The sequence below is a fragment of the Amaranthus tricolor genome, chromosome 2 (assembly GCF_026212465.1).
Source record: "Amaranthus tricolor cultivar Red isolate AtriRed21 chromosome 2, ASM2621246v1, whole genome shotgun sequence".
Taxonomy (NCBI): Eukaryota; Viridiplantae; Streptophyta; class Magnoliopsida; order Caryophyllales; family Amaranthaceae; genus Amaranthus; species Amaranthus tricolor.
Window position 1 is genome coordinate 8454798 of NC_080048.1, and position 72089 is coordinate 8526886.

At 33.5% G+C, this 72089-nt stretch overlaps 7 protein-coding genes across 8 annotated transcripts in view; 3 read left to right on the top strand and 4 right to left on the bottom strand.

Annotated features, from left to right (window-relative positions):
• The window catches only part of LOC130804631 (GDP-Man:Man(3)GlcNAc(2)-PP-Dol alpha-1,2-mannosyltransferase), a 4746-nt gene extending 2435 nt beyond the window's left edge, over positions 1-2311 (top strand). Inside the window, exons 3-7 of the mRNA XM_057669147.1 lie at positions 1-104; positions 290-358; positions 458-651; positions 1657-1766; positions 1870-2311. The exon at positions 1-104 is cut by the window's left edge and continues 83 nt beyond it. Coding sequence (XP_057525130.1) covers positions 1-104; positions 290-358; positions 458-651; positions 1657-1766; positions 1870-2108 — 716 coding nt within the window. The 3' untranslated portion in view covers positions 2109-2311. The remainder of the gene's footprint in view (positions 105-289; positions 359-457; positions 652-1656; positions 1767-1869) is intronic.
• A 19124-nt stretch (positions 2312-21435) lies between these two features.
• On the bottom strand, positions 21436-30299 carry LOC130806196 (novel plant SNARE 13). The gene is made up of 10 exons (XM_057671188.1): positions 29769-30299; positions 28230-28322; positions 27698-27791; positions 24484-24521; positions 23981-24078; positions 22653-22732; positions 22511-22567; positions 22342-22434; positions 22172-22246; positions 21436-21803 (listed from the first exon to the last, which is right to left on the bottom strand). The coding sequence occupies exons 1-10, from the start codon at positions 29843-29845 to the stop codon at positions 21696-21698; spliced, it is 813 nt and encodes a 270-aa protein (XP_057527171.1). The 5' UTR covers positions 29846-30299; the 3' UTR covers positions 21436-21695.
• A 4459-nt stretch (positions 30300-34758) lies between these two features.
• LOC130805477 (uncharacterized) lies at positions 34759-37935 on the bottom strand. The gene is made up of 8 exons (XM_057670253.1): positions 37864-37935; positions 36804-37099; positions 36661-36717; positions 36470-36584; positions 35977-36277; positions 35747-35900; positions 35156-35645; positions 34759-35070 (listed from the first exon to the last, which is right to left on the bottom strand). Exons 1-8 carry the CDS (start codon positions 37933-37935, stop codon positions 34759-34761), a joined length of 1797 nt encoding a protein of 598 aa, XP_057526236.1.
• Positions 37936-42482: 4547 nt separating this feature from the next.
• LOC130805927 (pyruvate dehydrogenase (acetyl-transferring) kinase, mitochondrial) lies at positions 42483-49181 on the bottom strand. Its single transcript, XM_057670766.1, has 6 exons — positions 48571-49181; positions 46300-46558; positions 45984-46164; positions 44863-45010; positions 44581-44794; positions 42483-42671 (listed from the first exon to the last, which is right to left on the bottom strand). Exons 1-6 carry the CDS (start codon positions 48817-48819, stop codon positions 42613-42615), a joined length of 1110 nt encoding a protein of 369 aa, XP_057526749.1. The 5' UTR covers positions 48820-49181; the 3' UTR covers positions 42483-42612.
• A 2818-nt stretch (positions 49182-51999) lies between these two features.
• Positions 52000-59109, bottom strand: LOC130806174 (pentatricopeptide repeat-containing protein CRP1, chloroplastic-like). 2 transcript variants are annotated; one of them, XM_057671128.1, is made up of 4 exons: positions 57780-59105; positions 53372-53524; positions 53165-53236; positions 52000-52809 (listed from the first exon to the last, which is right to left on the bottom strand). In XM_057671128.1, the coding sequence occupies exons 1-4, from the start codon at positions 59001-59003 to the stop codon at positions 52705-52707; spliced, it is 1554 nt and encodes a 517-aa protein (XP_057527111.1). In that variant the 5' UTR covers positions 59004-59105; the 3' UTR covers positions 52000-52704. The 2 variants fall into 2 exon arrangements, with proteins under 2 accessions (XP_057527111.1, XP_057527112.1); XM_057671129.1 differs by lacking the exons at positions 52000-52809; positions 53165-53236 and having other exon boundaries at positions 53395-53524; positions 57576-59109.
• Positions 59110-64673: 5564 nt separating this feature from the next.
• On the top strand, positions 64674-67742 carry LOC130806880 (pectinesterase-like). The gene is made up of 2 exons (XM_057672105.1): positions 64674-65837; positions 66962-67742. The coding sequence occupies exons 1-2, from the start codon at positions 64850-64852 to the stop codon at positions 67657-67659; spliced, it is 1686 nt and encodes a 561-aa protein (XP_057528088.1). The 5' UTR covers positions 64674-64849; the 3' UTR covers positions 67660-67742.
• A 4329-nt stretch (positions 67743-72071) lies between these two features.
• The window catches only part of LOC130806698 (probable GTP diphosphokinase CRSH, chloroplastic), a 5747-nt gene continuing 5729 nt past the window's right edge, over positions 72072-72089 (top strand). The window contains exon 1 of the mRNA XM_057671876.1: positions 72072-72089. This exon is cut by the window's right edge and continues 492 nt beyond it. The gene's annotated coding sequence lies outside the window, so the exon portion shown is untranslated.

The window sequence follows — 72089 nt, forward strand, 5'->3', positions numbered from 1 at the left end:
TCATGGTAAATTCCTCATGGACCCGGTCTCATATTGTGAACCTTTGGAGAATTCCTGACCGTACAAAGAGAGTTTATCCGCCTTGTGATACTTCTAGCCTGCAGGTTAGTCATCCAAGATTCTTCTGTTGGCTGTAATTGAATGTTTTTATGCTTGCTTCTGCTCTCGGACATTGAGCGGCATGAATCATAAATGACTTATGATTCTTGAATTTTCTGATTTGACTATTTAGCTTATGTAATTATAAAGTTAGGCTTCCTGGTTTTCATATTATTCTTACCTTTGCCAGGCTCTACCATTGGAAAGACCGACAAATGTGCCAACTATTATATCGGTGGCTCAGTTTCGTCCTGAGAAGGTGGGCATTTGTATATAACAATTTGAATTAACGTATTACTGCGGTTATCATTCTTGTGCCGTTGTGACTCTGGTTATGTTTATTCTCTGCTTGTTCCAGGCACATCCTCTTCAACTACAGGCTTTCGCAAAAGCTATTAGTAAGATTGGTCCTGGTCTTTCTAGACCTAAGCTTCAGCTCGTGGGTAGTTGTCGCAACAATGCGGACGAAAATAGACTACAGAAGTTGAAAGAAATGGCAGTTGAGCTGAAGGTGGAAAAGGATGTGGAGTTCCACAAAAATATCATGTACAGGTATGCAGTTTATGAAAACATAATTCAAGTTCCAGAACTCTGTATATTTGTTTAGGATCTTCATATATTATGCGAGGTATACATGTAGTAGGTTACATTCTTAATCCACTATATGTTACATGGAATCTTCATTGCACCAATGTACTCGTGCTGTATATACTGACGCATTACGGTGGGTATAAAGATTTTGAACTTCAACTTAGACCCAAAATTTGATTTCATTCTCACTGTTGTTTGCCAAATTGAAGCCTGGGTGGGTGTCACTTGATGACATTGGGTGCTGAGATGTTGTATTCATGTATTAATGTTTACGGATGTACGGATAAGTATGTTACCTAAACTAGCTATGGTTTCGCATATACCTTTAGACTGATGAGGAGAATGTGGGAATGGGGCAACTCTTATGAAGATTCTTGACTTCATTTGTATCATACTCGCTTTGTCTTGTTTGGTTTGAATCAAAGAGAAAATTGGTGTTTTTTAAGAAAAAGGTGGATAAGTAATAAATGAAGAGATAATGAATTGTGTGGATGAAATTAAAAGAGAGTTAAAATGTATGGATGAGATTAAAAGGAAGTGATGTGCCATTGTCCAAAAATAAAAATGATGCAAATTAAGTGGGACAGACCAAAATGACAAATGACGCAAATTGAGTGGGACGGTGGGAGTATCCTTTAATATGAGATGGGGGGTTGGCACAATGTCCCTTAATTCGATGGAGCTAAAGATTTATAGTTCGTTGGTTTCGGATTATAATGGACTATATTAATGTGGTTCATTAAATCATGTGCATTCTTTTTATTTATATGAATTTGATGATGGTATTTACTAGCAGGAGTCAATCAGAAACAACCTCTTTGTTATCACTAATAAGGCAAGGTTGCATACAATGAACCCCCAAACCCCACTTACGTTGCATGGTATGGAATATATTGAATCCGCACTAGCTAATTTAACACATGAAGACCGAAGAGGAATGTTTATTACATCCCGCTGAATGTGCAGGGACTTGGTTAAACTTTTGGGAGCTGCAGTTGCAGGGATTCATACAATGACAGATGAGCATTTTGGCATAAGTGTTGTGGAATTCATGGCCGCTGGTGCTATTCCAATCGGTAAGCATTCGGGTGAAACAATTGTTTATTCTCGGCATAATTTTGTACGAGGAAACATCTTCTGTGTATACACCTTCAATTGATCTCTATTTTCTCTTTTCAGCCCACAACTCAGCTGGTCCGCAGATGGACATTGTGTTGGAGGAAGATGGACAAAGAACGGGATTTCTTGCACAAACAGAGGAAGAGTATTCGGAAGCTATAGTCGAAGTTTTGACAATGCCAGAGACTAAAAGACTTGAGATGGCAGCTGCTGCAAGGAAGCGGGCGGGCAGATTTTCCGAGCAGAAGTTTTACAACGATTTTAAAGCTGCCGTTCGACCAATTCTACATCAATCTTAGTTTAAACAAATATCTTTTCTCTTTTTGTACTTGCCATTTAGTCAAATAGATTTGAGGTAGATGAGAAAAAACTACATGATACAGTTGAAGTTTTACACACTTGTAGATGTACCCCTAACATGAAAGTAAACAATGGGTTTTGACGTTTTGTAGCTGCACCTGTAACATAATTTGCCAATTAATTGGTACAATATTTTATCGGGTAGGCTAGTGAAACCTTATAGGCTAAGGAGGTAGGTAATTACTCTTTTTATACGTGGTGATAATCGGACTTGTGTCACAAGGGTAAAAGAAAAAACCCTCGATCGCTATGATAATCATGATTATCGATTTTTACAATATTGATATGAAGTGAATTGTGAAATATAAATGCATCTAATTTTCTATGGGGTAATGTTGGTATAGACTTCTTTACCATTGGTCATTAGATTAGTTTATCAGGCATTGTTTCAACTTTCAAGTAAATTTTCAATGGTACAACAATATAACAATAGCATATTATTAAACTTCGTGACTTTTTTCATTTTATCGCCAATCCTTATATATTAAATTTTCAATATTGCTCCTGCTTAATTTACGAAGTCAAAAACTCTAGCATGTCTCTAAAAACTCTCTGAATTAAAGGAAGCTCAAACTTCAAATCGATTTACAATGGCGAACCTTAATGAACATGAATACGATTCGGTAAGTAATTCAATCGATTCGATTTTTTTTTTTTAAAAATGACGAACAGCAGTCGCATGCAACTGAGCCGCGGATGGGTTGCAGGAAACGTGGGACTGGACCACGGTTGGGTCGCGTGCGAGTGATCCTTTATTTTATTTTATGTTTTTTTATTTTTTTATTTCTCTTTTTTATTTAAATAATTTTTTATTTTATTATTATTATTATGTTGTAGTAAATTATTTTATTTTATAATTTATATTATTATTATTTAAATTATTTAAATAATTTTTTATTTTTTATTAAAATTATTCTAGTAACTTATAATTTATGTTGTAGTAATTTACAATTATTTAATTTACAATTTATGTTGTAGTAATTTATTTAAATTATTTTGTATTTTATTATTATTTAAATTATTTTATTTTAATTTAGTATAATTTTAGTTATTAAAGTAAATTATTTTTTATTTAATAATAAATATTTTTATTATTAATGTTTGTGGCCCTATATTGTGTTGATAGATACAACGTACAAAACAAATAAACAAAAGTGGCCGCTTTGTGAAGTAATTGGAATGACGCCAACCAATCACAACTTCTTGGTTGCGTTTTGTTTGATGCGAGATGAGGCGGTTGTGTCATATCCCTAGGTGTTGGAGGGATTGAGAGATATTTTTGGCAGTGCTCAGACTCCTAGCGTAATTATAAGTGATCGAGACGAGGGTTTATCTGCAACTATTCGTGATGTCTTCCCAGGTAAAAAGGTTGTGTTGATTAATTATTGTCGTTCTATTTATTGAATATATCTTAATTACATTCAATCTTCTTTTTAATGTAGATGTGCGACATTTATTATGCGTATGGCATATTGCCAATGATGTAGAGAACATGGTGGACAAATTGTGTGGTGGGAAAAGAAATCAACAAGGCCAGATATTCAGGAAAACTAGATGGAACCCCTTGGTTAACAGTTCTACGCTCGCTGAATTTGAAAACAGATGGGAGTCGATTGTGGCTACCTGGTCGACAAGGAACAGAAAGGTCGTTCGATATTTGGCTGGAACATGGATTTCACACAAAGAGAAATTTGTGCGTGCATGGACCAATGACTGTTTACACATGGGTAACTAGACTACCAGCAAAGTTGAAAGGCAATACTCGTCTTTCAAGTACTATCTTGGTAGCAGTAATAGCTCATTTGATACCCTGTTTAAAAGGGCACATACACTGATAACAAATCAGCAATCGAGGATCCAACAAGCGCTACAGGAATCCATGAATTCTATTTCAAGGTCTTTGCGATATAATTTCTTGAGGCCGTTATATCGCCATGTATCCATTTTTTTCTTGGAACAATTGCTGCTTAGGCATAACCATATGTTAAAGTTGGGTGATTATGTATTTGACAAATGCGGTTTTGCACTTCAAATCACTCATGAATTGCCATGTGCTTGTTATTTTTATTTTTCGATCAGGTCACAAGGTTCATTGTATTTGGATGACATTCATCTATTCTGGAGAACTTTAACGTACATAGAGGTAGAAGCTAACACCAATGAAGGAGTACGGCATGCAAACATCGATGACAAAGAGTACTTTCAACTGTTGGTTGATGAAGTGTTAAAAGCCGATCCTGCAATTGTACGACGCATGTCGCAGGTACTTGAAGATGAATTACATCCTGATGGTGCTGATATACCTGAGCTATATGCAAGTCCACCGAGAAAGGGAAGACAAACGACAAGCAAAACCCTCAGGAGAAACAAAAGCGCTTTTGAGTACAACAGATCGTCCTCTAGGGGTTACAGATCGAGATCTTCATCACGCGGGAGATCTAATGGTAGATCTAGTGCTCGATCAACACAATCGTTAGTTGGAATTAACTTTAGTTTCAACTTATCTGGTACCTGACTTTCTTTTCTGTTATTCACATTAGTTTATTACAATTGAATATTACTAACCTTTTTTTTTATAATTACAGATGGTTCAGCAGGTCGTGATTTTTCACTCTTTCCATGGCCCAATCACATCCCGCATATTCTTACTCCTTATTTGTTTGATTGGATTGATGTTATAGGCGATGGTAGCTGTGGATTTAGAGCTATTTCTGTCACAGAGTTGGGAGGCGAGGAGGCATGGCCTCTTTTACGACGCGCAATGTGTATGGAAATGCAAATGAACAGAGACCAATACCTACGTTTGTATCTATCGGCAGAGATGCTAGATAATGCTATATTCAGTATTGGTTCACATAGCAAGGACCTGCACTGTTTATTCACTGGTTGGAAGCACTGATGGGATTGTACTCTGCAGCAAAGTTTCTTAACATTGGCATTGCGTATTATGGTTCTGCTGACGGTAATCCAAACTGTTGATTCAATTAGGAACGGGAACAGCAACAAGAGGGGGGGTGAATTGTTGTTGTTGCAAGTTTAAGCGATTGTGCCCTGTTTTTGCGGAATTATTCAAAATAAATAAAGCTTAAACTAAGAGCAAAATATTAAGAGAGACACACAATTTTTACGTGGAAACCTTTTGGGCCTAAACAAAAGGAAAAACCACGACCACTTGGGATTTCTAACAACTTCACTATGTTTAAGGCAATTAGTTACAATCACAATAAACACCTTGCTTCACTCGAAGCGTAACACCTAGGCCGACTCCTCTTCTCTCTAATTGCTTTACTCCAAGCAACAAACTTAGCTTCTATTCAAGCTAATCCTCTCTAGCTTCACTCAAAGCTATCTAATTTCCCCCTTAGACTCACCCGAGTCTAATTACATAAACTCTCAAAAACCCTTACAAAAAGGATAGAAATTCTCTAAAATAAATCAAAGAGTTGCATCAAGAAAATATTATAAATTGATTGGCAATTTTAAGAACAAAATATTTCTTGTAAAATCCAACAAAAACGTATGAAAAATACTTAAGCACAAAACGTTGGATTACTTTTCTTTTTTTTAAAAAACCGGAATTATCTTGCAATTTATAGAAAATAATATTCCTAAGAAAGTGGAATAATCCAATCCATCATCCCACTATCAAAAGATCATGGGAGTAATGTGGATTAAGCAAACACACGGTTATTTCCATAAGATTTGATTAAGTCAAATCACACGTGTACATAAACAATAACCGTTGTTCCCTTAATAACCGCTGTTCCCTAAAGTAGCAGTTTCTTCAGTAGTAATTCCTGTTCCCCAAATTAATGGCTGGAACTTCATGCTATATTTAGAAAACGGTTAATCTTAGTGGGAATGATTGTTTGCTAATTTTTAGGAATAAAGACCGGCTGAAAAGATTTGCTAAGACCAATTCAAAGTTAGTTAATTCTATTTTTAACAAATCCATGATTTACTAAAAATAGATCCTAAAATAAAGGATCTTAACGAATTAAAACGTGAATCCATTTTATTCAATAAAAACGATTTGCCAATTAATCTTTAACAAATTATTACTGCAACAATTTAATTTAAAATACATTAACTAAAAATAATAATTAAAATATGATAATCAGAATTTTCAGTCAATGTAGTCAACCTTCAGCTCAGGAACAGTGTGCTGTCTCCAGACTTCAGTTTAGCTAGAACATCCAACTTGGGAACAGTAGATCTGCTGTCTCCATTTTACATCCCAAGCGATATACTTCTCCTAACATCAATTGAAACCTTTTGACATGTACGTTTCCATAAGCTAAGGCATAGGTACTATCAACGATCATAATCATAATCGGATATCAACCTGCACAATCTCTAAAAACATGTTCACTTAAATAAAGTGTAGTCATCATCAAAACTCAAGAGGTCCAACAAATTCCCCCTTTTTGATGATGACAAACTTTTCAAACAAACTTAAAAACAAAAATAGAGTAAACCAATGTTGAAGAGTATGTTAGAGATCAAAACAACTCTACATTACTTAGTAAATTAACTCGTGACAATATAATTTACCAAGCATACATTAAAAACAAATTACTCTATTAATTAGAATTACTTAAAATAACTTAAGCATAATCAAAATATCGGAAGAACTTTTATAACTTAAGATTTCAAATAAAACTAAAACAAAACAAATCTTACCAAACAAAACTTAAAGCACTGTAAGAATTTTTATCATAGCATTCAAGTAATCATCAGAGCATATAAATCATAACAATCAAAGTATGTATCTCGGTATGTATATCAGAGCTAAACTGAGCTAAACTTATTAATCATCAGAGCATCAGAGCATGAATATCAGAGCATAGCCACAGTTCCTAATGTTCAACAGAATAAATGTATATCAGACTAAGCATACTCAAGCATTATTTAAGTTTGTGCCAAATATTCCCCCTTTTGACATCATTCAAAAAGAAGATAAGCAATCAAACCACAGCACTAAACATATAGTTATAGTCAAAGAGAGAATAAGGATGCACAAATTAAAAAGCAATAACAATGAATGCAAGCATGATAAGCAAAGATTAACCAACCTAACATAGTAGCAGCATAAAAAGGTTCAATGTTAACAATGTTAAAGATTTGTACCCCAGCTGGTACCAAAAGAAAGAAATTGTTTAAAGACAGAGACAGCAGCAATGAAAAATATAAAAAGGGAAACTATGAAGCAGGAGCATCTTCATCAACATATTCCGTTTCCACCTCAACTGTATCCAATTTAGCGCCAAGACGAGCCTCCATCTGAGTCATCTGGTCAGCTAAAGAGGCTAGGGAAACACGGATCTCATCTTGAAATTTGAAGAAGCGATCCTGCAAATCATCAAGCTTGAGAAGAATGGAATATAAGGGAGCAGTAGGAACGGTTGCCTGATCAAAGCTGTGTTTGTGAAATGATGGTGATGGTGATCTTGGTGTTGGTGAAGGTAGTGGTGATTGAAAATGATGAGTTGGTGGAGTGGTTGGCTTTGATGAGGGAAAACTATTGGGTTCAGCCCTAGAGTCTTCTTCAAGAGAAACCTTAGATTCCACCCCCTGGTCTTCTTCCTCAGAAGGAACAACCTCCTGTTCCTTAACTCCATCCCCTTCTTTCTCCTGTTCCTCCTTCTCCTCTTCTTCCTTTTTCTCCTGTTCCTTCTCTTCCTTCTCTTCCTCTTCCTCCTGTTCCTCCTTTTCCTTCCCCTCTTCCTCCTGTTCCTCATTATCAGAATCAATCTCAATCTGTTCCACAATATTTTCAAGAATCCCTTCCTCATTTAATTTAAGGCGCAAATTACTCAAACATTTTGCACCTATCATATTGCTGGGACCCATAGGAAAACTATAATCACCCAGTGGAACACCAAACTTTGAGAAAATCCATGACAACAAACCACCATAGCCAACCATACAACGTTTGGCTATACAATCATTTAAATGAGAAATCATCAAGGAAGGAAAATTAATCTTTATGTTGTTCACCATACAGTATATCAGGGTTGCATCTCGAAGACTTACCTCACTACGTTTTGAGTTTCGTGGCAAGATAAACCTTCTAGCAATGTTGTACAGCAACTTATGTAAAGGAGACAGGACATTGTGACTTACTTTCCCCCTTTTTTGCCTAACCCCCAAGCATCTCCAAACATCTTTTTCATCTCTTCCAGAAAACGCAATCTTAGACCCAACATGATAAACATCAAAACCAGTAGCAGGAACACCTAACCACTCTCCTAAAGTCAGACTATCAAATTCAATATCAATATCTTTGATTGAACTAGAACAAACTCCATCATGAACAGCAAAATTAGAAATAAACTCATGCATAATGTCAGGGTAAATGGGGTTGCAGCAATATACGCTCATAAGTGATTCCCATTTTTGAGTTTGTAAAATTTCATGGAATTTAGGAAAGATTGTAGATTCGTACCATTCTTTGTCTAGACCAAATCCTACAGACATTTCTTTAGAAAGTTCTTCAGCATTTGAGTAATGCGTTACCTTCATTTTCTTGGTAGAGTGGGTTGAAGGTTTCTTGGATTCTCTTGTTCTTTTACCACTTGTTTGCGGAGACATAGGGGTGTCCTCTGGTTCCTTTGATGAAGACTTAGGTTTGTGAGTGAGAGAAGGTGGGTAGATAACTCGAAGAGGGACAGGTTGCTTCATTTTTGGTTTCATATTCTTGGTTTTCATTGAAGTTTTTAGAGAGAAAAGCAAAGGAAAATGACGGAGTGAAATGGAAGTGGAAGGAATGACGGTTTAGGGTTGAGTGAACGTGAAAGGTTAGTGAAGATGAAATGAAAGATGGGACGAGAGGGAGTAATTGTATTGGATGAAGTGACGTGTTGAGGCAGTTATCAAATCAAGACAATTGATTTTGAATTGTGAAAATGGAGTACGTTGAGATTCAACTCCTACTTAAAAGAACTGCTGGGAAAAAAAATTGTTGTTTTTGTTTGTCTTTTTAATTTTAAAAAGAAAAATGGTAATATTGTGCTACTACCGTCAGATCAAAATAATCATGCAATCATGAGAACATCCAAAGTATATACCTTTAAAAAATGCGTACCTGATCCTTTCGATAATTGATTTTTCAATCAAGATTATTGTGGTTGATTGATCATTTTCAATTTTCATTTTGTCTCTAGGAATCATATATGATACTTCCTTTAATGCAGCTTGATCATGCCAAGTTCCAATCTCATTTTCTCATGCTGTTCCCTTGGAAGCGGTTTGGTCATGATATCTGCTATTTGCTCGTTAGTGTTTACATGCTTAACAATGATATTTTTATTTTCAACATTATCCTTAAGAAAATGATGCCTAATATGGATGTGCTTTACTCGTGAGTGATGCACTGGATCTTTGGATATGCATATGGCACTGGTATTATCGCAATAAATAGGAACACATGCATACTTAATACCAAAGTCTCTTAGCTGCTGCTTTATCCATAACATTTGGGAACAGCAAGCTGCTGCTGCTACGTACTCAGCTTCAGCGGTTGATAATGCAACAGTGTTTTGTTTCTTGGAACTCCATGAAACTAAACATGAGCCAAGAAATTGTACCATACCTGACGTGCTTTTTCTATTAACAAGATCTCCTGCATAATCTGCATCACTAAAGCCTTTCAAATCAAAGACATCACTTTTAGGATAAAATAATGATAAATCATCTGTTCCCTTTAGATATCTCAAAATACGTTTCACTGCAGTTAGATGTGATTCTTTAGGGTTAGATTGAAATCTTGCACATAAACCAACACTAAATGAAATATCGGGTCTACTAGCAGTTAGATATAATAAAGATCCAATCATGCCTCTATACATAGTTTGGTCAATATTTGTTCCATTTGTATCTTCATCTAATCTTACATTAGTAGCCATGGGTGTATGGTTGGTTTTAGCGTTATTCATGCCATATTTCTTAAGAAGTTCTTTTATATATTTTTGTTGATGAATAAAGATACCATTAGCAGTTTGTTTAATTTGCAAACCAAGAAAGAAATTTAATTCTCCCATCATGCTCATTTCAAATTCAGTGCTCATAAGGTTAGCAAATTCTTTACATAGCAATTCATTTGTGGCACCAAAAATAATATCATCAACATATATTTGAACAACTAATATATTGGAACCTTTATTCTTAAAGAATAAGGTTTTATCAATTTTACCTCTAATAAAGTCATTTTGAATCAAAAATTTTGATAGTCTTTCATACCATTGCCTAGGAGCTTGTTTCAACCCATAAAGAGCTTTATCAAGCTTATAGACATGATCAAGACACGAGGTATTCTCAAAGCCAGGTGGTTGTTCAACAAAAACTTCTTCATCAAGAAAACCATTCAAGAAAGCACATTTCACATCCATTTGATATAATTTAAAGTTCATAAATGCAGCAAAAGAAATTAAAATTCTAATAGCTTCTAACCTTGCTACTGGAGCAAATGTCTCAGTATAATCAATACCTTCTTGTTGATTGTACCCTTTGACCACGAGCCTTGCTTTGTTTCTTACAATTATTCCATGCTCATCTAGTTTGTTCCGAAATACCCATTTCAAACCAATTACCTTTTTGTGTTTCGGTTTGGGTTCTAAATGCCATACTTTGTTCCTTTCAAATTCATTCAATTCATCTTGCATGGCTACAACCCATTCGGAATCCTTTAGAGCTTCTTCGTGATTTTTGGGTTCAAGTGATGATAGGAACGCAAAATGTGCACAAAAATTTCTCATTTGAGATCGAGTTTGTGTTCCTTTATTCAAATCACTTACAATCAAATCAAGAGGATGGTATTTTTGATATCTCCAAGGTTTTGGCATAAAATGTCTTGTGGGAACAGTAGCATGTTCTGGTTCATCAGCTTGATTAACATTCTGTTCAGCTACTGGATCGTTTTGCTCTTCTGTGGGAACAGCTGGATTGGGAACAGTCTGCTGTTCCTGATGTTCTGGCAGTTCCTGAACTTGATCAGTACTTTCTGCTTCTGCTGGAACCGGCTGTTCACCAGCTGTTTCTTGATCATGCACTTTCAATTCTTCATCATCTTCTTCTAAATTTGCAAGACCTATCTTAAAATTATTTGTATCCTGTTCACTTGACAAAAAGTTAGTTTCATCGAAAATTATGTGAACGGATTCTTCCACACTCATTGTTCTTTTGTTATAGACTCTATATGCCTTACTTTGAGATGAGTAGCCAAGAAATACTGCTTCATCACTTCTTTCATCAAATTTACCTATATTCCGTTTTCCATTAACATGTACAAAACATTTGCATCCAAACACACGAAAATAGGCAATATTTGGTTTAACACCTTTAAACAGTTCATAGGGTGTCTTAGAAGTGATTGGTCTTATCAATACTCTATTTAAAATATAACATGCAGTATTAACAGCCTCGGCCCAAAAATTTCTAGGTAAACCACTAGCAATTAACATAGTTCTAGCCATTTCTTCTAAAGTTCTATTTTTCCTCTCTACAACACCATTTTGTTGTGGTGTTCTAGGGGCGGAAAAATTGTGACTTATTCCATGTTCATTGCAATAACACATAAAGCTTGAATTTTCAAATTCTTTACCATGATCTGACCTTATGTGAACAATTTGATTATTGGTAGATTTTTGTATTTTGTTAGCGAAAGAGACAAACTCATTAAAGGCTTCATCTTTACTAACTAAAAATAAAGTCCATGTAAATCTACTATAATCATCAACAATAACAAACACATATCTCTTGCCACTACGGCTTTGTATTCTCATAGGTCCACACAAATCCATATGTAATAATTCAAGCGTTTTTGAGGTGGTCACAACATTCTTTGGTTTAAAAGATGACCTAACTTGTTTTCCTTTGGCACAAGGATCACATATTTCATCCTTAAGGAATTTTATAGATGGTAGTCCTCTAACTAGGTCTTTAGATCTTAATGTATTAATCAATGAATAACTAGCATGACCTAGACGCTTATGCCAAAGAAGTGGGTCGTCTTCTATAACACTTAGACACGTTAGACTGTTTCTGGGAACAGTGTCCAGGTTCACTACATAAGTGTTCCCTTTTCTGTTTCCCTCAAGAATGATGTCTCCAGTGTCATTCCTAGAAATAATGCACTTTTCAGAAGTAAAGTTTACAGAGTTACCCTTATCACAAAATTGAGAAATGCTAAGTAAGTTGTGTTTCAAATTCTCGACTAAAAATACATTATCAATGGCGTGGGAACATGACCTTCCAACCTTTCCTTTGGCGATTATCTCACCCTTCATATTGTCACCGAAGGTTACTGTTCCCCCATCATAGGCTTCAAGTGAGAGAAATTTAGATTTGTCACCCGTCATATGCTTGGAACACCCACTGTCGAGATACCATGAGCTGTTCCCCCTCACTTGGACCTGTAGGATAATTAATTGTTAATTATAGGAACCCAGACTTTCTTGGGTTCCTTGTCGATCTTACATGAATCATATTTATCAATTTGAATGTTATAGACATAGTTTCTGTTAGAGACAGTATACTGTTCCTTTTTGGTGCACTGTTCCTTCAGATGGCCAGCTTTACCACAGAAGGTACAGTACCTGTCTCTAGGAAGATTAACGTAAGCTTTCTTACTTTTGTTATTCTTAAAATATTTTAGGCCTTGTGATTTCTTACTTTTAGCATCTAGAATCCATTTGGGAGTTATTTTGATTTTCCCTTTTTCTCTTGAATTTAATTCAAGATTATTATTGTTGTTACGGTTGGATTCCGGATTCAACTCTAAATGTTGAAAATCATTGCACAAATCCTTAGTAGATGCATTTATCAATTCTTTATTTAAGCCTAACAATTTGTATTGTGATAGCTCAATATTAAGAATAACATTTTCCTTCTTAAGTCTCTCCATATTTTCCTTTAGGATTATATTTTGGTCCAACAAACCGAAAAATCTGTTTTGGACATCATGTCTAAAGGTGTTTATGTATGAGACATGGTCTTTGCTTACTTTAAGTTCCTGTTCTAACTTGAGACACTTATCATTGCAATTTTCAAGTTTAACTTGTGCCTCTTTTAACAACTCTTTTAATTCATTTTTACTTAGATTAAATGAATGGTCAGAAAATGAATTAGAAATATTTACCTGCTTCTCCTTGCCTTTATGCGTAGCCATGAGACATAGGTTAGCTGTCTCCTCTTCTTCGGGAACAATAGTTTCATTCTCACTTTCAGTTTCTCCCCATGCAGCAATCATGGCCCTACGAAAGTCCGTCTTGTTGAAATTTTCTTTGTTCAACGGTCTTCTTGAATCTCTTGTCTTTCCCTTGCCCTTTTCATTCTTCCATGTTGGGCAATCCTTGATGAAGTGTTCGGTACTTCCACATTTGTGGCATTCAAGATTTTTTGTTCTTCTTTCTCTGTTGTTTCTTTGATTTGCATACCTGCTGTTCCTGAAGAACTTCTTGAATTTTCGTACCAATAAAGCAGCCTCTTCCTCATCACATTCTGATTCGTCCTGTTCCCCCGCTGCCAGAGCCAGTCCCTTGTTCCTGGAACTGTCTGCTGTTCCCAAATGCAATTCATGCGTCATTAGGGAACCAGCCAGCTCCTCTAGATTGAACTTAGTAAAATCTTTGGACTCTTGTATAGCAGTAACCTTGGCCCTCCAGCGCTCATCTTGAGGAAGGCTCCTTAGGATCTTCCTTACTTGTTCATCAGTGGGAATTATTCTTCCAAGAGAGACAAGCTCGTTTGTTATGTTGGTGAACCTAGTGAACATCTCTTGGATACTTTCTCTTGGCTCCATAACAAATCTCTCGTATTTAGACATTAACAAATCAATTTTGGACCGTTTTACTTCACTTGTTCCCTCATGGGTAACAGCAAGCAGGTCCCAAATTTGCTTAGCGGATTTGCACCCCATAATTCTATTATGCTCGTTTGGTCCAAGACCACAATGAAGTAATTTTATAGCAAGAGCATTTAATTCCATTTTCTGAAAATCTTCTTTTTCATATTCGGTTATAGGTTTGGGAACAATTTCATTGTTGGAGTTAGTAGTGGTTACCTCAAAATCTCCGATTTCTATGACTCTCCAAACTTGATAATTTTCCGCTTTAATGAAGATCTCCATCCTATTTTTCCAATATGTATAGAATTTTCCATCGAACATTGGCGGTCTTTGAGTCGAATACCCTTCTTCCATTCGCTCGTTCATAATTGACATTTTTCGGGAACACCAGAATCTGCCCTCAGGGTTTCCTGATCTTCTGGGAACAGGGCTCTGATACCAATTGTTGATTCAATTAGGAACGGGAACAGCAACAAGAGGGGGGGTGAATTGTTGTTGTTGCAAGTTTAAGCGATTGTGCCCTGTTTTTGCGGAATTATTCAAAATAAATAAAGCTTAAACTAAGAGCAAAATATTAAGAGAGACACACAATTTTTACGTGGAAACCTTTTGGGCCTAAACAAAAGGAAAAACCACGACCACTTGGGATTTCTAACAACTTCACTATGTTTAAGGCAATTAGTTACAATCACAATAAACACCTTGCTTCACTCGAAGCGTAACACCTAGGCCGACTCCTCTTCTCTCTAATTGCTTTACTCCAAGCAACAAACTTAGCTTCTATTCAAGCTAATCCTCTCTAGCTTCACTCAAAGCTATCTAATTTCCCCCTTAGACTCACCCGAGTCTAATTACATAAACTCTCAAAAACCCTTACAAAAAGGATAGAAATTCTCTAAAATAAATCAAAGAGTTGCATCAAGAAAATATTATAAATTGATTGGCAATTTTAAGAACAAAATATTTCTTGTAAAATCCAACAAAAACGTATGAAAAATACTTAAGCACAAAACGTTGGATTACTTTTCTTTTTTTTAAAAAACCGGAATTATCTTGCAATTTATAGAAAATAATATTCCTAAGAAAGTGGAATAATCCAATCCATCATCCCACTATCAAAAGATCATGGGAGTAATGTGGATTAAGCAAACACACGGTTATTTCCATAAGATTTGATTAAGTCAAATCACACGTGTACATAAACAATAACCGTTGTTCCCTTAATAACCGCTGTTCCCTAAAGTAGCAGTTTCTTCAGTAGTAATTCCTGTTCCCCAAATTAATGGCTGGAACTTCATGCTATATTTAGAAAACGGTTAATCTTAGTGGGAATGATTGTTTGCTAATTTTTAGGAATAAAGACCGGCTGAAAAGATTTGCTAAGACCAATTCAAAGTTAGTTAATTCTATTTTTAACAAATCCATGATTTACTAAAAATAGATCCTAAAATAAAGGATCTTAACGAATTAAAACGTGAATCCATTTTATTCAATAAAAACGATTTGCCAATTAATCTTTAACAAATTATTACTGCAACAATTTAATTTAAAATACATTAACTAAAAATAATAATTAAAATATGATAATCAGAATTTTCAGTCAATGTAGTCAACCTTCAGCTCAGGAACAGTGTGCTGTCTCCAGACTTCAGTTTAGCTAGAACATCCAACTTGGGAACAGTAGATCTGCTGTCTCCATTTTACATCCCAAGCGATATACTTCTCCTAACATCAATTGAAACCTTTTGACATGTACGTTTCCATAAGCTAAGGCATAGGTACTATCAACGATCATAATCATAATCGGATATCAACCTGCACAATCTCTAAAAACATGTTCACTTAAATAAAGTGTAGTCATCATCAAAACTCAAGAGGTCCAACACAAACTATAGTTGTTTAGTTCTCCGTTAAGGAGAGCAGCGGGTGTGCATAGTGTAAATAAAGTTATACATGTTTGCTGAGTGAATAGAGATCATTATGTTCAACTATTAATGAATGATGATTCATCTCCACTGTCGCCAATCCAGCGATTATGGAGAGAAGCAACTGACGATTCTTGTAGACATTTAGAAATGAATTTCAAAGCAGGATTTCGCTTTGGAATAGAATATACGGGCTGCAACCACTACAAGGTAATAACACCGCTGAAGATGTAGTAAATTTAGATAGTCCATAGTGTAACTATTGTGTACATAAATATTTAGGTTACCTTTATATCTAGCTAGCATTCAATATGTATAAATAAATATGTAAATAAAAAATGTAAAAAGCATTGATGTAAATTAATAGAAGCAATTCGAGTAGCTTAGAAATACAACACTACTTGACAATTAGTTTTTAATTACAAACACAAATAGTTTATGAAGGGCCTTGCCCTTTAAAAGCTTGCCATTTGACAAATAAATCTCTAAGTTCTTCAATGTATAGATCGATAGTCTGTCTTTCCCGGGGGCTCATATCCACGACAGCAGGCATCCTCAGCAATGGCGCGATTTGACTCAGAAATTCATTTACAAACTGTAAGAACAAAAAATAGTTTCAACAAAATAATAAACAACATTTAAATAATGGAAACAGATAAAAGAAAAAAGATAAATTAAAACACGAACGTACTGAACTCTGCTATCAATTGGACCAAAACTAGCGCTCGGTCCTTTGCCGGGAAAGAGAAATGGGTGGGAGGACACTCTAAAACAGTCAACGTACTTAGGAACAACCTCTTATGGAACAGATGCCCGACGAAGTGTCTGACCACCAACGCGGGCACAATAAGGGAACCTACTCCACGCCTCCATGTAAACAGACGGAGCAACAAAGGTGACGGAATAGGTACCCTGTGCCGGTTGCAAAGCCTGGGTAGGCCTCAAAGGAGCGGGGGGAATAGCCTGTACAAACCCCAGTTGTCTGACTATCCTCTTAGGCAAATACACCTCGACAATATCAAAACAGGTGATACCCCGATATAGGCGGTGCGTGGGTGCTCACTTAACAATTTCCGGGGAGAAGTAATATATGGAGCTCATTCCACCTGATTACATGCAAAATTAGCATAAACAAATTACTCTAAAATTAAAGTAAATTGTATAACAAAGTGTGATGTGATGTACAATACCTATGTCTCTGTCATGGAGTCCAATATACTGCTACAGTCTCTCAGCCTGTTGAGCTCCCGAACTAGCTTCTGCGTGGACCACATCTCCACCTTGGTCTTGTCAGGCACATCAACTTAACGAGGATGGGAGCGAAAGGCCAGGAAGTACTCGTAGATCCATGTATACAGCAATGTCAAACAACCAACATTAGTCTTGCAACCAGCCCTAGACGCCATTCCCAAGTGCCGATACAAGTACGCCAGCGTCACTGCACCCCAAGCGATCTCATCTTGATCGACACTGACATTTAGTATAGGGTGAGGTTACATCCCAGTTCTAGTCTTATCTACTAGCAGTGTTGAGCCGACAATAGCCATGTAATAGGTTGTACACTGCGTCTCCAAAGCCTGAGACCGATAGCACATCTGTATAACTTCACCAACGTTGATGCTACCGCTAGTGAAGTACCCCTTCCTTCGCAGCTCCGACATGGGCTCCCCAAAGAGACCGGCCAGCGCGAGCTTTCAGTCACCGTCAGCAGGTTCAGCCGAGAGTAAATCTTTAATACCAATGCCTAACATGCGTTGCACGTCGTGCAACATAATCGTCATCTTCCCCAGGACATGTGAAAGGTGTTGGTATCCGGCTGGCACCTTTCCACGAAGGCCGATATTAAAACACTATCAATGTGTTGGTGGATAATGTATGGTAGCCGACCGAGGGGAGTGGCAAGCAAAAGTTCGTACAGCTCATCAGACATATGCTGCAATCTGATGATCGCCTCCAGCGGCTTCTTTCTATTACGGCACTTCAAAAATCGGAGGCGTACGCTCAGAGCTCTCAAAAATTACTTTTGCTAGGGTGATGTGATCAGCCAATCCGTTCTAGCGGAATGTGGGCGCCTGCTCCCCCATGGACCCGCATTGTCAACGTGGATGTCTTCTGCATGATCATAAGCGCCTACAGTACTATGGCCTACACGTGTAAATTTACCGCCATGCCCGTGCACTACAGTCCAATCGACGGGGATTTACTACAATTTTGATAATTTAATTAATTTTTTAAAATAATAATAATAATAATAATAATAATAATAATATTAAAAAGAAAAAAAAGGGGAGGATTAATTATTAAATTAAGATTATTATTATGATTATTATTAATTTTCTAAAACAATAATAATAATAATAATAATAATAATAATAATAATAATAATAATAAGAAGAAGAAGAAGAAGAAGAAGAAGAAGAAGAAAAAATTAAAAAAAGGGTAGGAGTAATTATTAAATCAATATTATTATTATATTATAATTAATTTTCTAAAATAACAATAATAATAATAATAATAATAATAATAATAATAATAATAATAATAATAATAATAATAATAATAATAACAACAATAATAATAATAAGAATAATTACAATAATAATAATAATAATAATAATAACAATAATAATAACAATAAAAATTATAATAATAATTTTTTTAAAAAAAATAAAAGGGGGGCGTCGCGTGTGGCTGAGTCGCAAAAAACGCGCGACTCCCCCCTTTTTATTTATTTATTCGTTTAGAAATTACCTCGAATTATTGCTTGCGTTTTGAATTTCCTAGCTTTAGCTCCACAAATTTTAAGTTTTGATTTAGTATTTTTAGAGTGATTAAAGGTGTTTTTGTTGAAATTGGAGTGTATTTAACAAATTTTAAGTCAAGGGGCTTTTTCGTCTATTCATTAAAATAGGGATGGCGATAAAATGAAAAGGGTGGCGAAGTTTAAAGATCGTATAACAATATTATATTATCTGTCATTAAATAGTTATATTTAAAGGTTGGAATAATGGTAAAAAATATTGCTTCAAAAAGGAAAAATAGTATAGAAAATATCCAAAATATTTCAACTTCTTAATGATTTTTCTACTAGTTTACCATTTTCCCCGAATGAGATTTAAATTCACTCCCCTAGTCTTCCCTATAACCAAAAAAAATATCAATATTGATAATTAAATGCATCATTGCAAAAAAAAATATAAAACTTGATGATTCGTATGATATATTGAATAATTCGACCACCACCATCACCATAATATTAATTATATACATATTTTAGTGACATTTTTCGAAACACCAATATTAGTAACAATGGTGGAGAATGGAGATGTAGAAGATTATTTGCAAATTGCAATATCAATTTAAACCACGTTCTAATTTCGAAGCTTAACCGTTAATTATTTAATGGGAATAAAGCAATGAATTATTATTGTTGAAAAAAAAAAATTACAAAAAACTACCTAATTTATAACACTTTTTGCAAAAAATTATCTAATCTGATTTTTTTTTTCAAAAAACTACCTTAAATGACGTAAACGTTTGCAAAAGACTGCCACTTGACAATTTTAGTACGTTGACCGTTAAAATTTTATTTTGACTAGCACGTAGAGTCACGTGTTACTTAAGTCTGCATTTATTCCTCTTTTGAAACACAATTTCTTTCTAACTCTTTTTTCTTTCCCCTCCAATTCTTAAGAATCCTAATTCTTTCCCCTTCAACGCTCCGCAGGTTATGTCTTGCTTTCAAGTATTTATGTTGCCGAAGGAAAATGGCAACATGTGGCTCAACTGAGGAAGGGAATGAGAGACAAAGGCATAAAAAAGGAGCCTGGTTATAGCTGGATTAAATTCAATAATAAAGTGCATGTTTTCTCTGCTGATGATCTGTCCAGTCCATATATGAACCAGATATATGCCAAGATGGAAAAGTTAAAACTGATAATGGTTGAGGAAGGTTATAAACCTGATCTGAGCTCTGTTCTTCATGATGTAGACGATTCTGAAAAGATACGAATACTAAAAAATCACAGCGAAAGACTTCCAATTGTTTTCGGTTTGATAGTTGTGCCACCTGGTCGTTCCATACGAGTAGTTAAGAATCTTAGGATCTGTCGTGATTGCCACACTGCAACAAAATTCATATCTAAATCTACTCAGAGAGATATCTGTTTGAGATTCTGTTCGGTTTCATTTATTCAAAAATGGAACTTCCTCATGTGGAGATTTTTGGTGATTTGTTCTTTTGGGGAATGTTGTTTTCAGTTATTAGTACTTCATGACAGTATGGACTTTGAGTTAAGTACTCCTCTTTGTTCCTTCCATCCATAGTGAAAAAAAATATTTTGTTCGTGATTGCAATAACAATCAGTGATAGGTAATAGGTGATGTGGTTGACTGCTAAAAAATATTTTGTTGTATGTCGAAGTCATGAGATATTCCTTATATAGTCTAAAACATGGTTTCGTACATCATTACAACTAAATATCTTACAAATAATTTTACCTAGAGATATGAATTTTTTAGGATTTGCTTAAAATTAAATGAAAAAATACATGAATATTAAAGAGAGATCAAAAAGGCTTTTAAAACAAATTGCCTCAATTGAAGTACCTTTCTACCGTAGATGATTGTTCTTGATCGAAAAACAAAGATTTTAGAATAAATTCTTATTTTAGAAAAGATAGAAAAATGAAAATTCATGAAAGAGAATCGTAAGAGGGAGTGATGAGAGAGAGAAAAGGAGAAGAAAATGTGGATGTAGAGAAAGAGAAGGAGAAGAAATTACATAAAGAGACGATTTAGAAAAAAAATATGTCATGTGCCTCTCACATGCAAAGTCAATACCTCACTTCACGATTTCTATCAAATGGTAGTTTTTTGAAAATAAAATTATCATACAAGGTAGTTCTTTTGTAAGAAAAAAAAATTATATTAAATAGTTTTTTGTCAAAGATGATATAAATTAAATAATTTTTTATAATTTTTCCTTATCGCAATTTTAAAACTCTTGAGTCTCTGACTTTGAGGAGAGTTAAGGTAAACAATTTTCTATTTTGGCCAAACTTGTAATAGATGTCCTAGTTTTGGTCTCAATCATCGCTTCAATACTCGATTCGATTTAGGTACACAAGTAGTTAATAATTAATTCCATTTATTTCAATACTTGCGTATTATTTCAGAGTTATTGCAAGGACGTGATTCTTGCATTTCAATCGCCAATTATAAGAGTTAGGGTTTGACATACAATCTGTTATTTATCCGACTATATAACCAAGCACTTTAACCCCACTTTGGAATAAATTTGCAATTAAATAAAAACAATATTAACACAAAATTCGATTTTAAATCGATCTGAGATTGACCCAAGACCTCTAGTGTAAAACTAAATCCCTATACAAGACTTCAACGATGGAGAATAGACACTTGATGACTGTAATTTGTAAATAAAGATGTGCCAGATATCTAAACCAATTTTAAGCAAAAAATAAAAATAAAAAATGCCACAATAAGAATGTGAATAAAAAAATGATCACAAATTTACTCGCACTGGGTATACACAAAATGAAATATTGACAACAGGCTAAATGGTGATACCAAAGATCAGGAAAAGCCAACTTTTTTTGGGTAAAGAATGCAAAAGCCAAAAGGAAAGTAAACAATAACCTCTTCGACATGATTTACAAACGACAAAAACTCAATATGCACAACTACCAGGGCAGCGTTCCAAGCGCAACTGTGGAAAGAGTAGAATTCAGCAACTATCCAAAATGTTTGAAATCCTTGGCGTATAAGAGCCTCCTCGATGCAGGGGCTGGAGGTGCCAATCCAGGAATGTCCCGGATATCTTTGTTGTTTGGATGAATAATCTGCGGCCAAAACAAGATTTCAGATTCTTCGCTAAAGAACAGCATAGTCAGAGTACTAGTTTACCAATAAAAAGTATTTCGGGTACGATATCAATGAACTACAAAGTGTTTCCTAGATAAGTATGCATTTATCCTTCTTTTCAACCCGATTTATGCCGAAAAAGCAATGCCAAATGCTTGGTGTCGACTACATGATTTAAGCCAACATAATAACAATTATAACGATGATAATGACATAGAACGCCTGTCAGCATGTCTACAAATATTTTCTTGTTTATAAGAAAAATAAAAGTATTGTTCAATGGTTTCATCAATTTTGTGAAAAGGAGGACCAGTGAAAATCACAATGACAGCAGTACAAAGTATACCTTCACAACAATAATGGCTATGACACCTGCAACGATAAGAAAGAGAAAAAGCATGATACACTTGTCTGTGGCGACCTGCAGTATGGATAGAATATATCTGTCATGATAACGAATGATAATATTCATAAGAACACCAGCAGCACATAATACAAAGTCCAATTATATTAGACCTGTCGTCCAATCTCCTTGACCAGTTGAGACGCCTTCTTGAGTGAAAATTGAATTGTGTCCAGCTCATTACCGATGCGAGCCATTTGATCAGTCTGAACCAATACAATGGATTATTCTCTGCGCAGAGTATAAAAAGAAACAGCTCAAAGCTCAATGAAGAAAACTTACTTGGCCCTTTAATTTAGTTGCAGTTTCAGTTGCAATTTCGGTCGTCTGTACAACTACCTAAGCAATGACATCACGTAAGCTATGTAGTTAAGGAGAAAATTTCATTAAACAAGCCAAGAGCTGCTTACAGTAAACTTCTCACCTGTTTAGAACGTTCGATAGCCTGATCAGTCTCATCCATGGTCTTATTTCCAGCATTAATAAGCTCTTGATTCGTCATTGCTGCATAGAAAAGGTAAATGCAACATCAAAGAAATGGAATTTACAGTATCCATGTCCTTGTTTTGGCCTCATTTTCAGCAAAGGAGTGTCAGGAAGAGGGGAGGCTTAATTCTCAGGTAAATATAGATGTTGGTATAATATAAAAACTCCCTACTATAATGACAATTTAATCGGTCTCATTAGAAGAATAAATGAGAAGGGTTTAAAAAAAACAGAACACTAAGTTGCGAACTAAAAAATAAAGTCTGTCAAAACAAGCCACTGCAGAACCCGAGTTTCTGATGAATACAATAATAACAAAACACTTAAATCCCATACAGCAAAAGACTGCCTGTGTTCGTCCATAAAGGCATGTGGTGCTATTATTTTTATCAAAAACTATGTTTATTAACCCCCTCCATCCAAGACAGCTTTGAAAACCCCTTAATCCCATGTTTGGCAACAATGATTTCATTTGAAAATTTGAAATTGGCTCAAATTTATCGTTTGGCAAATCAAAAATTTTCAAATTTGGATTTGGATCAAATCCACCATTGTTTCTAAAGTAGTTAAAGTTGAGAATTTGAGAACGACTACCCAAACCTTGTCATTATCAAATTCTCCATTTATGATTTCATAATTGAAATCCATAATTTAAAATGAAATACTTGTTCCCAAACACTACATAAATTCTTTCTAAATCCCGCGCTCCCAACTATCCACCTTTCTTGCCAGAGATCTCGTACTCGAAAGCCTCATCTAAAGGCAGGTAAGCCTAAGAAAGGGGATTCATAAACACACATCCACTGCCCTTTAATGGAGACGAGACGCTGTTGAACAATGTAAATTCTGCTACCTCTAGTTATATAAGCGACTTTATTTTAGCACAAAATTCATCCGTAAGAAGTTGAATACAGCAAATTTTCATTGGATAAACAATTATATCTTTGTAGACAGATGGTAACACAATGGAAATCAAATAACAATAAACTACAAAAGATTCTTACGGATACTGGACACGTCACACATGGAACCTAATAGATAAGAGACAGTTAAGCACATCTAAATTTCCAAGAACTGACCTAGTTCCTTAATCTTCCCCCCCCCCCCCCCCCCCCCCCCCTCTTATTCAAAACACAGATCAGGACAATCCACTTATTTAATTGTGAAGCATAAAAATGATCACGTATTAGATGCCAACCACATCCAAATGCTATTTTGCTCTATAAAGTACAAACGAGAAGTGATATCATTAAGCATATATCTCACATGAAGCCATCTGAATATTTTCTGCAGCTGTTGGTTCACTGGTTCCAGCTCCCATGTCAAATAATTCAAGCTTCTTGTTACCAAGGGTGCTCATATACCTGCAAAATAATAAGTGGCAACAGAGTACGAAGAATCAAACGGATGAGATAGAGCATTAGATTATCAAGAAATTGATCTAGAGAATCAGTTCTTCACTGTGACCATAATTATATTGGGTCAATAGTTTGGTCAATTTTCATGAGTGTAAATAGGCTCTGGTCCAATAAATTTGGTCAGTTCAAATACAAAATTTGTGTTTCCACTTTCATCTTTTTTAAAAACAGGGAAAATATTAGAAATTTGTTTCAAATAACCATTTGAGGATACAATATTTCTAGTATTAAAAGCTGTAAATCAAGTCTGAATCTAAATTATCAACCCACTGGAAGTTATTACTAATCAAATCACCAACCAAGAAAACAGCAAATTGACAAAATTTGGTTGAGGTGCGAAGGTTGACTTACGTCTTTCGTAAGCCCACATATGAATTTAGCTCTTTTATCTGCAAACATTAAGAAAGCAAAAGATAAACAACAATTACAAGAAAGAAACAAAAGGTAATCATATAGTCTAGCTTTATATACACTTAAAATGGCGTGTAAATGTACAAAAAACAACCATTTAATTAATGCATCTTCTCCCATATAGGATGCAGTGAAACTTTATAATCAGAAATAGGTTGTGACATAACTCTCACCACAACATTTGGACTGTTACAACAATCAGCCAAAAAATAAAGTAGTCACATGAGCAATGAGTTTATCTCCTCAATCATGCAAGAAAATCATTTTCCCCCTTTCATTTTGGTATTCAGCTATCTGCTCCCAAATTCATCATGTCATTTTTTTCCACTCCTGCTAGCCAAGTTCATAGCCTCTTTTGACTTTTCAAAAGACCCTCTCAGTTTAACTTTAACTTTTTACTTATCTTACGATTCTCTTCTATTCTTACGAAGACAACAGTACACCACACCACAGATAACCAAACCAAAAAAGAAAGGTCTCCTTATGCCCAATATTTTCCGTCCCAAGCTTTTGTTGTACATCTTCCTTCTAATTCTATACGTCATTGTATTCCTACAAATCTTTTTCCTCTGACAATATTTTAGAAGTCCTATGGAACTTTCCCTTTGGTATTAGATTTATTCTTACTTCTTATGCTACATTTTAAAAACACCTAGTTTTAGTCCACAAGAGAAGTCTGGGTTGACGTCTCCATTATCTACATTCTTCAGATATTCTATACACTAAACGGACTTCTAAAATAATTCCTCCGGTTCCAAATAGCTACACTTACTTTAGCAACGCTTCTCAAGACAATTTTTTCCCAAACTTATTAGGAGGGGCTACAATCATTCATCAAAAAACCTCATCTAGTCTACCACCTCATCGAACCACCCATAAACACCACCGTCACCACACCACCCATAACCACCAAACAAATTGCACCAACACAAAACCACCAACACTGCACTAGCCACAACCACGAGCCCCACCACACCAACCCATTATCACCATCCTCAACCCACAGCCACAATCAAACCTATGAACTTAACCTCAATCTTCCCTACAACTAAAAGCCTAAAATTTCTTGCCAAATTTAGAAAGTAAATGCTAATTTAAATACTAAATCTAAAAAGACAAATTTTAACTAAAAACCCTAATATCCACCTACCGCACCCAATACCCACCCACCCCGCCTCATACCCGTCCACCTCATATCTACATTGTACCACTTTATATCAACTTTTTATGATTTTATTAAAAATTATTGACAAACAATAAAGAATATTAATTTTATTTTATCACATGATATGATTTAAATAAAATTAAATGTACTATAAATTTGTAAAGAATTTAGATTTTATAAAGCATAAAACGTGGACTATGAGTGAATATAAGAAGGGTATACCAATGACGGGGTTTAAATGCATACCCAGGCGGGCAGGCGCGGCTATGAAAATTTTAAAGCAATTTTGATAGAGTTAATAAATTAAATGTGTAATTTAAAGTAAGGTTAAAATGGTATATTTGTTTATATATTGTTTGCCAAAAATGGAAAGCATAGCAACTAAAACTATAATGTTGTTCAGGGAAAGTATAACTGTTAAAAGCTAGAGGAAGTGCTAAATTAATGCAATTTCACACCTAATGTACATCATTGAAAAAATTTCCAATAACTCCCCCTCAATCGATCAAATTCAAATAATTGATAACAAACAAAAAATCGTTGTATCAACAATGAAACAATAAATAAAATTTTTATTTTCGTGTCCAAGAGTTTGGTGCCTTTTGGTTTCGCTAAATTTATTTTGGTGACCTTCAATTTCATTGATTTCATTCTCCTGTGTTTATATTTGGACTTGTTTCACATTAGTTCCCTATGGTTACCATTTACTATAGATCAATAATGTTTAGAACATTAACATTAGAGAACCTTAGGGCACCAAAGTGGACTTGTAACCCAAATCAAGGTCCTAAAAAAGGAAAAATCCAAAGAACAATAAATATACAATATTATTAAGTAAAAGAATGTCATTCCATCTTTCAAGTGATCAAAGTCTCCCCTTACCTCATCACAAGATACATACACTGAAGCTTCATAAAAAATATCATGTGCATTACACTTGAAAATACATAATTACAAACATTTAGAAATCTTCCTCAATATTCTAATCATTGGACTAGATAAGAGGACAAAACTAACTTCAGAAATAAAAAATAACGGACCAGAAGGCTGCCCACCCTCAAGAAAACCAAAAATGATAAATAAACAAACTAACTAACAAGAACTCATCATCACATACAAAACATCATGCGTCACTGGTGCAAACTCTTACCCTTATTCTTCTTCATTTTTTAAACCCAATTGGCAATAGCTCCCTCGTTTGTAATAATATCATTATGCACAACTGTAACACCCGAATTTCCTCCCGTCCTTTACGGTTTTGGTTTCGTTAAGGGGTCGGAATTTCGTAAAGGACGGGAGGAAATTCGGGTGTTACAACAACCCATAAGCTACAAACATTTAATACAACTGATATATATCTAGGTCAAAAAGTAAATTTCACCAACACCTGATCTCCATTTGATGAACCTATGAAATATAATGTATTTATCATATATATATATATATATATATATATATATATATATATACACACACACACACAAACACAGTTTTCCTATGCCCATTTCACAAGTTTCCACTATCCATTTCCAACGAAGCCATAAACTCTTAGTTCTTTGATTTCAAATTATACAAACTACAATAGCACGACTCTTTAAATGATACGGGCTTCTTATTTATGCTGAGCTATAGATAAAATTCAATATCAACGGTCAAACAAACAACCTCCTTTTTATTGCAAGAACAAGGGAATGAGGGTGCATAGAGCATAAATCCTACATATGAGATCCCTTAACATCGCGCATGTAAGAACCTCTTTTAAAGTATTGGAACATTGTCAGCTTTTTGTTATTGGCTTATTGCATATATAGATTTTACAAATTTATGTAGCTACAACAATCATAGTGTTTATGAAACTCAGTGAATCTAAAAAGCACTTCTACCCCAAGTAAGAACTATATTTTGAAAGGCATACAAGTAAAAAACTAAATGTTCATTAAGTTTTTAGATTGGATCAAGATCCTCTAAGAGTAAAGAAAGGTCACTAACCATGGATTGCTTCTCATCATTGAGTTGCTTATCGACTTCTGGTGGAATTTTCCCCTCCTCATCTTTAATCTCCCGATCAAACTCCTTGATCAATCTAAGTAGCAAGAGGAAGCAAGGGGTTTTCAAAAACTAACTTTCCAATATACACAAGTATCAAACAACTCTATAGTCTTCCCATATTTGTTAGAGACAAAGAGAGAACATCGGGGAGTAGGGGAGAGCAAAGGAAGAAATGGGGAAAAGGAAAGATATATGAAACCTACGTACTAAGAAATCAAAGTAGATATTTTTCAAATCAAGAAAAGATACCACAAAACAGAATGACAGGGAGAATAGAAGGTTTTCTCACGGTGCAGAGAACCCTAGCTAAAGATCATAATTCATCAAGGAACAATTTAATGAGAAATCTTCATGTTTAAATTCATGAGGTGCGCAATTGAGCTATTCTACATTCTTTAGCACCACAACAGCCCCAAACTTCTCAAATTGCACGTTGGATATTAAATAAGTGGCATATCAAGATTTGGGATACCTTTTACATTCCCTCATCTTGCCTGTGAGTTCCTCCAGTTGCTTGCTTTGTCTATTAGGGTCTTTGATCTTGTCCAGCTTCTGGAAACCATTCCTACAAGATAAAACATGGACACATGAAAACATAAGCACACAAAATTAAACATGTAACAATTCCATCCAACCCTCAACCAAACCCCCCTATCCCTTTCCTCTCCCTTTCCTTTCAAATAGATTCCAAAAAATAATCCTATGTTTATATAAAAGGGTACTAAAGATGTACAACTCATTCTCAAAACAATTGTGTGATGCAAATATACCAAATAAAGTTGAAAATTCTTACAACACAAAGTAAAACAAGCACGCATCATGACATTGCATAAGTAGAAGTGTAGAATCAAGTGCTATTTGTGCTAATCTTGTGAAATCTTTTGAGAACTTTATTCTTTTGACATCTCTTTATAAAATACTAATCCTAATGATCCCCAATATTTCAAAAATAACCTGGTGCATAATGTATCTCAATAATTGCGTTGGAATCAGCGCTTGAGATAGCCACCATTAACTTAATTCATTAGATTTTACCTTCACTAGCCGACAATTTACTTTTGTAATCATAAAAAAGAAAAAACATAAGATCAGCCTTCTTCATTTAGCTATTTCTAGATAGATTGAGGGTGATGAAATGAATTTTAAGCCTATCGAACAGTTACATAACAAAATCATGTTGGTGTAATTTTGACATATTAGAAATTATTTACATTATTTTAAAGTATATTAGATTCTAAAAGGTCTATTATAAGATTTAACTTAAATATATGTTCTAGAAAACTTGAATTAAATGGATTTTCTTTCATGTGTGACAATTCACATTGTGATGTCTGCGAACAAGTCATAACACTGATAGGTGTGAGCATCTGAGAATTCACAACTAATACCGCAATCGCGATCTGCTATTTTTTCTATGGGGGTAAGTCGGTTACAACCTTTGACCATTCATGGTTCAGAAACTCATGAACCAACTAGACTCTGAACTATCTAAGATTATAGCTTGCCCACAACATAATCTTTATATGACTTTCATTTGTTGGTTTTATAATTTCTAGAAAGTTTTTGGGGTCATTTGGTATGGAGCACGATATGAAAATGGAATGGAAATGATTAAGAAAGGAAAAGGGTAATGAAAAATATTAAAGTTATAACTTTTCTAACATAAACACAATTAGGGTTTGGTACAAGAAAGAAAACACCAATATTAAAGTGAGTTTAAACCAGGAAAGCTACCATAATTTTCTCTACAATGGCAGTAATCTACATTAACAAATAAGTTCCCTTCACAAGAATAAAAGCAACGACTAGCATACACTACTGTTAACGTTAAATATTCGTTATCAAAAAATAAATCTCGCACAACAAATTTAGGCACTTAAACATGATCCCAGGACAGCATTTCCCATCAAATACGAAACCAATCTAAATAAAGCAGTAAATCAATATTATAATGGTATAAATCAATAGCCAAGTGAGACAAACAACTCAGGTGCAAAAGACAGGAACTTACGCAAGAGCTCGAAAATTGTCTCGGAGTTCCCCATGGATCTGCTCCATTTGAGGATTCATTGGTATATCAGTCGCCATTATCGCCGGAATAAACACAATCCGGCAAAATAAACTCCTCCACTAAAAACAAATCCAAATCCCTAATTAGAGTACATAATTTTCCAAAATCACAAATGCAGAAGTAGTAGCAAATCTAACGGAAAAATGAGAGTTTGAAGACGAAATTGGATCGAGTGAAGAGCTAGTCGATCTAATGAAATTGCAAAAAAGAGGAACCCTAATCGTGAGTTGTCAGGGTATAGAAAGAAACAAAAGTAAAAAAGATTAGAAATTGATTATTGGGAGAGAATAATTGAGAGAGGGACAGAGAGAAATTAGGGTTCTTGAGGAGACAAAAACTGGAGTAGTGGGAGGAAGGAATGATTGAATGTTTGGGGGCAAATGGAGGAAAGTTTAAGATGGAGAAAATAGTGTTAAAAAAAAAGAAAAGGAAAAGGGAGTGAATTGGTTATGAATGTTTACAGGCTGCCAGATTACGTTTTGTCTGACTTCTCCTTTGTTTTGTTTTACAAACAATATTGACGTTGGTTTGGGTGGGGTCATCTTATTTTTTGAATATGTAAATGTTTTTTTTTATTATTACTATATTAAATAGATTTCCGTATAAAACACGAATGTAATAAATACAACTTGTATAAATACATTAATATTAATTTATAGAATTAATTCATTTACAACATATACTTAATATTTAAATCTTTGTATTTGTTATAATAATATAATTGTCAAAGTGAAAAAATAATTTATTATACAATTATATATATGTGAAAAAATAGACAAAAAATTGTCATCAATTAATAAATTTTATCAAACTAAATATATCATTAAACTATATAAGTTAAGAAATGTCTGTCAATAGTTTATATTAAATTTTAATTACTACAAATTTTAACATGCAATAAAATATTTTGTTTATTATAAAAAAAATTGATCCCATCATTGAAAGATTTTAGGTTTTTCATCAATATATTATATTTCAATTTAATTTATAGATTTTTATCATGTATGATTGAATATAAAATATAATATAAATTTTGAACTTAAAACATAAGATTGTGTATATGATAATAGAAAATTAGATTATTTTATTTTTCTCTTTTTGTGGTTGAATCACTTCTTAATGAAGCAAATTTTAATTTTATGTAAGATTTATGATAAAAAAATTATAGTTTTATATAAGGAAATATACTTATAATCAATCAAAAAATATTACTATATTTTTAATGAGTTAATTATTTTCTTAAATATTAAGATAACTATAAAAAGTTTCCTTGTCAACAATAGAAAAACGGTGAAAATTTTTTTAATGAGAACGTGACACGTATCCTAAATCGTTTCTTCATTAGTATATATTTTATTTTATTTTATTTATTGTTAATATAAATTTTGAGCTTAAGACTTAAGATTGTGTATATGATGTTTTACTTGTCTTTTTTATGGTTGGATCACTTTTTAATAAAGCAAACTTTAATTTTATTTAAGATTTGAGATAAAAAAAATTATAAGTGTATATAAGAAAATATATTTATAATAGAAAATTTCAATGTCAATAATAGAAAAATATCATATTTTTAATGAGTTAATGATTTTCTTAAACATCAAAACAATCATCAAAAAGTTCAATGTTAATAATAGAAAAAAGGCGAGAAAAATTTTAATGAGAACGTTATACATGTCCTGAGTCGTTTCTTCATTAGTATATTTTATTGATTATTGATTATTGATTATTGATACTCATTCCGTTCTTTAAAGAAGTTCCTATTTGTTGTTTTGGCGTATTCTATTTGTTGTTCTTACTAAAAATCTTTCTATTTTTATCACAATTGGACAAAAATAACCTTGTCTATCACCATTTTAAATTTTAATATAATATTTTTTATCCCCACAAATCTTCCACTAATTCATTTTAACATTTTTATATTCTTTATATATTTCTCACTAACTTTATAAAAATATTTTTTAGCTGTGATCCCTATATTTTCTCCACTAACCTTCTTTTGATGTTTTTATACTCCATCCGTTTCTTTTCAAACGTCCTATTTGCTTTTTGAGTACTAATCATCAACCACTAGTAATTTGTAATTTATTCTTAATTTATATATTAAAACATAGTCAAATGGGATCTTGTTTGATTCATATCAACAAAAAGTGTATTAAAATCTATTTTTTATAATTTTTAATTATGCACAATTAGAGAAATTAAATATTGAATTAGTGTATTGGCAAACGTACATAAAGCAAATGGGGACATTTGAATGAAACGAAGAGAGTATTGTTTATTGTCCCTACTTTCCTTAATTAAATTTAGGGATATTATCAATGGTACTCCTATACTATAGAAAAATAACAATGGTACCCTAGTGTATTTCAGTGGTACCACCCAAGTGTATGCTAATTACAACCGTGACACTAATAATGATTTTTCATTTAAATGTCCGTTAACTTTTGAATTTAACCTAATCATGGTTAGTTTGTAATTGTTTAAATATCCAACATCAATTCAAACACACGATCTTCTTCTTCTCTTTTCCATCTCCTCTTCCTTCTCTGCTTCCATGGCTGCTTCCTCAAGGATCTCATCATTCTGCGGTAAAGTGTATTCGGGTAATACCAAAAGACGACATGGAAGCCCTAACGTTAATTCCATTGAAGTTGGTGATAGCTGGGTAAGGTTGAAGAAATGTTACTGTGACCCAAAAAAATTCTATGATATTAGGGTTTCGGGTTCAATTAACAATCTGGGAAGAATCTACTACAAATGTATGTCGTGCCAAGCATTTGAATGGGGTTTTGATGCTGATTTGAAGGAAAACATTGATGAAGCTACACCTGCAGAGGTACAAGGTGCTGCACCTGTAATGTTGAATGGCGAACAATTTAATGAACTCAAAGCAACTGTTGAAGGGCTGTCCAAGAAGGTTGATAACTTACTTAAGGTTCTAGTTTTCATGAAATTTGTTGTAATGTTCTACCTATTATTGGTTTTTCTTGCGATTGTAAAGTAAGATTGTAAGCGTTGTAATGGTTTCCATATATGTAAGCTTAGGTATTGTGTTGGTTCTTGCCTTGTAAAAGTAAGGTTGTACTGTTCATTACCAAAAAGTTGTAATTAGATCAATTTGCATACCAAGTTGTTGCTATTCATCCAACATCTTACATAATTAATACAATCTGGAATACAATCTTACGTAATTTGCATCCATAATCATACATTAATTTTACAAAAGAGGTTTAATCTACTGTTCATCCATTAGTTATACAAAAGAGGATTAATGTACTGTTCATCAATTAGGTATACAAAAGAGGATTAATGTACTGTTCATCCATATGAAGTCAGAAGTTAAGTACTTACATTCACATAACACAAATACTAATCATTTTGCTTTGCTCTTTCCCTTGCACTTGGAAGTTGAAGCATCATTAGTGTTTATTGCTGCTGCCTTCTGTTTTTTTGTTGCCCCTCCCTTGCAACTAGACTTGTTGTGACCAAAATCCCCACATTTCCCACATTTTATTGTCTTGCTCCTCTTTGCCTTCCTCTCTTCATCATCACCTCTCTTTCGGTTCCTACAAGGCCTATCAACACCTCTTTTGAGCACAGGAGGTAATATAGTAGGGTGTTCAGTTGCTGGCCACTTATCCTGGTCAGGGATAGGTTTAATGCTGTGATGATAGGGCAACTTATATTTCTCTACTGAATACCAATCATCAACCAAGGATTGTGGATCAAGACCTTCATGAAGTATCGCTCTCATTGCATGCCAGTGAGTTGCCAGACATTGCAAAGGCATGTGCGTTGGTTCAAACTGACAACCAAAGTTGATTTACCCTATCATCCATTTACAATCTGTTAACACAAAAAAAAAAAAAACAAAAACAAAAACAACATCCATCATCCAATGCCAAATACATTCAGAATTCAAAAAAGCCCTAAATTTTAGGGCTTTTCCATTACAAAAACGACTCAGAACACCTTTAAACCACAAAATTCAAGAACAAACCCTAAAGATCGGAACATTTAGGACGACAAAATAAATAAAAATTGCGACATTTTACTTGACATTTAGAGTAATAACTCAAACAACCGAACATCTTGCATGTACAGAAAAAAATGAGGAAAGAATAGGGAACTTACCAACGTCAACGAAAGCAGCAATGAGAAAGATGAAGCTTCAACAATGGCGTGATCAACGCAGGGAGATGATGATGAAGACAGAGTAAGTAAGTACGGGTTAGGAGGGAAAAAGAAGAGGGAAGCAAATGAATCACAAACAAACCATGGTTGGTTTTTAATGACATTTAACGGAAAATTCATTATTAGTGTCACGGTTGTAATTAGCATATACTTGGGGGGTACCACTGAAATACAGTGGGGTACCATTGTTATTTTTCTATAGTACAGAGGTACCATTGATAATATCCCTTAAATTTATTATTCATTAAAATAATACTCCATTCGTTTCTTTTCAAACGTCTCATATGCTTTTTGAGTACTATTTATCAATCACTCTTAATTTGTAATTTATTCTTAATCTATGAAATTAAAATATAGTCAAATGAGATCTTGTTTGATTCATCTTAACAAAAGGTGTATTAATATCTATTTTTAATTATTTTTAATCATGCATAGTTAAAGATATTAAAAATTGAATTACTAAGCATTAACAAACATGCAAAAAGCAAATGAGACGTTTGAAAAGAGACGAAGGCAGTATATTCACTATCTAAAAGATTATATTTTTCTTAATTCGCGTTGATACTTCTTGTGAAAACTTCATTAAAGAACGGTGAGAGTATAACTTTTTTTTTTGAGTGAAATTGAGAACCATTATCATAAATAAGTTCAGCCAAGATTTGAAGACCTTGGGATAAAGGAATCATGCAAATCTTTTCATTAGCAATACCCGTATCCCATCTAACAATAAAGTGGGCTAACGAATTGTCATGTCTCTCAGCAAAACTACAATTAAAAAAAAACCAGGAATACTCTTAATTAAAAGCAAAATATGATAAAAAAGAAGATGGATAGGAGAAGAGCCCTCCAATTTGTTCGAGACTGCTGATATCACATTCAAAGAGTCACCCTCCATATGCACAAGCTCAAAATTATTTCTGGCAGCAACCTGGAGACCAAATAAAGCAGCCGCAGCTTCGCTTACTTCCACCGGCCATCTTGCCTTGATTCTACGAACACCAACAAGCAGGATCTTTCCATCGTGATCACGGAACACCACGCCTAAACCCTAGTTTGCTTCATTCGGTACATGAGCGTCGAAGTTCAATTTAACCCATCCTCGCTGTGGGGGGGGGGGGGGGGGGGGGGACAACCAAGACAAGATAGGAGGAGAATAGCTTGATGGAGACACCAGTTTTAGAGGAGTATCCATTATAATCTGTCACCAATTTGTTGAAGCTGGCTGCCAATATCACTGGATCGCCATTTGCACCCTCGAAAATTTGTTTGTTTCGGTGGAACCATGCAGCCCACAAGGTAGTAAAAATAGAGGTAAATTCTTCTTTTGTAGCACGGTCATACAGCCAACAGAACATATCATAGAAAGAAGATCGAGGGACATCAATGAGCAAGCCCCGAGCAACATGGTGACCCCAAATAGGTGATGCATTAGAGCAATCGATGAGGGCATGGGTGATGGATTCCGGACCTTCGTTACACCTGTCACAAGAAGGGGAAGGAACACAATATCTCTGGCTTAGCACATTCTTCGTAGCTAGAGACCCTTTGTAAGGACGCCAAATGAAATGTTTAAGCTTCAGAGGACCTGGAATAAGCCATACAGTTGACCAAACCTTACAATAACTGCAGCATTTGGGCTGTCATCCTCATGATTGTGACCGAAGAGGGCCGACCAATAACCACTCTTTACTGAAAAAATGTCGTTTTAATTTATAAACCAATACAAGCTGTCGGTAGGCCACCTATATGACAGAGGCACGGTCAAAATAGCAGCGATAATGTATTCATCAAACTGTTGAGCAAGGACATCAGAATCCCAACAGGCATTGTCAAAGTATATAAGCTCCGACACCAGTAGGTTTGGGTCATTAGCAGGCCCTGGAGTGAGAGCAATAATATTTTGGTCTTTTGGAACCCATTTATCGTGCCAAACTCGGACGTTTTTGCCCATTACCAATCTTCCATCCTAAGCCCTCTATAAGAAGAGATTTTGCCCCCCAAATACTTCTCCAAGTGAAACTAGGGTCGTGACCTCGAAGCGCTTCCAAAACAGAGGTGTGCTTGAAGTATCGAGCTTTGAAAACATCATGGAGGAGAGTGTTTGCACCTTCAAGTAGTCGCCACGATTGTTTTGCAAGTAGAGCTGTGTTAAAGCATTTTAAATCTCGAAACCCCATTCCTCCTTTACTTTTTGGTAAACACATATAACTCCAATTATGCCAATGAATCTTCCTTCGATCTCTACTCGTACCCCACTAGAAATTAGCAAACAAACCATGTAACTCATCAATAAAACTACTAGGTAATCTAAAGATGCTCATCATATAAATGGGAATAGCTTGGATAACAGATTTGATGAGCACCTCCTTACCAGCTCTAAATAAAAATTTCTCCTTTCATCCTTAAAGCCTTTTCCAAACACGGTCCTTTAAACACGAGAAAATCACCTTCTTTGACCGACAAATGATTGTAGGGAGGCCTAGGTATTTTGCATATCTATCCACTTCCTTTACCCCAAGAATATTCACAATCGAATTCCGAAGCTGTTGATGAACCCCTTTGCTAAAATAAATTTTGGTCTTATCATAATTCACTTTTTGACCGGACGCTCTCTCATATTTCCTAATAATATATTCACTTTTTGATCGGACGCTCTCTCATATTTCCTAATAATATTAGCTGCCTTCGAGCATTCCTGCACCGATGCTTTAGCAAAAAGAATACTATCATCAGCGAAAAACAAATGAGATAAAGTGGGGGCTCCCCTACATATATGGATGCCGTGAATGTCTCTTTTCAATGCCAAAGGAGATCAATTTCGAGAAAGCATCAGCACAGATAATAAAAAGATACGGAGAAATTGGATCCCCTTGTCTCAAACCCCTCGAGGGCACAACATCCCCACACACAGCACCATTTATTTTAAAATAGAACGCGACACTAGTGATACAACTCATAATACGACGCACCCACGAATCATTGAACCCCATTTTGATCATAACTCTCTCAATGAAACACCATTCAACTCTGTCATAGGCTTTACTCATATTGAGTTTCAGAGCAAAAGCATTCAACTCCTATCAAGGAAACACCATTCAACTCTCAAGGAGACACTAGCGAGTATTACCTTAATTATGAAATAGTCATAATTTGTAAATTATAGTGACTATGACATGTTGTGTAGGAAAGTGTCATTATCAGTAATAAGTGTATTAAAATTGAAGAAAGTTAACTTTTTCACTACGTTGTAAATTTTCATAACTCAATTTCTATATTAATTATTTTAAAATTTACATTGTTTTTTTTTAAAAAAAACAAGTCGCGCAAAATGTGCGACTTGGTCCTTTTTTATGTTTTTAAATAACTAATTTAATTTTTAAAATTTATATAGGATATCTTGGATGAATTATGGTGGTGACGATGTAGATTATTTTATTCCAAATTATTAGATGAATTGAATATTTGGGCGGACGAGATAGTTAATCCTATTGGATTTTGTTTCACTCGTACTTCTTATAAACAAAAGAAAGGTCATTCTATAGTTAGTATTTATTTACGTTCTCATCAATACGGCGAGATCAGAGGTCAGGTGTATGACTTAGATAATGCGGGTCGTCAAGGAACAAGATCTAGAGCATGCGGTTGTTTGTTTATGATTATTGGATATTGCCGTAAATATAGCATATTGCACTAGAATGTTAAAGTGTGTGTTGGTGATAAATCAAGACACAACAAGCATTTTATAGTCTATAGAAGATTTCTAATGACACTCAAGATCATCTGACAACCGGCCTTCATTATAACCTCGATCGAGAAAAAATATCCTTCCGTTTATGCTAACATGAATCAAATATGCAACATAAGGCAAGCCATTAGGCTTGAAGAGATGAATGTTAGATTTCCTATACAACATTGTATGTATTTAATAACTGAGCGTAACTATGTGGTTTGAACAAACATCGATATTGAAGAAAATCTGATTAGGTTACTAGGAAAACCTTAAATCCATTTAGTTTCAATTTAGTTTTTGCATACATGACCGTAATTGCCCTTATTGACACCACCTACAAGTCCAACGACAAGAAGTGTCCTCTACTTGAGATTGTTGGTATGACACCAATAAATCACAAATTCTTAGTAGCTTTAGAAATAAGAATATAGTCCCTTACACTTGGGTGCTGGAGAGGTATAGAGATATTCTTGGGGATAGTCAAACTCTTAATGCAATTATGACTCACTTGTGATGAGAGATTATCCCAAGCTATCTGTAATGTTTTTCCAAGTATTTGTCAATTTCCTCTTAATATTTGTTACTTTATATATTGTATTGAACTAATGCCTTCATTCTATAGAACATGTACTGGACATTTATTATGTATATGATACATAGAAAATGATGTGGAGAACATGGTCAATAGAATGTGTGGTGGCAAATAAAATCAGCAAGGATATTATGGGTGGTGATCGGGTACCCAAGGTCGTTTAATTTCTCGAGGGGTCATTCAAACAATAAATTTCCAAACTACTTACTACAACTAGTATAGTTAGCAAGTACGGGGTCGATCCACAAGGAAGCTAGTTAAGTATGCACTTTAGTTATGGTGGTAATCAAAGGTTTTGTTGGATTTTAGAATTTTGTTTAGGATTACAACGAGTTCTTATTAGTTGTTATTCAATTAATATTTATTCTAGGGCTCGGGGATGTGACTTATTAATATGGTAAGGGACTTATGATTAGGTTGGATTATGGTCCTTAGCTATAAACAAAGTTAACTGATTATTAGCATCACAACTTCCAGGTATAGATGCTTTATAGTTTAGTGATTGGCTTAGGAGCTTCGGCTTCTGGGCTTATAACTCGTCCAACCCACTAACTTTGTTTAAGTTCTTTAACTTCTTGGTTATACTAGACATGTAATTTCCTTTAAGCATATGATCCATCGTCCTTAGGACTGACAATGTCTCAAAGGACTCCTAATAAGGGTAGCTTTTGGGCTACCGAATATTAGTATGATTCATATGTCTTAAATTCCTTTCATATTTCTAGTATAACAAGCTATGATTGGAGATCGGAAAACGATTAGTGCATCTTCTGGGATTAGCTAATCTTACTCTATTTATTAGGCTGACTAGGCTTTAACAATAGAGTTTCCAACTTTCTATCATATTAATATTGTCATTTACATCCGTTGACCCGAGAGGAGAATTACTCACTCATAATCATCATCATCAACATCAACCCAATATCCCGCTCAAAAACAGGGTCTGGGTGAGGGACGGTGACGGATAATCTATATCTGTACCCCCTTGAGAGGAAGTACTAGACGAAAGCAGTCAATTTTACCCTCATGGATGAAATTACTCACTCATGGATAAAATCAAAGCAACAATAATACAAGTTACATTATCCATAATATCAGAATTTTAGGTTAATCTCTTACTAGTGAAGGTTAATTTCAGATTTGATACCAATGTTTCAATTATATATATGTAATCATTTAAGGATGATAGGAATATGATTTAGCCAATTAGAAGCATATATGACTAATGGATTGATTAATCTCTTGACACAAAGTTAAGTTGTAAGTTTGAATGATTAAGTTCTTATTTTCAATGTAACAGGAAAGTGTCTAGTGAAGATGAACGTGGAAGAAAATGAATATTCAAGCTAAATTCAATTCTTCTATGCTCTCAAGGGTCCATCTCTTAGCCCTGCAAAATGTACTAAACCACCACCAACTATAAAAAAAGAGTAAATTTTCAAAGATTGAGCATATCAATATATTATAAAGCTATTTTCAATTAGCAAAGTGACTAAAATGGGCTATAAAAGTGTTACAAAATGCGTTTATCAGGTGGATGCAATGGAATTCTCTAGTTAATTGCTCCACAGTTGCTAATTATGAACATCGTTGAAGAATAATTATTATTGCTTAGTTTAAGAAAAATAAAAAGATTATCAAATATATAATCGGAACTTGTATCAAAAATAAAGAAAGTTGTGCATGGATAGAATAAGGATTGTGCACATATGGGTAATCAAACCACCGATAATGACGAGAGCTAACATTTGTTTTCAAATACTACCTCGGAGTGGTGATAGCTTTTTTGAAACCCTATCTAAAAGGGTGCAAGTACAAATAACAAATCAACAACTTAAGATTAGACAAGCACCATAGTACTTTATGAGCAACATTTACAAATGCACTGGATAATACCAATATATTATAACGTATTATATTAAACTTTATCAATACTTCAACTAGAGCATAACCATAAGTTAGATATCGGAGATAATATGTTTAAAAAATGTTATTGTGTTCTTTGAGTTACTTACGGGTTGCCTTACTCCTGTGCGCTATATGTATGCGAGACAAAATGTGGTGTTGTATATTTTGTTGACATACATTTGTTTTGAAAAACTTTAAGATATGATGAGGGGATGATACTAATGAGGATGTGCGTAGTTTATATGCATAGGATGCGAAATACTTTTAATCATTGTTAGACGATGTCCGTAAGGCTTAAATTAGATCAATTACTGTGCGGCGTGTGTCTCAAGGTGCTTGAAAACCATCTTCACCCCAAATCATACCAATATACTTGAACCATAGGGTAATCCAACCAAGTAGGGGCTTACCAACCATCAGCAACGTTAGCCTCGTTCATTTGAGTATACACGATTCTTGTTGAAAGGGTGAGAAACGTGGCTCTCGTTTTTCATCTATAGGGCAATCAGGTGGACTATCCACTCAATCATCAATCGAATTTAATTTTCATGTCAATTTATCTGGTATGTTCATATTCTCATTTCTTTATCAATGTTGATTATATCTTATACTTCTTACAAAGATAATTTTTGTTTTATAAATGCCAAAGATCGAGATTTCTCTCTTTTTCCATGCCTAGAAGTTGTTCCACATATCCTCGTTCCTTAGTTTTTTTAATTAAATTGATGTTGTTGGAGATGAGAATTGTCGATTTAGAGCAATCATCATTATCGAGATGGGAGGCGAGGACAATTGACCTTTACTATGGAAAGCCATGGAATTGGGAATGGAAGTACATATATATCTATATAGTATTTGTCAATAAGTAGAGGTAGTAACTATTGATTTTATCTTAAACTAATACAAGAAATTATATCATTGTAATAGGGCTACCTGTAACTACTTGTATTTAATAGCAGAATCAATAGATGATGTTCTATTCAGAGTTGGAGGTCACAATAAAGGATCAACACCTTATCTACATTGGTTTGAAGCTCCATGCATGTGGCTTATATTATGTAGCAGCGTATCTTAACATTGTCATTGCTTACCACATAACTAGTAGAGGGCAAAACACTGATCACAATGCGTTCATTTTGCCACTATGGAAATGTCCATAATCGGAAGAACTACATAAAGTTTTGCACATGTTTAGGATCAGTGGTAATCATTATATTTAGTTGCTGATGAATGATGATACATCTCCACTACTATTAGTTTAGAAAATCCAGAGCAAAATGTGACATTTTAGCAAGACATTTTGAAGATCAGTATCGTAACAAAATAAATTTATGAAACAGACTTGCACATCATAGGTCACCATAACCAAATAGTACAATAAATAATCCAGTCATTTTAACAAGTCCTTAGTTTTTGCGACTATCTTTTGTCATATGTTACACTCAGGAGTTTGTTGGCATACATGAGTCCAACTCTAGCTAGAAGAGAGCGAGGATGTCAGTCAAGTTCCCCATCAACATGCTGAATACCTTCTACTAGAGTATATAACATATTCTTAGACTTCAACCATCAGCATAGATTGAATTAATTTCTTGACATAGTATCAGAAACTAACATGGCAAAAAGGTCAGCATTTGAATCTCAATCACCCCTCATTTAAGGTGCAATATTCAACGCCAGATGTAAAAAAGATCGCCAAAAAAGCTCACGTGCAAGGAGGCGTATTAGAATATATAACATATCATAAAATCTCTACCATTCACTAGACTAGTTTATTAATCGATATTGCGAATTAAAATTTTTTAGGATTAAAGCTTTAACATTATATAATAAAAATAAAATATCAAAATCATAGTTCATTTCATTTATTATGTTTAATCATTATTTATTACTTGTTTAAAGTAAAAATTTTAAATAAAGTTGATGATAAAACTAAAAAGATGTGACCCATAAGTGGATAGTGGATACAAAACTCTCTATTATAGGCAAAGTTCATGGTATTCAAAATTCATCCTCTTCCTCTCAGTCATTCCATTTCTTCTCAGTTCTCATCACATTAAATAGAGCTTTTAGACCAACAACTTCCTCACAAGAATAAGAAATGTGATGCATACTCCCCTGCCGACTGCCTTATTGAATTTGCGGTGAGAATTTTTAAAGCAAATGTGGCAAATTCAAGAGGACGAAGGGAGTAAAAGCGTGTCGCTAAACCCATAAACAGGTGGCCTGATTGCGGCAAATAATAAGTATATAAACCTGAAAGAGTCATAATAATACATTCTTCTTTTTCGTAATCACTATCTTGACGAAACAATTAGAAATTTAAATACATTTAAATAAACAGGTAATCTGCAATGCTATTACGGCAGTGGTTCTTGCGAGCCACCCAGTCGAGACAAATGCAGATAGGCATCCGTACCTGCAACAACGCAGATTAGAACTTATCAGAATCACACACAAGATTATCTAATCTCAGCCATACGAAATGGAAGTGTTAGACGCAGATACAATCAGAATGCTTCTAACATCAATAATAATAATATACTGATAATTTCATACGTATGTTCTGAACGCAGTACAAACGACAGGGAGTATACACTAACAGTTTGGCTTATAGCACATCAATACACCATTTCACTAAAGAAAAGCTGCAAGGACAGCACCACGGAAGATATTAACTGTATTTCGAAGGTTCAAGCTCATACAGAGATGTAAACTCTAGCTAGCTAGTGTGAATACTAATGAAGTATAGACAAACGAAAGTAATGACTAGTCACGTAGAATATTGTTAGATTTTTCCATGAAATTAAGAAAGGCTTATGATCAACTAGACTTATCCCCACCTTTCCCCTTACATCAAAGTCCTTCTCTACTTTGCTTCTCGAGACAATTCACAAAAATCGAGATTTATGGAGCCTATATTTCGAGCAACGTGCAAAATAAGTGACGTTATCTTGTATTATATTTAAATAAATAACACATTATTGGCAAGAGCATTATCTTCAAAATTGTAGCCAGCATATTTTGTCCACACATGGGAGTGTTTGTGAAGATGACATTGGACAAACATGAGAAACATTTAGAATTCTAGTACAACCATCAATGATTAAGGAAAGCTGTTTTCATATTATAAAGGCTGAGAGCCAAAAAAAAAAGATTTATTTACACTGCAAAAGGAAGTTCTGGCAACGGCGGAAGCAGCAACAAAATCAACTAGGGCCATGAGTGATTTAGAGCTCCCACAAACTAATTGATGACATTCTCCAATTGACAATATATTAGAGGGAATGGGATCAATGAGTTAGGGAGGAAAATCAACAGTAATAGTCATGGTGTAAAAATGCGGCAATGGGATCGTGGTAATGGTGATGTGGTTATCATGACGCCTAACTATCGGTAAATGGAAACATTACTTACGCAACCAATAGAAACATTAAGTAATGGATTTGCTTCTTTGATTCCTTTCCAACCCTTAAAAATAGCTATATGATATAGAACTAATTGTTCTCTTTGTCTTACTTCTTTCTTTAAAGGGGTGTGGCCGTTCGGATGGGATGGGGTTGAACATAATAAACAGGTGAGACTTCATTGTACATTTGATAGCTAAATTTTCTTCGCGACAAAGGATGGGAGTCAGATTTGCATTTTATTGTTAAATTCCCTCCCAAACAAAGGATGTAACTCGTATCGACAAATAGCTTACTGAGTCATCCTAGCCCTTGTGGGTCTTGTTCTTTCCCTGTTTCAACCAACAATCTATTACCTCAATACCACTAAGTGACTCCGGCCTAGGTGGGTATTGGAGCGGTCAATTGCACACAATCATACCATGGCAATAAAAAAGAGCCTGTTCTGTGTTTCTATTGCCAAAATAAACATGTAAATGTAAATTTTAAACAAAACTGCAGTCTGTCCAGTTCATAAACTTCCAATTCTCTGATGAAGCAATTCCAGAGCATACACTACGCCTCCTCTCAGTGCATAATAAAACAAACTCCAAGCCTTCCTATTCTTCCATTCTCATTTCAAACGACTGTGTTTGTACTAACAACTCAAAATCATTTACTTTGCATAATCTTGAGACATAACAGAAAAAACTTAAAACTTAGTCAATGTATTTGTCTCAGAGTTTATAGATCAAGATAAACCCAAAAGCATGAAAGTCAAAATGATCGCAATAAATCTATGTAGTTCAATAGTCTAGAGGTATTAGCTAAGGCAAACTAATGGAAGAATAGAGCAAAGCTAGAAACCATGTCAGATAGATCCAATATTAGACCAAAATGAGAGGCAGGGATGGGATTGAACTCTAAGAAAAGAGGACTTACCATATCCTTCCATAGAAATGATTTGAAGATCACCTCCAAAATAACGAGCATATAAACGACAAATGGGAAGTCCATAACCATATCCAGCCATAGTTACATATTCACCAGTTCCAAGATCAGAGTGTTCATCCAACGGATTTGCAGCAGTACTGTAAAGGTAAGTGAAAATCCTAGGGAGACCACTTCGTGGAATTCCACCCCCTTCATCTGAAACCTGTACAGGCACATGAAAGTCAAGAAATTGCAACTAATAAAATAAATTATGTCGTAGCATCAACATGCCTTAATTGTGACATCCTCAATTCCATCAGCTACTATAATTCGAATTGGTGGTGCAATTTTGTCAGAGTCCATAAATCGCTCTTGAACAGCACGCAAGGAATTTTTCACCAACTCAAAAACCATAAGCTGTAAATGTGAAGGTACATACCTGAAAGGACAATAAAATTAGAACTATTATACACTTCCATTCACAGGACTGCACGGTCAAAGTCAAAAGAGAACAAAATTTCATGATAATTAATTCACCAAATTTTATTCAGACATTGAATTTGACCAGATTGCATGTTTGGATTACTTGTACAGCACATTGAACTACAAAGATGAGATATTAAACATAAAATACTAATTTCTGCTTAATCTGCATTACTAGTGCGGCTTGACAAAACATTCAAGTAATAGAAATAAAAGAGAAAGTTGCTAGATTTTGCAGAACCACATAACTATTCATGCATTTAGACTCCCAAACTGCAAGTGATTCATCAGAAGGATGTTCAAAGAACAACTAAATATCTAGTCCTACAAAACCCACATGTATTTTAAAATTGCCAATTTAACTCAAAACGTCATGTTACAGAGAAAGTTATATCCTCATAAGAGTAATGTTTCAAACAGCCAAAGGATCAGCAACTATCCCCCAAAACAAAAAATGTGTCCTTGTTGAACATTACCTAGATTTCTTTTTCTGTCAGGGTAAAGACCAAATTAGTTGGCTATTTTACAATTAGGAAGAATCACATTATCGAAAATGGCTTCACCAAGTTGTCTACAACAGCTGAAGGACACTGTCAGGGTTCAAATTAGACTTGAATTCTGCAAGGCCAACATCTATTTAGAATTCAACTATCATAAGGAGCATCTAAATATGCATAATCATTGATCTAAACTTTAGGTGGCACACAACACACACAATTGCACATCTAACCCTCAGCCGAGTTTCTTCTGCAATGAGGCTTTTTCAACTCACTAGGTTTTTTCTCTTACGCTCTTTTCTCTAATTGCATATCTTGTACCAGCTAGATTACTTTCAAAGCACAAAGGTATATGTTCTGTAACAGTAATTAAAAGTAGCTACTGCAAGAGATGTAAATTAGATAACAAAGTAAATAAACAGGGCAGCTTACGGAAAGGTAAAGTTAGGATCTCCATAGATATCAATTTCAGGTGCACTGCCATAATGGCGCATGCAAACTGCACGAGCATCCTCACAAGCATCTCGAGCAACCTCTACAGGAGACATTTTTGTATGTATGTACCCGATACGATCAGGAGGAGGATTTGGATCATGCAAGGCCACATGCTGCCCTGAGTTTAACCAAAAAAATTTAGCGCTATTAAATGGTGCCATCTGAGACAGCAAGGGGGAAGAGAAAGAAATCAGAAAATAAGAAAGAAGTGAAAGTAAAAATGAATAAAATGACCAAAAAATAAAAGACAAACCTATGAGCATGCGGATCCCTATTCTTGACATATAAAAACGATCAAGGAACTGATGGATTTCAACCAAGTCTTCATCTACAATCTTGGGATCCATGCCTTTTTTCAACTGTTGGACCCCCATGGCCATCATTGGGACAACATTGTTATGTCTGACCTTAATCATCTTAATCATTTGAGTGAACTCTAATTCATTGTTTTTATTTTTGATATCAGGGAATAATCTGAGATCACGGAAAGAATCCACATACCAATCATGCACCTAAGAAGAAAAAGTGTATACACTATACAGAATTAGATCAACAACAATGATTAATATAAAGTTCAAAATTTTCAACATCACAAATTGGATTCTGATTATAGGATGATATGATGGTTAGTAAACAAACTGCTTATGTTTCCGAATATCCTAGGGTAGTTATTCATAAAGCAGAACATATGCTCATAAATCAATCTTATCAGATCAATAAAGATGCACCACAAAGCAGATATAATTGTGCTTCAGCATTGTTGCTTGCTACTCAAATACAAGAAACCGTCAAGCAAGCATAAAACAGCATAACATAGCACTCATACTTCAAAGTTGCAAGAGCCAATCATATACAAGCGCGTATTAATTAAAAAATGTGGAAAAGTTACTAGATATTACACCTCTCACCCCCATTATTCATTTCTCAGTATGCCCGAACCTCGAATTTGCATTTCAAGGCACCCAATGGAGAAGTATGCCCAGTGGATTTTTTAAGTACCTTATTCAGACAATCTTTATACAAACTAATATAGAGTATATGTTTTAACCAGTGTCACATGATTCGCTAATTGTCTCGCAAATCGAAAAAAGCGAATTGTGATTGGTTTTAGGCTATTTCTTGACCATTTTAAGCGAATTGCGATCTCAAAAGGCGAACTAACTAGTAAATAATGTTTCACTGGTTTTAACAGAAACTCTGAAAAGATTAAAACTTTGTTGAAGGTTTGCAGCATAAGATAAAGATCACTACTGTAGTACTAATGTGACAGGTTGCAAGTCCTAAAGTAAAACTAAACAAAATTTCTAGTGATATGTAATGCTAAGTATCTTTTAGAAACTTTCACTTTCTGATTCATTTATTTAAAGGTGTTGCTGATGCACACAATATGATATCATCACCTAACTTCACACAGTGAAGAACAGTATAATAAACAAATAATTAATTCTAAAAGTAAAGACAAAATCAACACAAAAACACACCAGAGAAATGAATCACAGTCAAACAGATATAGAATAAAAAAAGACAAACAATTATATAAAGCAAAAGCAAATAGACCAATTAAAGAAAATGCATTCAAAAAGTATTTTAGGAATTGGGATCATTCTGTTATACCAAAAATCTCAATAAACAATGACAACAGGGTAAAAACACCCAAAATCAGTCTAAAAAATACCCAAAAACAACCTATAAAATAAACAAATTACTCATTAAAGAAAAACAACAAGGTCAATATACCAAAAAAGAACCAACAAAATCACCAAATATTTCTGAAACTTGCTAACAGTCAAACCACTTATAATTTTGTTTAATAGTAGTAATGACAAAGTCATCACCCAATTTGTCTAAAAACTGAGTAGTATTTTACGCGGAAAAGCGACTTCGATTCCTACCACAAACCAGAAAATTTATGATTCGGGTCATCGGTTGATTTTAGGTTAGATGTTTCAAGTGGGTTTGAAATCCGATTTTGTGTTCATATTGTTTTTATATAATTGTAAATCATTTTTAAGTCAGGTTAAATCAAATCGGATTTGGTTACAAGGTGGGTAAATTTTGGATCAACAAGTATGTTTTGAACCACTCTACTTTCAACAAAAAGCTTACTCCAGAGAAAAGAATATCAAAATCTGCCAAAAACTCATAAATTTATTCCAAGAACTGCATCATCATCCTACTCATAGAAAATATGATCAGGGTAGGAGAAGTGACAGAAGACGACACACCGTACACTTACACATACACAGAGGAAGGTTGCGGCCAAAGACACCCTCAGTTTGAGACAGACTTGCAAATGAAAATTAAAAAAAAGCCGGAAAACGCATACACAAAACCAGTATAAAGACTAATAACAAACCAGAAAAATGACCCGCGTCTAACTAGTTTTATCCTTGCTCCGTTTACTCAAATTTCTGATGAATGTGAAAAACCCAGAACAAAATTCAAACCAAAACCAATGAATTTATCAAAATCAAAATCACCCAACAAGACAATAAAAGGAAAAAAGAAGAAAAAGATAAACTACCTTCAAAACAGCAGGTTTAAGCGATAAACCATAAGGAAGAGACTCAAGTTCAATAGCACGACGAGCAATACGAATGGGAAGTTCTTTATGAAGAAACTGAGCTGAAATCAACAAATTACGGTCAGTTGGTTTAGACCCAAATTCCATCATATACCTAAGAGTTACACCTGTTTGTTTCATTGAACCCCATTTATGAATCTCATCTATTAAACTCTTTGAGAAATTCTCCGCTGCTTTCTTTACCGCCATGATTAATTAATACTATAATTATGAAATTGTATGAGTTGGGTTAAACAGAATTACTTATCCCAGTCCAAATCGAAAAGTACCCAGAAAAATGGGTGAGAAATTGGGGAGAAAATCATGCGCGAAAGGATTAAAGGTTTATGATTCATGAATGTGAGACTGACATAGATGATGGTGAGAAGCATAAATAGATGAGGAGAGAGAAAACAGGGATGTGTGATTAAAGAGAGACCACTATTACACTCCCCTTTTGGGGTTTCGTTTCGAACAAAAATTCTACGGTCTTATCGAATTTATTGTCATTTGTAAGTTGATGTATCTATGATTTATGACCATGAGTGTAAATTATACTTCTTCTATTCGAAATATTTGTCATATTAGAGTTATTAATATTATTTATCTTTTAAGTTTATATTATATATTACGGTTGTAAGAAAAATTCAAATCGATTAATTGTATATTTTTATAATATTAACTTTTAATAATTTTTAGATTGCATATTTAAATGTATACATGATTAAATAATATATTGAATTACATAAAAAGTCAAATATAACAAATATAATGAAACAGAGGAAATAATATTATCATAAGCTCGATAATTATGAATTATCTTAGTGATTGAAGGCTTTTAATAAAAGTTTTATTGTCACTTCTACAAGAATATTGAAACTTTTAACTTATCCTCAAATAAAAAAATACTCCATTTGATTAGTGTCTTGGTTAGTTTTACACACTTGCTGATGCACTATTTCAGTCTTAAATGTCTCTAACTGTATTTAATTAAAATTATAAAAAGAAATATTAAGACGAATTAAACAAGATCTTATTTGACTATGTTTTAACTTACAGATTAACAATAAAATACAAATAAAGAGTTATTAGTAAATAGCGTCAAAAACAAATTAGGTATTTGATTAGAATAAGAGAGAATAATAAAGATAAAAATAATACTCAAAACTCAAAAGGTGTTAAAATATTACTTGTGAAACAATTTTACACGTTTGTGGTTGTGATTTATATAATGGTGATAGTTGAGTAGATACTCATGTTCTCATGGTCCATGGATAAATATAAAGGTGTGGTCTTGGTTTGATGCTCTATTTACTTGAGCTAGCCACATCCAAAGGAGGAGTCATGAAAGGTGACTTGTACATATCAATTTGCCTCTTTGTAAGGAAGCTTTTTCATAAAATTAGAAAAAATTTTCTCAATTTAATGCCACAATAAATAATCTCCACAATAAGTGTAGGCAAAAGTTATTACTCTAGGATGAGTGATAATGATTGCACTTGTAAATGCGTAATCAGAAACGTATTATAGAAACTAAGATTATCGATTTTAAATAAATAATAAAGTAACGCATGATAAAAATTAAAACTAAAATCAAAATGACAAAATTAAAAGATTCCAAAAATAAGTATAAATAAAAGTTTTGATACTTTTTAGAAAATCTAGTAAAGAAAGATATTATTTGTCAATTGAATTTGATCTTTCATGCAACTCCATAATCCCTAAATTGATTCAATGTCATTGTAGTTGGTACCACCGTTAACATCCCAACAAGAAAAAATTTAATCTTTGCAATGGATGATAATAGTCACATAAATTAGTTGGTCTAGAAGATTATGAGGGTGTTTGACCAGTTGATTTTGAACACACTGCTATAAGCAGCTTGTTCAAAAATAATTTATTCTTATCAATAAACTGTTTCAACCAGCTAATTCACCAAACACTAGCATTAATTGGTTAGAACACCCAACCCTCTATTGATATCAAAATACCCTACAATTTTATTTTATTTTTGTAATCTTGACTTGATTAGCTTTGGCAATTGACGCTTCGGCGATGAGTCATCAGTTATAATCTGATACGGTGTTTGCAACTTATAATGTTTCAACTATCAACACCTTTGACCTTTTCCTCCACTCTTCTTGGAGGGAAAGTAAGAGCTTCAATATAGATCATCAACAGTCACCAATTTACTCCCAAAACCATCCCTTCTTTGGTGAAGGTCATCTCGATTGGCCTTCAAGATAGGAATCATGATTCATGAACATCAATGCTAACGCCCATTAAAAAAAGTTACACATGATCAAATGATATCAAAACTCTACCACTATGGGCTATTAGTAGGACCGAGCAATATCATCTTGTCATCTGATGATCCGAAAATCTGAAGATTCTATTCGATATTCATTTTAAATCTTAGGATATTCAGTTTGAAAATTCATATAGGGGATACCAGTTTGAAAATTCAATTTCATACATGGATTCAAAATTTTGAATATCAAATAACAAATTTTTGATTTCAGATATCCAAATATCCAACATTTTTAATTGTCGAATATCCGCATATTATAAGTCCATTCGGATATCCGATATTCATAAGAATAAAATTATATTCAAAAAAATCATTTTTACTAAATTCAAATGTCAGATATTGAATATTTCGGATATCTGAACGTAATCTTTCAACTTATTCTTATTAGCGTTGGATATCGGATATTTCGGACATCCATTTCTTTTTTTGGATTTTGGATCCGGATATCCGAGTCGAATTGGATTTAATGTTCTATTCGACTACACGTTTTGGATTGAATATCCGATTACACTGACACCTATTTAATGAGAACCCAAGAGTGTAAAAAGGAGATGGTCATTTTGCCCAACTTGAAGATAAAAGCATAAGGGAGGCATAAAGCTGCTTTACAAAACTTTTGAAGATATGCTTCATCATGTGTTTGGAGAACAACACCTCAATATGCTCGTTTGGCAGGTGGTAAAAATTAATGTAATTTTGATTGAAAAATCTCTCAGCTACCTTAATGGTCATGCTCGTTCAACTTCAATCATCTTATTTTCTTCATAAAATTCATTTTAATACATTACCATTTGCAGAGGTGGTATTAAGTGGTAATAAAAATTTGTAAACAAAAAAATCTTTTTTTGATCAAAATTTCATCATCATAGAAATGACATTAAACTTTTGATGAAATTTCACATTATACTTATTACCACCATTTAGTACCACTAATCAAACGAGCATTAAAAACTTGTGTGGACTAAAATTGAAAAGGCGGGTTCTCATGGATTTTACCGAGCAAGGCAACAAAAACATCCTCAAGCATGTCTCAACAACCATTTCCACCACCACAATAACTCTCTCTAAAAGAATGGAAGTACAATGCCAAAATTTGATTGATTGAGCTTACGCAACTTGATCTAATTCTTTACAGAAACTATAATTTCCACTCTTAACATATTTTTATTTCCTAAGAAATAGAGAAGCACAAATAAAATACGTCAAAATTATATACAAACGTTTAGATAAAAATACAAAATTAAAAACTGAAATTAATGACATATTTGATAAACATCCAAGACTTAATCTTAGATACTCATCAATGGTGACGACTGACCTCCATGGCTCCAACTGCTTTGATGTAGATAATGACCCGGATTTACATTAAGAGCTAGGTCCGATCAATGTAGACAGACAAACCCAAAGTCCTCAATCCAATTTCGGCAGACTGTACAGAAACCCTGTCTGAAACTCGAGTTATGATCACCTAATCCGCATTATCGTATTTCTGCAGAAAATTATTTGATAGGGAAGGATCTAATATATGTACTCAAAGAGAAGAAGCTTGTCTTATAGAGAGGGTGCAGAGTGAAGTTGGGACAATAAGTGCAATTTGAACTCCTTGAGACATTAGCCTGATTGGTACACTCTACGTTTACCAAGCAGGGGTGAACCATTTTTGTCCGAACCATTAGTTTCCCATGGTCTTCATCCTGTCTATGCTCCAACTCGACTTGAGAAAACTTGAAGACTACGGGGTCTCAATGTTGAATCTCATGAAGACAAGCTTACGATAAGATCGATCAGAAAATTGGTTCAAGGTGCATAAGTGCAATCCGCAGCATCTCCCTGGCCTTCCTATCAGGTGTACACCCAACAGACTCCATTTTCTCGTATAGTTCGAGAACCTGGTTCAATGACATTATGAATCAATTCAACTGGAAAGACGAAATAACAAACTAGAAAAACTAATGCGATAATATATTCCCAAATGGCCGAAAGTGCCCAACCCTTAATCCAAGACGTAAGTGGTCAAAACCTTGTGGTAGTGAAGAAAATGTTGCCAACTTGCCTATGTTTAATACTACGTCTTGGTTTAATCTTTATATCGGAAACTTAATTTTCCTGCTGAAATGTCTCATCATCAGAGCAGTTAAACAAATGACAATTAATAAAATGTTCATCAAAAGTTCCATCAAAGGAAGTTGCACAAATATTACAATCAATAATTTCATCAAATAATGGCCTCATTAACAAGCACACCTTAGTGTACTTCTTCGCCCTGATGCAAGCTTTCATGAGAGTGGTGTACGTAACAACATCAGGACTAATCCCCTGCAAATGAAAAGGTTGAAAGTTAGTTGTGAGTTGTGACATTGTATTGGTAATGAGAACTTGTGCCTGACTTAGAAAAGAGATAAGCCAATGTATTTCCTTCAAAGCAAACTCCGGACTAGGATGTGGCCTTACACTTTCTATAATATGATGGTATATAGAGAGTGCCTCGAGATGTCTTCCAGCAATGCCAAATGCATTGATCAAGATATTGAGCATAATAACATTAGGTTCAATACCTTCGGCTTCCATGATTTGAAGAACTTTCACAGTCTCTTCACATAATCCCTAAACCAAAATAGTGCCAAAGCATTAATCGTAAAATATATGGTGTAGGCGACATTAGCCAAAATAGAGAGGGGGAGGGGGTTTATTAAGTAATAAAACACTGAGACTGAGGAAAACAAAAACCGCCAGCATAAAAAACCTGGAATGGGAAAAAGCCATTGGAATAGAACCCCTAGAAATTGGTCACTCAAATAAAACATGAGTGAACTATGCAGAAAATACCAATATCGGCCTAAGCGGTATCTTATTTTAATTTGTATATATATGACACTTTTCCAATGAATTTTACGTCAAAGAGGTGCGCTTTTGGATAACATTGCAGGTGTTAAATTTCATACAATAGTTGCTACTAGAGAAAAAGATGGTTCTGGAAGTCCTAGCAATTCTTGAATCAAAGATGTGTTTGCAACAAGATAACATTGCATGGTCATATTTGTGAACACCTTCACTTTTGGTGTTATGCTGTACTGGACATAGAACACATTCGACTGACTTACTGGACTTAACAACTCAATTTCAAGAGCTTCACATGCTTTAGTAGAAAGTGGTCGTGTTCTGGTACTTTGTCTTCTTGGCAGTAGATCTGACGACGTATCTTTACCTTTGGTAGTGAATCCCAAAGCAATAGAACTCACTGGAAACTCCTTAGTATCAAAACATCCTAAGTTTTAAGCATCAAAAGGAACCTTGGGCAAGTTTAAATCAATAAATTTTGGCTATGGAAAATTTGCTTTATCCCATAGAACATCATTTTTTTCCATCATAGCTTTCATAGCAGTAATAATTATATCTTTAATCTTAAACTTAATCTTTATCTTGTTGTATCTGGTGAGCCTAAGTCGTAAAAAGCTCCTTAGTATTGGAACATCCTAAGTTGTAAGCATCAAAAGGAAACTTGGATAAGTTTAAGTCAATAAATTTCGGTTCTTCACATAAATTTTCTTTATTCCACAAAACATTATTTTTCCCCATCATAACTTTTAGAGTAGCAATAATCACATCTTTAATCTTAAACTTATTCTTTATTTTGTTAGTTGTTGCGAGTGAGCCTGAAACATAAGTCATCTCCCCCTTAACACTATTGGTATCAACTATATCGAATTTGAAATGATTTAAACCAGCCTTTTCAAAAGGAATTTTAGGTCGATAAGCATTCGAATTGAGTGTCGTGAGATCTTCCTATTCCTTTTTCATCGCTACAACTTTCATTAGAAAAAAGTCCTTGGTTGGAATATATGCTTTAGTGAAAATTGTAGCGATAGGAAAGGAACAAAAAGATCTCACGACATTCAACTTAAATCCTCATTGACCTAAAATTCTTTCTGGAAAAGCTTGTTTAAATCATTTAATGTTAAATGTAGTTGCTGCTCTGAGAGCTATAATGGAAAAAAATGATGTTAGAAAAAACCAAAATTTATTGACTTAAACTTGCCTCAGGTTCCTTCTTATGCTTAAAACTTAGGATATTCTGATACTAAGGAGTTTCCTGTAAGTTTTGTTGCTTTGAGGCCCATTATTAAGAGTAAAGATATGTCATCAGATCAATTACCAAGAATACAAAGCACCAAAAGACGGCCACTTTCTATCAAAGCGCGTGAAACTCTTGAAAATGAGTTGTTAAGTCTAATAAGGCACGCTCGAAAACATTCTATGTCCAATACAACACAAGATCAAAAGCGAAAGCGTTCACAATGACGACCACGCAATGTTATCATGTTTCAAACACAATTATGATTTGAGAATTGCTAGACCTTTTAGAAACATTTTTTTCGCTAGCAGCAACTATTATGTGAAATTTAGCACTTGCAAGTTGCAATGTTATCCAAAATGGCAACTCTTTGACGTAAAATTCATTGGAAGTGTTATATATACAAATTAAAGTAAATAGCATTTAGGTCAAAATTGGTGTGGTATGCCCATGGTGTTGTAATGTACTTTCATGCATAGTACACTCCTATACTTTATTTGAGTGACCTATTTCTAAGGGACTCTGTTTCAATGGCTTTTTTCCTTTGCGAGGTTTTTTATGTAGACATTCTTTGCTTTCCTCGGTTTCAGTGTTTTAATACTTGATAAAAACTTTCCAATTTTCAAAAAAAAAGAAAGGGGAGCATCTAAACTCACATTTGGGACAAATTTGTCCAAGTGACAAAATCACACTATATAAAGCACTCCCACCGGATCAGTTAGGGAACATGATTATCATTTATCAAGAAAAATTCAATTTCATGACGAAAGTACGCTAATTAAAGCTATCTCACACATACTAGATCTTCAACAAATTTAAACATTGGCAATGAAGTTCCAACCCTCAATCATCAACCATCCTCTCAAGTCATTCAAGGAGAGCAAGACCTAGTCAAGCCATCATTCGTCCAAGATAAAACATTTGCAAGCAAAAAATTTTCCATCAATTACAGCCACAAAGAAGATGCAGCACATTCACGTTAAAAGGCCACCAAAAAAACTAATGTTGGGCAATGGAACTTGCTTGCACAGCCACGAAGAAAAAATCAATCAAGATTGAATCTTGATTGCAGAAATAGGTATGGAAAAAGAAGTGAATGTTTTTGTTAAGAGGGCACAACAGTATGTTAAAGAAATATGTAGCAGCAGTAAGGTATGTTGAAGAAGGCACATATCAGCTTCTTTTCTTGATATATGCAACAACAGGTGAAAAAAAAAGGCAGGATCATTTTCCACAAAAAAAAAAAATCTGAAATGTGAACCAGATATGCGTAGCAGCCACATATTTTATAGTTTATAGTTGCTGTTTCTATTTATGTGAAGAATAAACGTTGAAGAATAAAACGCACTATTAAGGTTTGCCGGTTGGGTTTTATATTTATTGAAGAGCCTATATGTGAATTAGGTTCTCGAAGGAAAAACAAAGGCCCTGACCCATGAACAGAATCTCAAGAAAAATATAAAGCAAGATCTTCTTTTAATCTGATACCAAATTCATGTGGTAGCAATCCTATAATGAGATATGCGTGAGAAGTAGGATGAAGTTGCTTTGTAAAACAGAGAGTGGGAAAGAACTCATGATTGAATATGATAAAACCAATATCCCAAAAAAGTAATGTGCAGATTGCTTCATTGCTTGGAGCAATAATTGAAGAAGAGAGATGAATGTCGAAAAGTAGTACTCTTGAAGAACCAAAAAAGTCCGTGAATGAGATGTATTGCACAGCCTGTGATACTCTTAAATCAAAGTCGGCCACTCAATCCAGATCCCATGTGAACTAGAAAATTCTGAATTTGTGTTTTTGAAAACTGAAGGTTACAACTCATCCTCTAAATATTTGAACTTGAGAAATACAATTACAAGTCAAAATGTCCTCTATTACGGGCATACTCCCTCAATCACTATTCACTCACCATGTCGACTATACATAACATGAACAACGGCTTAAAAATTAACATGGAAAGCCATTTTCAAATACTATAACTCACAACCATGAGAAAAGAGAAGTTATTATAAGAAACTGAAGGGAAGTTTTAACGGAAATATACATGGTCTCCACTCGAATACATAATTAGTCTTTAAGTACCTAACTATTATACTCTATGAATTCTCTTTTGTTAAATCTGCCAATTCTGACTAGAAAGACAGTACCATGTAAAATCAACAGAATATCTTGAAAGCCTATTTTTATCCTACGTATTGTGATAGTCCCCATACTAAAAGTTAAATCATTTGATTGTGTAAGTTGTTTTCATTTAATAGTGTTAGTTTTCCTATTTTCATTTCCATTTCGACTCATGTCTACTAACATGCTCTCAACAACCTTCAACTTCTCCATCTTTTGCGAACACATAATTTCCTACATTGTCAAATAAAATCAGAATTTCAAGCTATTTAACCACTCCCATTTTAAAAGACCAACATGAAAACCTTAGAAACAAATAACATAACATAGTTAGGTTGAGGAGATATCACATTATCCAGAAGCAACAATGAACAAGAAAAACACAGCAATTCATCCCAACAGCGCAGCAACAAGACAATGTACCATGCGTAAGTTTACACATAAAACCTTTATATTACCTAGACTCTTATACCCATCCAATTCGGATAGTGTCCATACTGTCCAAATGTTTGATTTGCTATTTTATGAAAAAATTTCAATATTGTGAACCAAAATTGAAGTGTCCAAGAGTCATGCCCATGTTCGAGTGTCAAGGGTCCAACACAGATGCTTGAGGTAAAGTGAAGAGTCCGGGTAACAAAACATAACACAAGAAGTTGTACCTGTTGGGCATAAGCATTAGCCATAGCGGAATATACATTTGCTGACATCTCAACACCTTCTGCTTTTAGGGCAGAAATACAATCTTCTGCACCCTGAAATTTCCCATACTGCCCATATATGTCAACAAGAACAGCATACACTGCTCCATTCTTTTTGTTACCCCTGTATTTCATATTCTCAAAATTTTCCTTCAATAAATCCCACTTTCCACGATCTCCTAACTGACTGATCAAGATATTAAAAATCTTAGGATCAGGATTCATTCCCTGATCCTGCATTTCAGTAAACAAATCAAGAGCCTTCGTATAATCTCCCGCCTTACAGTGCCACTTGATCAAACAATTCCATGTCACTATGTCAGGCATTATCCCTTCTCCACGCATTTTCCCATAAACTTCCATGGCTTCGTCTAACTCACCATATTTCCCAAATGTATCAATAATACTATTATATATCCGTCTATCCATCGCTACGCCCATCTCACTTATCTCCCGAACAATTTCCATTGCCTTCTTCCACATCCCGTTGTCTCTATAAAGTTCAATCACTCTACTATATACAAACGAATTCAACCGATAACCCTTCTTCTTCATATCCCCGATAATTGCCCATGTATCACTTAACCTCCTAGAACTAACATAATAATCCAAAAAAATCTCAAATGTATCTTGACTTTTACAGATACCCAGTTCTTCCATAACCCTTAAAGTTCTATTAGCAAGTTCATACAACCCTTTTCTCAAAAACCCTCTAATCAAAACATTAAAAATCCTAACATTAGGTCTCAATCCAAAATAAATCATTTCTTGGAACATCATTTCAGCCTCTAGGGTTCTACCAACACTTCCCAATGCCTCAATCAAACAATAATAGCAATATAAATTAGGGTAAATACCCAATGCTTGCATTTCTGATATACTTAACATAGCCTTATCAACACATCCTTCTATACAATAATTTCTAATTTTCTCACTGTACAACTGTAATGATAATTCTTTTCCAACTGGGTATTTCATAAATGGCTTGCTAACATTACTGCGGAGGTTACCCCAGAATTTCTCTGTACCAATATTATAAATATATAGGCGAGAACAAGTATAAATGTTTGATTTGTTTGTCTTGTAAGGAAAATAAGGATTAATTGAAGATACGAGAAAAGATAAAGGATACGTGGTGGAGATAGACGGAGCTATCGAGAAGGCAGTGCTGCAATTGAGGTCCATTTTCAAGAAGAACTCGATCGGGACATCAAATTTCTGCACATTTTTATCGACGATCGCAACTCGCAACCAAGCGTATCCTAAAGGCTTGAAAATTATCTCATCGTCTACTCTTCCTTATAAATATGTCCCTCGGTTCCTGTTTTGCGATTCCCGAAAATTAGAAAAAATTATTTTTTATAAGCGTTAAAAAATATAAAAAATATATTTAAGCCCAATTCATTCAAGATTATTTTTAATATCTACTAACATTATTCTTAATGTTTACTTACCATGTTCTTAATGTCTACTTTTAATATCTTAAATGTCCAGTTACATTATTCTTAATACTTACTTGTCATATTTTAAAAAGGTAAATTCTACATGGTAGCATCTAATTTTCATGAAACGCTAGTGGTAGTACTTTTGTAAGATTTTTCCATATGGTAGCATCCAATTTATGTACTATCTAACTGCCATAGTATTTTCCGTTAAATTCTTGTTAATTTCTGTTTTATTTATTATTTTGTAAGATTTTTCTACATGATAGCATCCAATTTTTGCTTTCAAATGTTTAATTGACCATTTTAACGTTTAATTCACCGATTAATTTATCAACGCCCTTAAATGTAGTAACAATTTTATTTTCATTCAAATTATTGACATTATAAATTTCAAAAGGTGCATTACAAACACTAATAAATAATTCAAAAGGCGCATTTTATAAACTCAAAAAGTGCATTTCATAAGTTCAAAAGGTGCATTCCAAGCACTAATACATATCTACGTAATCTTTATAACATTTAAGGGCATTGATAAATTAATCGGTGAATTAAACGTTAAAATGGTGAATTAAATATTTGAGAGCAAAAACTACATGTTACCATGTGGACAAATCTTACAAAATGATAAATTAAACGGAAATTAACAAGAATTTAATGGAAAATGCTACGACAGTTAGATAGTGTATAAACTAGATGCTACCATGTGGAAAAATCTTACAAAAGTGCTATCACTGGCGTTTCATAAATTTAAAAAAAAATATGATGAACCAACCTAATTAGTCTCACAAGAATTTATAAAGATTACAATTATTAAATAAATATTTGATGTTATATTAAAGTTAGTGGAAAAAATATAGAAATTATACGCATTAATAAAATATAAAAATTACAATGAAGAAGTTTAATTATGTCTAAAATGTGTGATATAAATAAAAAAATTCTTTTAGAAACAATAAATATAATGACTTAAAATAAAAAATGAAAACATCAAATGAGAACAAAAGGAAGTTAAGCAGTTGGTCTCTCAGAGAGATGTCTCTTAGGTGCAGTCCATTAAAGCTTAACTAAACAAAAGAATAATAATGAGTTTACCCAATTATGGATAGTCTCCTAATAACCGTCTCTTACAACGATTTATGAAAAGTAATTTGTTATTGGAAAATAAGATAAAATAAAATATAAGTGATAGTAAATATAAGAGGTTAAATTGAGAGATAATAAATATATGAATGAAATTAAAAATAAAGGAGTGAGACTATTATGAAATAAGGAAAATGTGCAAATTGAATGCGAGATATTAAATTAGAAACTATTGCATTTTTATAGGGATAGTAGTATATAAACTCGTGTAATGCACGTTATTAGTATGAAATATATATAAATATAATTTTAAAGAATCTAGTCAATATCTATTATCGTAATTAAATTTCTTCAATACATGACTTTTTAAAGCAATAATTAAATACTATTTTTGTACTTAATTATTAATTGAATATATAATTTTTTATTCAATCAAATATATCAAATTCTAGGTTAGATATATAGAATTATTGTAATAAATTATACAAATATTTTTCCTAATTTAGCTCCAAATTTAAAAAATTAGATTCCAAATAAGATAAATATTATCATGTAATTAGCTATTATCCACTAAAATAATTTTATTTGTCATAACTCCCCTAAAGATACATCTGTTATTTTCCAATATTTTTATTCGTATGTATGAAATTTATTGAATACATGATTTTTCATTCAATCAAATATATCAAATTCTAGGTTAGGTATACTTTTTCAAATTTAGCTCCAAATTCAAAAAATTAAATTTCAAATAAAGTAAATATTATCATGTAATCAACTAACATTCACTAAAATAATTTCATTTGTCATGACTCATGACTCCCCTAAAGATGACATCTGTTATTTTCCTATATTTTTATTAGTGTGTATGATGATATGATGTATAATTATATAAATGATTTAACTAATTTAGCTTAATTTTTTTAAAAAAAATCAGATTTTAAAAAAGATAAATATTGTCATGTAATCAACTATCATCCACTAAAATAATTTCATTTTTCATGGCTCCCAAAAGATTACATTTGTTATTTTTCAATATTTTTTATTAGTATGTAACTATATATGGTATGATATGATGTATGATATGATATAATATAATATGATGTATGATTATATAAATGATTTACCTAATTTAGCTCAAATAAAAAAATATCTGATTTCAAATAAGGTAGATATTGTCATGTAATCAATTATCACCACTAAAATAATTTTATTTGTCATGGCTCCCCTACAGATGACATTTGTCATTTTTCAACATTTTTATTAGTATATATGATGATATGATATGATATGATATGATATTATGTATAATTATATAAATATTCTACCTAATTTAGCTCAATTTAGAAAAAAAATAAATTCTAAATAAGGTAAATATTATCATGCAATTAACTATCATCCTTTAAAATAATTTCATTTGTCATAACCCCCAGTCTCCCTAAAAATGACATTTGTCACTTTCTAATATTTTTATTAATATGTATACATGATTATTAATATGTATAATATGATATAATATAAAGTATTTATTTAAGTATATGAGAAAAAATATCTTTTAAGTATTTATTTAGTTAACTACATTTACGTTTACTATCTTGTAGGTAATTAATAAAAGTAATTATGAGATAATTTATCTCAATTGAAATAAATAGTATTTCATTTTCTTGTACGTTTACTATCTTGTATGTAATCAATTGAATTATAACTAGTTTACTACATTTACGTTTACTATCTTTTTTAGATAAAGGTTTGACTTTAATTCTCAACTAAGTCTTTCATTTTCTCGATCTATTTTTTTATTAAAAAATTATGAAAAATTTTATTTCATGTTATTGAAATTAGAAATTAGAGATAAGCTTTGGTATGATATTTATCAATCTCTGGTTTATTATATGGGTGAACATTAATTAAAGAACTTTTATATTCTCGCAATTCTCCATTCATATTCTCAATTAATTTTATTATATGGACCAATTAAATTTCTTTATTTATTCTCAATCAGGTAGATTAATTTTCCATAAAAGAAAAGGTTTCAAATGTAATTAACAAAAGAAAACACTTTAAATAAGGTGCGTAACCAATATTGTAAATGGATTATATCATGATACTATTTAATAATTTTGCCGCTAAATGACAAAAGACAATCTAACACTCATTTGCCAAATGCAACAATCTTATTGGTTAAATGAATTTGACGCGATAATAATACTTTCAAATATAATCTGCAAAAAAATACTATTTAAAAAAATTTTAGATTGTACTATTACCGAATAAATTCTTTATATAAAAATTGTTTCCAAGGCTTAATTTTATCTTAAAAAATTTTGTTAGAAGAATATGATCAAAAAAACTTTTATTGTAATCAATTTTATTCTTGTAATAAATATCAAATTATAATAATATTACTTTTGATGGGTTGTAGGCTTGTAGCTATATTGTTGTATCTTTTTTAGGTGGATTGATCCAGAAAACACACAATGACAAAAAAAGATATAATTATTAAGCTTGTTAAGGTGAAAGAAGAGCTTCAAAACGAGGGTAATTAGCTTGAGGAGGCAAATCGAAGAAATTCTCTGACGGCTCAAAGGAAGAAATAAACAGAGAGAATTGTAAGAAAATTCAAGAAGTAACGCCGGACAGTGTATTAAGTTTTATTAAAGATAAAAATGTTGTGTAGTATGGCTTTATTCAATGAACAAGTAATGTATTTTTTTCTTTCTTAATGAGTATTAATGAAAATATGTCGTACTTTCATCAACATTTTCCCTATATTTCATTGATTGTGTTTTGATGTACTTCAATAAATTAACTTTCTAAGCTAAACTAAGAAATTATAGGCCAATATATAACTCACGATAGAATGATTCCTAGTTGAATCTTTGGAACATTAGAACAATATATTCCATAAAGTTTGTGCAATGTCTATGATAGAGTCCTAATGCTCATTATAAACATCTACCTATTTAATTTTTATGGCCTAGTTCGCCTCCTAGGATGATGGGTTGCTGCGATGTGATGATTAGGTAAGGGAGGAGACTGGTATTTGGGCAACTACTACTTGTACGTGCGTGGGGGCAAACTCTTCCCCCTACTAGTAGCTACAAAAGTATATTGGACTCCCTCCTAATTGGCACTTGGAATAAAGTGCTCGAAATGAGAGCATCGGAGGATGCTCTGTGCAATCTCCCTCTCTTGCTGCTCTTGATTAGACCGATGGACAAACATCACTCTTTATGCCTGAAATAAGAATAAATTTTACAAATTAATTTCAATAATATAATGAATAATAGGGATAAAATTTGGAATATTAAATAATACTTGCAAAGTAATTCATCGTAAGTGCTAGGTGCTATTGGAGCGTACTCGACTACATCAATAACACCTCGTGATGGACGGAAACCACAACATATAATCCGCAATAGTAGGCACACCTACCTTATTGATGGGTGCACTATATGGTATGAATTGAAGCATATGACCCTGGCGCGCTATGTGACGTCCGTTGATCTCAAATCAATTCTTAAAACAAAATGCACAAAAAACGCATAAAACATTCAATTTGACCATTGCCCTCTTTAAAAAAAGATAAATCAAAGAAATAACTCAAAAGATTTTAGAACTTTAATTTCTGTCACCTTTCATATCTTTTGAACTAATTTTGTTGTTTGAAAATCGAAGAAGTAATTTAATAAATGGAGAGAATTCTTTTCTAGAGAGTTGCTACTTGTTAGAGAGATTAACATGTAAGGCAAAAATATAAAAAGGTTGGTGATATAATAAAAAAATAACTACAAATAATAATACCCAATTTTTCATATATAAGTTAGATTGTGATTGGCTACTTATTGAAGTAAGATGAATCATAACATTTTCATATGTTTCTTTATGCTGCTTAGATCATTTAATGTCTTTCATTTTCAATCTTTTAATATGTATTGTCTTTATATACACTTGATGTTTATACTGTTAATTTAATTATTTTTTTCATTATTTTAAAGACTTTTACTTTTTTACTCTATAATGCATTCTCAAAAATATTCCCTACTTTTATCTAATCCTCAAAAAAGTTATTAAACATATACAACGTCAGTTGAGAATGCACTCTAAATCGAAGCAAGAAAAAGTGAGTCAACCTTAAAATCTAATTGCCATAACGAAATTAAATCACCATCATATTCGGAATAATATCCCAAAAACAATTCATCCATCTCAAACATTTCAAAAAAACTCGATAAATATAAATCATTATAAACACTCCTTAATTAGAACAATGACTTATCTGTAAATCCTTAAAATAAAAATAACAACATAAAATATGTTTACATCCCGAATTTTACCACTAATCTTATCCAAACAATATTTAGCTAATATCTAAACAAAGAATCCAAAAATTTAGGAAAATAATTCTAATAAAAGAACATTAAAATAATATATTAAACAAAAATAAAGAATAAATTTTTTACCAATTGGCTAAGAATTAATTTTTTTTTTTTTTAGCATTGGTACTCTATGAAAATGAAGGGAAAAGTAATTGGATTAGTAGTATCAATAATCATTATTATTGGTGTAGCCATTGGTCTTGTATTTTGTGTACGTCATGCATATAATTCAAATCACCAACATAAAGATCCTTTAGCTTCAACCTCAAAGGCAGTCCATGCAATATGTAGCCCAACTGATTACAAAGAAGTATGTGTTCATAGCCTTGGTTCCGTTTCCAAAAACAATCAAAGTGCAACATTATATGATTACATTCAAGCTGCAATCAAGTCGAATGTCGATGCGATTCGACAAAGTATCGATAAATCACAGCTGATTGGGAAAAACGCAAAGGACCCATTAAATAAAATGAGTTTTGACGACTGTAAAGAACTGTTAGAGCTTTCAATAAACGAATTACATATCGTTTTAAATCATACAAACGATTCAAATTTTTCAACGTTAAAGGAAATGGAACACGAGATTAAGAATTGGTTAAGTGCTACTATTTCGTACCAACAATCATGTATAGACGGCATTGAGAAATTGAATTTAAAGGAAGAAATGAGTAAAGGACTTGATCTTGCATCTAAATTGAGTAGTAATATGCTTGCTATAATGAGTGAAATTGATACAATTTTAAGTAGTTTTGGGATTGAAACAAATGTTACTATAAATAGTAAACAAAATTTGCAAAAAGATGGTTATCCATTATGGGTTACTAAATATAGAAAGTTATTAGGAAGGATTAATACTAATAATCCTATGCCTAATGTAATAGTTGCCCAAGATGGAAGTGGACAATATAAGACAATTTCTGATGCAATAAAAGCTTATCCAAAGAATTTAAAAGGAAGATATGTTATTTATGTCAAAGCTGGAATATATAATGAGCAAGTTTTAATTAATAAAGATCAAATTAATATTTTTATGTATGGAGATGGACCTCGAAAGACTATTGTTACAGGAAGAAAGAGTAATCGTGATGGTGTTAGCACTTATCAAAGTGCTTCTTTTGGTTAGTTTTTCTTTTTATTTTATTATTTTTGAATCCGACTTTAAATTAATATGAGTCATTTTAAATATTAATTGGTCGTAATTTAAATTTTTTTACACCTAACTTAAAAATGATCAGATATGAAAACATAAAAAAGTGGCTCAAATTTATTTATAACCCAAACTCGATCATTACGCTTGTTTTTTTCGTTAATTTTCTTTTTCTTGTCAAACGTTTTAGCTAAAACCTAGGGCTAGGAAGTATTTGGAAAATGATTTTTTCTTGTTATATGATTGGTTTTTTTGGTCATATATTAGAAAATTATTTGGTGAATTGTTTTTAAATTAGCTGAAAAATTAATTTTTAAGCTAAAATCAAAAAGTTATTTATAATAGATTTTTCATTGACTTTTGCTTATTTTTTCTCTTATAAACAGCTAACGGCTAATAAATAATGTTTATCAAACATCTTCATAATAATCAGCTTAAACAATTAACTTGCCGTATATGCGATACTTCTACTTGGTCACACCAAACAACAATATATTTACATTATACTAACAATCCCCTATTATATTTATAGACTCTAGTCAATAATCAATAATATTTATATTTTGAGTCACCAACTTCTACTTGTAGCTTTTGGAGATGCATTCTATTTTATAAGCAAATTAATTTTTGTTAAAAACTAATAAACTTATAATTAAAATCAAAACCTTATTCGGTTAGGCTGACCTGATCAAAAACAACCTAATTCAAAATAAACCAACACAAAACTGATCCGTATGTCAATTTTAATAGGTCTAGTGTGACATATCCGTTCGTTTTTAATTAGGCCAATTTAATGAAAATGGTCTCATTTAAGAAAAATTATATATAGCTAGAATAAATTTTTAGACCATTTATATTAAGCTGAATCAATGTACATTTAATGTCTTAAAATGATCACTTATAACCTGAAAGTGACCATTTACAATTTTAAAGTTATCTTTTTTATAATCTTAGAGTATTGATTTGTAACTTTAAAGTGATCATTTATAATATTAAAGTAATCAATTAGAGAAATAGAGTAATTATATGAGCTTGTTTAATGATTAGATAGTCTCATACAAAACTTACTTATGTCTTAATATTGTGAATTTGCAGCTGTTATTGGAAATGGATTCATTGCAAAGGCGATGGGTTTTCAGAACACAGCAGGTCCAGAAGGACACCAAGCAGTAGCACTTAGAGTACAAGCAGATATGTCCGCATTCTACAACTGCAGAATGGATGGAAACCAAGATACCCTCTACGCACAAGCACATCGTCAATTTTACCGTAATTGTGTCATTTCCGGCACAGTCGATTTCATTTTCGGCGATGCCAATGTAATCATCCAAAATTCACTAATAATCGTACGTAAACCAATGGACAATCAACAAAACACCGTAACTGCACAAGGCAAAAAGGATCCTCGTGAAACCACAGGAATCGTTATACACAATTGTAGGATTGTGCCCGAACAGAAATTATACCCTGTTCGATTTCAAATTCCTACGTTTTTAGGTCGACCTTGGAAGGAATATTCAACGACGATGATAATGCAATCAACACTTGCTGATTTTATTCAACCGGCGGGGTGGATGCCTTGGGCCGGTACATTTGCTTTAGATACATTGAATTATGGGGAGTTTGGTAATAGAGGCCCCGGTGCTGATACTTCTAGGAGGGTAAGATGGAAGGGTTATCATGTTGTTACTAATAGGGATGAGGCTATGAGATTTACTATTGGTCCTTTTATTCAAGGGCAAAATTGGCTTCCTCTTTCTAGTATGCCATATCTTGTTGGTTTAAAAAATTAAGCTAACATGATGTATGTAATTATGTGTATAATCTATATTTCTCATGAAACTTAAGATGCTTGCTTTTTTGTATTCTTTTTCTTTCTTATAGGCTATGACTTTCAACTTAGATAATTTTGCTTGATTCTTATTTAATCCGTTTTAATAAATTGCTAAAGTGAGATTTATACAAATATAAAGAAAGGGTGGGAGAATTTGAATTGTATTTTAATGATATTATAAGAGAGTTGAAATGTGTGGTTGAAAATAAAAGAAAGTGGTAAGAGTTTTTCTATAAAAGAAAATTATAGCAAAGTAAAAAGTACGAACTAAAAAGAAAAGTGTGGCAATTTCTTAGAAACAGAAGCATGATTATAAAGGAAAATTGATATAATCTAATAATAAACTAAGAATAAAAAGCATAAATCAACTCAAATATTGAGGAATAAATCAACTCAAAAAGCATAAATGGAACTCTTTTCGAAAGATTGAAACCCCATTCAAATAGAATAAATGGAACTCTTATCCTTGTGCTAAGTAAGAAAGAATTTTTTCCTCAAAGTAATACTTTTGTTAACCAAACATGTTTCAACGGATTTTTCATATATTCACTATATCATTTATGTAGGATTGAGATACAAGAATTTTTCCCTTTTATTTCAATCCAATATAAAACTGTTGACGTTTTTGAGAGTTTCAACTTATTAAAGATGAATTTTTGTCTCAATTGGAGCAATCACAGTAAGGTTCTGCGTTCGAGTCCCATTTAACTCTTTTCTTTTCTAAGACTATCTTATATGAATTTCTGTCCTTAAAAAAATGATTTTTTTTACTAAAACAAATAGACTGGCTAATATTCACGGTGACTTTATTATATGCTCCAATTTTCTTACTCAACCTCTAACTTACGTGCAATATAGTGTGAGAAATAAAGTATATCTTCTATTCCCAAAAGATTGCAACTCTTTTCATTTAAATGTCCCTTTGAGATGATTCGTTGACTTTCTCTACTTTGCTACATTTCAAGTTTGGATAATGATCTCATCACTTTTGAAATGAAAACTATATGAGATTTAACAAATGAAAACAGGATGATAAGCAACAATAAAAACAATGAGAAGAAGAACATAATGATATTTGAAGTATCTAGGATACCCTCTCAATAATAGTTTATTCCTAATTGAATTCAACAATACAATATAAATAACTCTCACAAACTTGAAAACAACCTCTCAAGAGATCTATCTCCCAACAATGGAGATCTCACAATACTAATACAAAGATAGAAAACTCTGTTGGTAAGCACCCTAGTCCCTCACTTGTGTGTAGCACTCACTCTATGTTGTGTGTTGTGTGTCTTCTATGAATGTGTATGCCCTTTATATTGAGGGAATACATCATTCTAGAATACACACTTAACTCTACATTAAACATAGCAATAAACTCAGACATAATGCCCCAAACGTATCAAAACTAACAATTGTAAGTGTTAGCTGCATTTTATTCATATTTTATCCCCATTATTTGGCTTTATTGTATTGAAATTTTTCATAACTATGCTTGCTTCATTTGGGATTTTATGCTTAGATGGGTGTTTTGGTGTTTTTGTGCATTTTAGGTAATATTCAACAAAATCGATCACAAACCAAGTACATTTGGCGCATATAATACTCACTTAACTTCAAAAGCTCAAGTAATCAAAGCCTTGATGACCCAAGTCAAGGAAACAAGGCCAAAAGGAGCTAAAGTAGACTTTTCTAAGCTCACTCGGCCAAAACTGGGTCGAGCTAAGCTTGCTCGAACATAAAAAAGACTTGTATTAGAGATAGAAGCTGACCAGGACCATCCGCTCGACCAGGTCGAGCGCTGTTGGCTCGGATCGAGCGAAAGTACTATTCACTTCCAGTAGCTTTAGAATGTCATTTTCAATGGGTCGAGCTCGCTTGCTTGGTTAAGCGGACAGGTCGAGCGGAGTTTTTTTGGTGACTGCTCTATTTTTAAAGATTCTGACCTGTGTACCTGATGCTCGCTCGACAAGTCGAGCGGATTGGCTCGGGTCGAGCGATTTGGGCGGTCAGAAATAATTACGCTTTTAAAAGCTGCTGATTGGCTGCCCTACCTATTTCTTATGCTTCTCATACTCTACTACTCCACCACCCCTATTTGCCACCCATCTATAGCCTACCTATCTCGCACATAGGGTGGTGGAGAAATCATGAAGCCACCACCCACTACTTATCCTCCCTCCTATAAATAGAGAAGAAAAAGGCTCAAGCAAATGATCCATTTCTTCTACAACTCATGTTCTGAATTTTAAGCTTTCATTAGTTAGTTTTAATCTTCCTTTATGTATTTTCCTTGATTCATTCTTGTACTTTTAGTTGCAATTTCTATTCAAACACTTATTAGAAGGTTCAAGCTTTTGATTAGTTCATTATTGAAGATCATTTGATATATTCATGTAATTGAGATTAAGTCAATCTATTGAAGCATTTCATCAAACATTTGGATTGCAATTGGAGCTTATGGAGTTTATCATTGGCATTCTTTAGCTCTTCAATTGATTTTCTTCTTTGGATTGAATTCCAAGCTAGTAATTTCAATTCTCTAAACTTTATTGCTTGTAGGCATTTACAGCAATCCAAAACAACTTATGAAATGCTGCCCCACTCCATCCTGTAGCCTTGCAATTTGAGTACAAATGCTGGCAGCATATTCTCCTGGTACTCTTGGGAACACCTCAAACAATGCTGATTCAACCCCCTCAGAACACCTCAGAAGGCCTACCATTAGACTCAACATCAATTTCTTCGACCACCAACTTTTTTTTGCTCCTAGTGTTGAGTTGCCTCCCTGCTGCAGTTTTCTTGCCAACATTAAGGCCAAACTTAACAGCAGTGCTTCTAGGCACCTCCGCTCTTTGGGTTTAAACTTGGTTTGTTCTTTGGGCTGGGTTGGTTGTCTAAGGCTGTTGTTGGGTTGACTGTGCAGGGGGTATTTTCTTCTTCTTTGGAGTAAGCTTTTTTTCTTCTTGGAGGGTTATTTGGTTGAGATGTTTTTGTTTGTGAGCATGGAGATTGTGAGGGTTGAGGTTGTGAGCATGAGGGTTGTGAGGGGTTGAGGTTGTGAATCTCCTAAAAAAACCTCATCAGCTGCTGGGGTAGTAAACACTCTTATATATTCAATCCCATCATCATCAACATTTAAAACAGGGACCTCTACAGCCACAGTATATGCCTGCTGGGTCAAAAGTTGCTCCTCAGCTTCTGCTTCTTCTGCCATCCTTCTATTCTCTTTCTCCATTAGCCTAATATTTTCAGCCCTGTTCTTCAAAGTCTTTGCCCAACTAGCTTCTGCAGACTGAAACACAAGAAATGGTGTTTCTGTCTCTTCTATAAACAATTCAATTTTACTCTTCCCTTCATTCCACTCCCATATTTTTAACATTGCACCATCATCAACTAACTCTAACTTATGATTTGTTCTAGGTTTAGTGACAAATAGGGTGAAGTATTTAGGGAGATATACATTCTGTTTCACTGAATCCTCAAACATATACGCAATCAACTCCATCAAATTGGTCTTATTAGTGTCATCCACCCTCACATCAAAAGTACCCCCTGGAGCACGAACTAACAACCACATTGTACTCATCCTAATAACAACATTTACCAACAACACATTACATCACAATCCAAACTATAAATCGCATACAAACAAAAACACATCACTTTAACATAATTCAAATTCGCATCCAACACATCACACTTAACCTTAACCCTAACTCAATTTTGCAAAAAAATACAAAATGAGAACTCGAAATGCAAATGGATAAGGATAGTAATACCTTGTGCATGCCTAATCCACCGAATTATCGAACTTTGTGTGAAATTCAGTCACGACCACCTGTGTTTGGGTTCCAAATCACTTCACACAAAATCGATACTTTGTAAATTTTTGATGGATTTTAAGGGTTTCAGATTAATGAAAACGAATAGAGAGTTTCTTGAATGGAGAAGAAGAAAGATGGGGGGTCAATTTTTGAAGATATACATTGTGTTGGGGGAAGTCAACCCTAACAATGGCGCCAGTTAAATGCGTAAGGGCATACTGGTAATTTACCACAAACGGCACATTGACGGCAGTTGTTATTAATGGTATTCTGTGCTAACGGACGAAAACTCAATGGTATATGGTGAATTAAAAACATTTTGTGTGGTATATGGTGAATTTCGAAGAAACTCAATGGTATTTCTTAAGTTTCAATTTAAGTCTAATCCTAAAATCTCATTTTAAATCTCAACTATAATCTCTTAATTCTCATTCCCATGTACCAAACACCCCGCTTAACATCATCAATTAAAAAAACAGACTAATTGTATAAGATTATAGACTATTTCATAGAAGATGTGACATGTAAACATGAAATTGTTCACATTAACGACCAGTGA

Excerpts from the sequence above, each read along its gene's own strand:
- LOC130806196 (XM_057671188.1), bottom strand. The coding sequence starts at position 29,845 with ATGGCGACTGATATACCAATGAATCCTCAAATGGAGCAGATCCATGGG. Across the intron at positions 27,792-28,229 it reads AAGATGAGGGAATGTAAAAG|ATTGATCAAGGAGTTTGATC; the intron begins GTATCCCAAATC and ends CTTGCTACTTAG. Across the intron at positions 22,568-22,652 it reads CTATCGAACGTTCTAAACAG|GTAGTTGTACAGACGACCGA; the intron begins GTGAGAAGTTTA and ends GTCATTGCTTAG.
- LOC130806174 (XM_057671128.1), bottom strand. The coding sequence starts at position 59,003 with ATGGACCTCAATTGCAGCACTGCCTTCTCGATAGCTCCGTCTATCTCC. Across the intron at positions 53,525-57,779 it reads CTAATGCTTATGCCCAACAG|GGATTATGTGAAGAGACTGT; the intron begins GTACAACTTCTT and ends ATTTTGGTTTAG. Across the intron at positions 52,810-53,164 it reads GGGCGAAGAAGTACACTAAG|GTTCTCGAACTATACGAGAA; the intron begins GTGTGCTTGTTA and ends TCATTGAACCAG.
- LOC130805927 (XM_057670766.1), bottom strand. The coding sequence starts at position 48,819 with ATGGCGGTAAAGAAAGCAGCGGAGAATTTCTCAAAGAGTTTAATAGAT. Across the intron at positions 46,165-46,299 it reads AGGGATCCGCATGCTCATAG|GGCAGCATGTGGCCTTGCAT; the intron begins GTTTGTCTTTTA and ends GGTTAAACTCAG. Across the intron at positions 44,795-44,862 it reads TTGAGGATGTCACAATTAAG|GTTTCAGATGAAGGGGGTGG; the intron begins GCATGTTGATGC and ends GTGCCTGTACAG.
- LOC130806880 (XM_057672105.1), top strand. The coding sequence starts at position 64,850 with ATGAAAATGAAGGGAAAAGTAATTGGATTAGTAGTATCAATAATCATT. Across the intron at positions 65,838-66,961 it reads TTATCAAAGTGCTTCTTTTG|CTGTTATTGGAAATGGATTC; the intron begins GTTAGTTTTTCT and ends GTGAATTTGCAG.
- LOC130805477 (XM_057670253.1), bottom strand. The coding sequence starts at position 37,935 with ATGTTGTATAGGAAATCTAACATTCATCTCTTCAAGCCTAATGGCTTG. Across the intron at positions 36,278-36,469 it reads TCATTTGTCGGTCAAAGAAG|TGGGGTACGAGTAGAGATCG; the intron begins GTGATTTTCTCG and ends GCTAATTTCTAG. Across the intron at positions 35,901-35,976 it reads GGGCTTAGGATGGAAGATTG|GGCCTGCTAATGACCCAAAC; the intron begins GTAATGGGCAAA and ends CTCTCACTCCAG.